This window comes from Acomys minous (assembly GCF_964271855.1).
Source record: "Acomys minous genome assembly, chromosome: 4".
Lineage (NCBI taxonomy): Eukaryota > Metazoa > Chordata > Mammalia > Rodentia > Muridae > Acomys > Acomys minous.
The window spans coordinates 40907464-40979552 of record NC_140486.1 but is presented as its reverse complement, the minus strand read 5'-3'; positions in this window follow the sequence as shown (position 1 = coordinate 40979552).

Here is a 72089-nt window from a genome sequence, read left to right as displayed (position 1 = left end):
GTTTCTGGAGTACAAAGCATAGTGTGTTTGTCATTGCCACATCCTGATATCTGGACCTGAAATATGGAAGGAGATAAAGTTCTAGGCCTCAGAGCTATTCCATCTAGAGAACAGATATTCACACGCTGTGGCCAGTGCACAGCACTGATACAAGCAACACCTGCGAGCACATGTGTAGAACATCTGTCTCAGAAACGGGTGATGGGGGCAATGCCCTAAAAGCATCCACCGTGTTGCAACTCAGATTTTAATCAAAATGCAGTCTAGTAAAAGGAAAGGAGGGAAAGAGTGACAGAGGAGAAACTCCTGCTGTTGGATTTAAGGGTTTATTCAGAGGACAGTATTCTCAGGAGAGGAAATAGTCCTGTCTTAATACAAAGAGTTGACACAGCATGGCAGAAGCCACAAAAGGCTAAAGGATTTTCCCATTGCTGTGTACTGTGTCTTCTCTTCTGATTCAATAATGATCATGTTAAATTACAGGAGCCAATACATCAATTGCGTATCCTGGAGATTCCTATCAATAGAGCAGGAAAGTCTCAAATAATTCTTCACCTTAGAACAGAGGTTGTTGTCCTTCAAATGGCAGTACATATGTTAATCTTCTCACATCCCACTGGGCCTTCATTGCCGTGTCCTATGGGGGGTGCTTTGATGATTGAGCTATTGATGTGCTAACATACATAACTAAAGTATAGATAGTCTCCAACTTATGACACTTAAGAGTCTTTGACTTTATGAAGCTATGAAGAAACTTTACATTGAATTTTGAATTCTTTCTCTCAGGTTAGTGATATTCTGTATGATACTGAGGAAGCTGGTCAGAGTAATCAGCTATAGGCCAGGCAGCCACTCAATGGTGAGGGAAAATTCCCAACACTTGGCTGTGCACTGTGGTGTCAAATTATGATGGTTACTGTACTAGATGAATAAAAAGCATTTTTCACTTCCAGTATTTTCTACTTATCAAGGGGTTCATTAGGCAGAATCATTGTTTTAGAAGGAGAATATATGGAAACAATTACCACAAGTAGCTTGTTAAACCATATGTGACAGTAACTACATGATCAAAAGCTAAGTAGGAAAGCATGCGAGAGTCTTACAGGGTCTCCCTTGCCATCTCATTGACTGAACAGTCTCTGTGTTTGCAATCAATACAACTAATTTGTAAGACAACTAAAATTGTATTGGTAAAATGATAAATCAAATGACATAAAATGACAAATTGTGAGAAACTTAAGAAACTTGAAGTACTATGAAAAGTTGAAAGTATTTTGCAATGAACAGCGTATTTCAGATATTCTTATGAGTCAACAGTCTTAACAATCTTAACTCGGTTCATTTTGTTTTCACTTCTAACAATGTTTGTGGCGTATTTCATCCATGTAATCAAATTATCTTGTGGCTTCATTTTGAAAAATCAAATATACATCACATCATTTTGCTCTCAAAATACCAGCATCATATTTTGTTAATGAGTTATCATATTTGCTTTCTTTTTTTGTTAGGTTCGTGAAATTTTCAGAAATTAATATTAGCCCTGAGGGAAGTTCACGAGTGTCTAATGTTGGGCTGTGGTAAGTCCTCAGTCTGCAGCCATTTTTCTTGGCAATATATATTTAGTTCCTTTAACCAGAGTTTCTGGAAGAGACTTGATCATTTTTACCTGTATTAGTACTTCTTGGCATTGTTATAAGGAGATATTTTATATTTCTCTAAAATGCTCATTATTTGTAAAATGTTTATTACTCCCTAATCCACTTCTTCACATTTTCCTGTGGGGGAAGGAAGTTCATATTTTGGAAAGGTGAAAGTTTTGGCACTGAGTATCCATGTACAAAATTTGGTTTCTGCTATTCACCACTGATTTGAAAATCCTTTGCAGTTGAGCTTATTAAGTTCTTAGGAGTTTTGTAGCCAACAAGTACTAAGCAGATAATCATTTGTCTCCCATTTGACAATTGCATATCTCTTGATCCTTTCTTAACTTGAGAAACTCTTTTAAAGAAACTGTCTTTGTATGGTTGTCCCCATAAATAAAAATATATTTACATAATGTAAGATTTTTTTATTAGGAATAGATGTTGTGTTTTTAAAATACATTTGGACATTTATTGATGATCACATTTCCCCTTTAAGTTTCTGACCAATTAGCTAGTAAATTGGTTGAATCACTCATCTATGAAACTTATTAAAATTATATTTCCTCAGGTACTGTTCCTCAGGCACTATTCTTAGTGCTGGGCATATAATGATAAAATATCCCCATGGTCCTTCTTCCTGATGTTTATCTAGCAGCTAGTGGGACACTTTCTGATAACATAGGTTCTATTATTAAATCTGACTGTCCCTAATTACATAAAGCCAACAAAGTGCCTACACTTGCTCTCTTAATGCATGAGTGTTTTGGTGGTTAAGGTTGCTATAACAACACATCCTAAGTTGGTACCTTAGAAACAATAGAGAATTATTTATCATAGATTTAGAGGCCAGGGGATCCAGGGTCAGGGCATATTTTTTTTGTCAGATTTATGACGAATATATATGTATTTATGTGTGTATGTATACACACATCCATATATAATGCTTTGCTCACTTCCTGGTGATACAAATCTTTGTAGATCAAGGAGTAAAGTGGTTTATAAATGTACTTGCCAAGGGACTCTTCCACGTGAATGAGTTTTACAGTCACAAAAAAGTGATTCCCTCTCATTGGCCTAGCAAATTAAGAGTAAATACTGAGAGACTGGCAGCCTTGAGCACTACCTGAAGAACAAACATGGAGTTTCCCTTCGGAGTAAGGAAAATAATGTTTTCCTAAGTCAGATGAAGGATTCTCCTAGAAAACAATGAATGATTTAGGAAAACAATTATACTTAACTCTATAATAACTTATAAGGAGGTGATTAGCAGTTGAGGTGAAATGTCCCACACATCCTCACGATGTTAGGGGCCATATAAATGTGGCCAATTGGGCAAAAACCTCATTGTTGTGGGTCACTTATGGGTAGCTTTCCATTTCTGTGTACAGCACTTTCTATGAAATGTATTAATGTACATTTAACAAGAGTAGCAAATGGGTTCAATGTAATAACATGTAGGTCAGGATTTTGGAGCGGGAGTGGTGGTATGAGCAGTTGCAGTGGTTTTCAAATTTTGTTTAATACCAAAGGCAGCTACATAGCTCTATAAACAGATTCCTTCTTCTCCTCCTAATGACCTCATATTTGTGGTGTGTGTGTGTGTGTGTGTGTGTGTGTGTGTGTGTGTGTGTGCAAGTAGAGGCCAGAGATTAGGTTTGGGTAACTTTTTTGATTGCTCTCTACTCTGTATTGACATATAGTCTCTCACTGGACCTGGAGTTTTCTGATTGAACAGACTGATTGGCCAGTGACCTCCATAGTCCGTGAATGTCTGTCTCCCTCATACTGAAATTACAGATGGGAATAGCCACTCCCAGCCTTCACATGGGTGTTCGGAACTCAAATATAGATCCACAGGCACTTTATTGGGTGAACCATCTCCATGCCTTGGAGGTCACAAAACAACTTTTAGGGGTGGATTCTCTCTTTCCAACTTGTTGAGGTAGTTCTCTTTTGTTCTTCTGTGGCACACTCCAGGCTCACGTGCCTATGTATTTCCAGGTGGTGTCCCTGTCTCTACCCCCCCGCTCCGCCCATTGTAGGAGTGCTGGATTACAGAAAGCAAAAGCACATTTACCTTTCACGAGTGTCCAGGAACAGCCAAACAATGTGTAGCAAGACCACACTGATCCAACCTGATTTTTCTTTTCATCAAACATTTACGCTGACTGAGCCTAAAATATACTTTCTTTGGAAACAGTCCAGTAAGTATATATGTTAAGTAAGAATTTGAATCTCAAATAGTTGTGCATTTAAAAATTTTTTTATATTACAAAGCTGATTGCAAGTAGAAAATACAAACAGGTGAGTGGGGATTGGGAGATATCAATTTCATATTATGTTTTATTCTCTGGACTAAACTAAAATAATTCCTGAAAAGATAAACACATTCATTATGTACATGAGAGTAAGATGTATTCCTTCAAAGCACATTTTTCTGAGCTTCATATTGGGATCTATTTCTATCATCTCAGTTCAGAGAATCATTTCTCCCACTGGATTTTTTTTATACCTGAAGCTTGAGCAGCAGAAATTAGTTTAGTCAAGTAGCCAGGATCTTAACGGCATCATGTTTGGACTTCAAATACTGACAAGGGAATGCACTTGAAGATAGACCATGAGTCATGGTTCAGAGAGCAGACAGGAGCCTTAGGAACCATTAAGGAGTTTGTGTAGAAGGTTTTTAAAGCCTTAAAAAAAAAAAGACAAACCAAACAAACAAACAAAGTTTTATTTTCTTCACTTTAACCCTCCCCCCCCAAAAAAACCAAAAAACCAAACCCAACAACAACAACAATTCTAAAAAGGACTGTTTTGTCACTTTGGTACGGTTTCCGAATCTAATCTGTTTGACGGTTTCTCGTGTCTAGTCAGAATCACTCATGCTATGTTTTAAGAGTGTGTCTGCTCATTCTGAATGATAGAGAACTGTCTCGAGACTTTAATATCATAATTCTTCACCTGAATGAGGTGATAATGAGGTCAGGTGTCAGCCTCCTGTAACCAAGTTATAATTGCCACATACGTTGTATAAATACAGTTAATGTAGCCAAGAAAATATCAGAGCTAGTGTAGGAAGGGTAAACCTTTTTCTATGTACTCTCTTAGGCTTATTGGCCAAGGCTCTGCTAAATAAAATCCGCTGAGACAGAGAAGGAGTTGAAATAGCATGAGGACTTTAGTGATGGTTTATTTCTCATGATACAGGGACTTTACTAGAAACAAAGTGTAGATCCCCAATGTGGCACTGTTGGAGAGTTCTATATAATTTTGAATAGAACAAAAAAGGGGGGCTAAGAAGATGGGGTGTGACAAAACAAAGAAAAGGCGTTCATGCTCATACAGAGATAAATTGTAAGAAGGGAAAATATGTGGGAGAGACTAATGGAATTGTCCTAGTAATGTGTCCTTGTGGAGGTCTCTCTCAGTGCCAGCTTCCCTCTTCCTCATGGTCGTAAAATATTGTGGGTAAGGAGGGATGGAGAAGTTGTCATTTCTTAGGAGTTTCTGCTTTTTGTCAGGTAAGGGAAGTTTTGAGAGGGCCTCTTTCCTGTATCTTCACCCATTGCCTTAGCTGAAAACAGTCGTTTTTGCCAGAATGGCATACTCCAGTTCTGTGTAGTACCATGGGCAGCTATTAGAGACTACCACAGAGGAAGCAATCCCAGGATGTAGCTCATTGCTGTTTCTGAGACTCTCTTCCAAGCCTCCCATATGTATTTTAATTCTTCTTGGTTTTCTACTAAGTATTTAGAAGTGGGTATGCATGCAGAAGTATGACTCTTCTCTTGTGGAAAGTTAAATTGAGGCAGACCCTTCCTCTTTATCCCGGAATGCACTGAGACATTTATTTGTTCATTGATCAAATGCTTATCTTCCACCTAGTTTGTGCCAAGGACTATTAAGGATTCTAAAAGTAGAGCTGAAAAATAAAATAAAATAACCAGAATATTGCTCCTGTCATGGGCCATGAATAAAATGGGCTAAATTTGAAAGTTATTGTGAAACTTGGAAGGTGGGCTATGTATTAATAGCCTAATTGTTTTAGGCTAGCATCCCAGTGTTGGTAGTTTATAATCAGTCCCTACCCATAGCACATCTCCTGACTACGCACTCGTGCCACAGCCCTGTGCCCCTAGGTCCTCAAGGAGCTGATAATCTAGGCAGGGTGGAGGAAATCAAAGGAGATCATGATGCGACAACCCACAGATACAAAGAAAGCAGTTCATAATGCAACTTGAGATTGAATCCTTGGAGCAAACTCTTAGTTCAATGTAAACATTTATGGGACAGTATTGGTAAATTCTATATTTTTTCTCATTGCCACCCTAGTTGCTGAAATGTGTACAATGTAAGAATAATTAGATGCATTTCTGCACTCCTGTCAAATAATATAATCTCTAGGAGAGCATGTGCAGAATTCTAAATTCTCCTTCATCCTGGAAATCTCTTTGTCCTGAATCAATTGACTAAGATGTTAGGCTTTTATTATACTCAAAGAACGTAGTAATTATTTTATACAGTTAAATTTATTTAAATGCGCTTCTGAGAAGCAAACATGGCAACAAAGTTCTACAAAATATGAACCTTTATCACTTTTTTTGTAAACAGACTTTTCCTTATTAACTTGCTTTGAGGTATGTGGTTAAGTATCAGCCATTTGATGTACTTATGTTTTCCAAGACCATGGTTATGATTTTGCACATTATGAAGGCAATGATAATACCCTCTGCTCTAGGTTAGCGGCTGAAACCTTCCATGAAAGTTTCTGAATCTATGGCATTGCTGATATGGCCTTGTGGAAATCAGTCTTTATCATGGGGACAGTGTGATTTCTTCGTAGATGACACCAACACCAATGACCTGAGGTCACTCTCTGAGACCCACCTGATGGAAGGAGAGAACTGACTCCCATGAGTTGTCCTCTGACATCTATACACTGGTGCACACACACACACACACACACACACACACACACACACACACACACACACGCACACACGCACACATGCACACACACACATGCACGCATGCACGCACACATGCATGCACACATGCACACACACTGAATAAATGTAATAATTTTTTAAAAGAAGCATGAGAAACCATACAGTAGGGACCAGCTGTAGCAAGGGCTTTAGTGAGCAGTTTATGGTATCCATTTCTTCATGAAAATATCGCAAATTATTACCAATGTGTTTGTCAGGTTCTTTTAAACTTAAGGCCACATCAATTTTTAAAGCAGTAAGTTGTATTTCCTTCCATGTTTCCTCATTCTATAAATTTTACATATATTTTGTCCACTTTTTGTCTTCTAGAAAATTATAAAAGACTTTGTTTGCAAAACTGCTATTCATTTAGACTATCAAGAATTATTTATCCCTGGGTTCTTATGGATGTAGCTATATCCTCTCTTTTTACTTACTTAGACAGTTACTTATCCATTTTAATTTATCTAAAAATTACCATTGCTTCTGTAAGTGTGAGAAGCCACACAGGAAGGGAGGCAGAAGAGTCTTTATAAAGGTCTTTTGGCTTTTACACTAGGAGAACGCTAGGAATGGCAGTCAGCCATTAAAACAGTTGGAGGAGAAAGCACACCCACATGTAGCCAGGAGGGTAATTCAATTTCAGGCTTAATTCTTACATGAGATCAGGACATGACTATGCTCATTGTCAATACTAGCTGAAAATAGCAAGAGCATTGCAGAGATGGGATACAGCAAGACATTTCCTAACCTGGTCACTTTGTACATATACTAGGTGAGACCCAGGAAGGAGGGCTGTAATGTCACTGCCTTCTCTCCTCACCTCCTCTGATCTTAGTAATTACACTGGGTTTTCTAGCATAGTTACTCACAAGATTGTGTATAGAAAGCCACTAGTGAGTGGTCAATTCTGCTAGTGAGGCTCTCAGACTTTTTTTTTTCTTTTCCACCAAGCTGAGAGGCATGTGTGCAATAACAGAGAGGCTACCTAAAGAATGGCTAGAGAACACTGAGGCACTTAACCTCATGGTTTATGGTATATGTATAGACCATAAGAGAAAAATATGGGACAAGAGACTAACCAAATTAAGATTTTCCCATTTTAAAAGGAGTTCGCATTTAGTTCGTCTTTAGCATGGGGAGAATTTTGGCAGAGATAACTGGGAATGACCTAACATAGAGCAGGATACTAACATAGTTAATCTTTAAGCCCCCTTGTTGTGCAAAGCCTTGTGCCTCAAGGTAGAGGAAAGAGGTGCTTTATTTATTTAGCTCCGCAGGTATGCTGCTGTTGTCACTTAGTGCTGAAGAGAGAAGTTCCAGAAGGTTAGTTGACTTGCCCAGAGCCACAAAGCTTGCAAACTGCAAAGGTTAGAGAACACTAGACAGATGCATCCTTATAGCAGAGAGATCCCTGGCTGCAACTGAGGGTTTGTGTCATGGAGAGTTTATCTGTACTAATAGCCATTAGCACAAACACTCTCGTCTGTCATGCCAGAAGCATTGATTTATGAGACAAGTGATCCATATTTGTATCAGGAGCACTGCAGATTAATACAAATGTGTGTGTCGGTGTGTGTGTGTGTGTGTGCGTGTGTGTGTGTGTGTGTGTGTGTGTAGTTACAGAAGCTGAGGAGTCCTCAGATTGGTCTGCTGCAGCCTGTAGCCCTATGAAAGTCAACACTATATGCAGTATGAATCTGACAACCTCATAATCAGAGGCTTGGAGGCAGATGGTGAATCCCAGCACTAAAGCTGTGGGAAAGGAGATGAATTATCCTGCATCAACTATTGATTAAGATTAAAAGGCATATTTCTTCTTCTTCCATCTTCATTCTCCTGAAGTTCTTAAAAGGTTAAGTGGGATGCACGGGTGCTAGGGAGGGCCCCTGAGAAGTCTACTAAATCTGCTACTGATTCCCCTGCTAACCTCATCTGGAAACAACTTCATATGCTCACACCAAAATTAGGAGGTTCAATCTAGGCTTCCAATGATGTTGATGTATAAAATTATCCAGTCAAGTTGATGTATAAAGTTAACCACCACACGCATGTATATCTACTGGGTACCCATGGTCTATGCAAACAAAACCAAAACTATGTTCTCTAAGCTGCAGACAGTATCCACTTATCTCATTGAGGAATATTTGGAGGAGGCAGTGTTCTAGGGACAGGGTTGTACAGGGTGGCACACGGGTTGGTGCTATTGACCATGGAGTCTGACAATTCCAGCTGTGAGTCTAGTGCCTCTGTTTTTTCATAAGGAAGATGAAGACAGAAACACTGATCTCTGGAGTAGTTATGACAAGCTAGCAAAGCCCCTAAAGGCACTGGCACCTAAACATGGCTCAGTATGTAGTGCTGAAAGCCATATGGCCAGTCCTAAGCTTGGTCAGAGTTATTTTCTAAATTCAGTGTTCTGTTGTAAAAGCCAGTCCTGGTTCCCAGTGTTTGGACTTGTAGACCATGGTTCACAGAGCTTTAGGCTTCATCATATAAAGCACCATACAAGGATAGCATGGTCACAGGATGAAATCAATGTAAAATAATTGTATCATATAAAAATTGGATAAATTAAGAAAACTTTTTTGATTTTTCATCTTGAAGACATTCTCTTGTTGATAAAATATATTACTTGTGCTTTCTTTTTCATCATGGGGAACATAAATTCTGACAAACCAGCTTTATGATCTATTTTATTAAGCCTGGGTAATACTATTTCTAGAAAATATTGCTCTTCATACCATTTAATACCGAGTGGGTTGCTCATGTTCTAGACCCTGGCTATGTCCTAGGACGCTCTCTCCTGCATTCCGTGAACCTTCTAACTGTCGCTTTTGGCAGTCTTCCTCTTTGTGTGGGTTCACCCTCCTTGTTCCTGCATGCAAATCATTGTGGTCTAAGAAGCTCTCCTAAGGCCCCAGTTTTGCTCTGGCTCTTGGAACTAGATTAAGACATCCATGATGTCCAAAAAGCCCTCACTCTAACATAATGACCTTATTGCACATGCTCTAGGTCAGTGGCTCTCAACCTTCCTCATTCTGTGACCCTTTACTACAGTTCCTCATGTTGTGATGATCCCTCGACCATAAAATTACTTCCAATGCTGTTTCCTAATTGTAATTTTACTACTGTTATGAATTCATTTTTCATGTGGAAAATGAACTCTAGGCTTCAATGTGATGAATCATTTCCTCCTCCAGACAGTGGTCGAGAAAGGTAATTCGGGCCTGCTGCTGTCCTCTTGGCAGTCTCCTCTCTTATTCCTGGATTGCTGTGATTAATAGGATTACAGTGGAGTGATTACAGCCGCCTGTGTGCTTGCCTCATGAAGGGGGTCAGGGCTGGGAGTCTTATTCCAGGTTTCTATTGGTTTGTTATGTTCACAGTGCAATGACCTCCTGTTGCACCATTGCCCTGTGGAGTTTGGAGATGAGCTGAGTGAGCTATCAGAGCCAGGCACGTTGTGGGAATTTGTAGCATGTGTTAAGAAATACTGACTGAAGGCAGTGCTGAGCGATGGTTTGTGCCATGTGTGCTGAGACTATCAAGGCCATTGAAGTCCTTTCAGACCCTGGTCAGTGACCATCAGTGACAAGGAGGTGGGTGACCAGGTGCCTGATAGCTTTCTCTGTTTCACTATCATCAGTAATTAGGAAGCAGAATAAATAATTATTTTCCATATTTGCTCAGATAATGGAATGCCTTATCATTTTGTGGCATGTCAAGAAATACTGACGTTTAATTCCGTTATGTAAATGGAGAATATATTTTGTATGCCTGTGAGCGCTGCATGGTCTTGGTGTGACATAGTTAATAGTATAAGCTCCTCTGTCCTGGAGAGCAGAATTGCCCTTAGACCTGAGCAAGTCAGACCACTGCCTCAGGCCCTGAACCTGAGCCTGGGCCTTTCTTAAACATTTCTAAATCTACGTACCATGGCTAGACTCATTAGTGACGGATAACGCCACCTTGCCAAGATGCCTTGAGAATAAGCTAGGTTGTTTGTGTGCCAAGGCCACTCTTTCCCATCCTGAGTATCTCCATCCTATGTGATAGGCTGACCAGACATTCTAGAAAACGGTGACATTTTCACCTGTCAGAACAACCTGGAGTGCCATGTCTGGGCTCAGGCCCTCGGCTCTCCTTCTAGAAGGGTAGCCTAAGAAGCTGATCATTGTGTCTTTTGCTGGTCGTATAAAAGATCAGGCTACAGCATTGGTCTTCACATGATCACTCTGGATAGATTCCTCTCTCTTGAGTTTGATTCACAGGCATGGACCTATGGACTGTTTCTTGCATTTTAGTCTGTGACTGCAGACTCAATCTAGTCTTTGAAAGCTGGGGTTTTTGGAGCACAATGTGGGCTTTGTCTCCATGAAAGCTTGATGCTAGCACCAGGTAGTTGCTGCATTCTCTCTACTAGCTCATTGTCATATGTGAGGCCCCCCGCCCCCACCCCTCTGAGTGTCCACGCTTGTCTATTCTCACATCTTTCCAGACTGTTATGCTGAAATTCTCACAGGCTGTTCTAGCTGACATCTTTCTTGCCTTCAGTTATGTGATGATGTTATGCTTTCTGTTTTGGTTCTCAACGTGGGCTAGAAGACAGTGGGATATTATTTGCCATCACAGGGATATTCCTTTTATTCTTCTCGGTGGCAGCACTGACACGGGTGTAAATCAACCCTGGAAAATCACACTGTAGAAAAAACTGTACCTACCAGGATAGTGGGTAAGAGGGGAGGACATCCTATTGAGTCTTTAGGTGTGAGAAGCCTGGGAGAAAGAGGAAATAGAAGGATCCAGCGGGTCCTGGAAAACTACAGGCGAGTCTGGGCCCTGGAGTCCTCCGCAAACTATGGCAACAGCCAAGGAAAAAGTAGGCAGTAAACCTCGAACCCCTACCCAGACTAGCCGACGGACAGGACAGTCTCCACTGTTGAGTGGAGAAGGAGATCTAACTTTCACACAAACTCTGGTGCCCCATATTTGAACATGTCCCTTGGATGGAGATGCCTGGTGGCACTCAGAGGAAAGATAATAGGTCACCAAGGAGAGACTTGATACCCTATGAGCATATACAGGGGGAGGAGGTCCCCCTCGGACACAGACATAGGGGAGGGGAGGGGAGTAGGGGGGAAGTGGGAGGAAGGGAGGAATGGGAGGATACATGGGATGGGCTAACAACTGAGATATAATATGAATAAATTAATTAAAAAAATAAAAATAAAAAAAAAGAATTCAAAGAAGATGTAAAGTTGGGAAATGTGGCTTTTAAGTTTTGTTTGTTTGTTTGTTTCTGGTTTTTTTTTTTTTTTGAGACAAGGTTTCTCTGTGTAGTGTCCTAGACTTGCTTTGTAGACCAGGCTAGCCTTGAACTCACAGTGATCCACCTGCCTCTGCCTCCAGACTGCTGGGATTAAAGACGCACACCACCACTCCTGGCTGGTTCTTAATTTTTTATCATACATTCTTAGGGTTTTTTTGTTTTGTTTTGTTTTTCTGAGACAAGGTTTCTCTGTTTAGTCTTCACTGTCCTGGACTCCCTTTGTGGACCAGGTTGGCCTCGAACTCACAGACATCCACCTGCCTCTGCAGCCTCAAGTGGTGGGATTACAGGAGTGCGCCACCACACCTGGTTTATGATGTAATTCTTACCAGTACATTTAACATGCACAGAGCTTCATTTTTGTGTACTGTGTGAATAAAAATTCCGTTTGTGGGCATGAAGCATATCAAGGAATTGTGAGTCACTGGAAGAGAGGATTATGGTTGGTTCCAGAAGCAATGGTGAAAACAATGTTCAATAAGTGAACTTGGAGAACTGAGGAGTCAACAAACAAACAAACAAACAAACCTACAAATATGACCAGGTCTTGTAGAGCTTGTGGCATTTGAATAACAATGGCACTGATACCTTTCGCTCAAGGAGGCAATATGAAATAGCCAGGCACAATGCATATCACATTAATGAACATGAATTGATGTCTCCTAAACTTGGCGGGAAGAAGAATCTTTATACACTGACTGGAAAACAAACTATGATCTATTCCTTTTCTACCCATGACCTATCTGTTCATAAAAAATATTATATCTTGCAGGACCCCACATATTCTGTGTACATTTTAAAGATAAAGTGGCTGCTGTTAGCAAAAAACCTGCAAAATCGTTGCCATGATCCACTCATCCCTATAGACAGTCCTGTTGAGAAGGATACTTATTTGCGATACTCAGGAAGTATTGGGCTTAAGCCCAAACCTGGAGCTTGTCATCCTCAACAAGACAAATATGAGGAAGTGCTAGAGAGATGTCTCTGCATTCAACCCCTGTCACATAAACATGAGGACTGGAGTTAAGATTCCTAGCACCTACCCAAACTGCCTGGTGCTCCCGGTGGCCTGCCTGCACTTCCAGAAAGAGCAGGAGGCAGATACAGGGAAGCTGGGGAACAAGAGAACATGCTAACCCAGCCAAACTACTGAGCTTGGGTTCCATGTGAGGGGTCTTGCCTCAATAAATAAGGTAAAGAATAACAGAGGAAGACACATGATGTCATCTCATGCTTTCACACACACACACACACACACACACACACACACACACACACACACACATACACACACACACACACACACACACACACACACATACACACCATATATAAACTATGGAAAAATAGAAACAGAAATAAGTATCCTATTTGTTAGTAGACATGAGAAATAACCATGGAGTATAGAGAGGACTGAGGAAAAGAAGCCCACTAGCCTGGAGAAATACCAAGGGAATTTAGCCCAGAGATGAAAAGTTATTGGTAGCATATTTCCGATAAGGGCATTAGAAAAGAGAAGTTTTAAAGTAGAAAATAGAAACACCTAAGTAAAAATCTTTGTGGTAAGAGGTTGCAGACACACGATTATAACATTTTCTCCAAGGAGTAAGGGTTTTGGAGGGAAGACATGTCTGTCCACTCCAGAGCAAGCTTATTTGTGTCAGAGGAAAATGCAAGTGGCAAGTTATAAGGAAAGCAGAAAATGGGCAACACAACTTGAAGAGAAATACATATTATGTGTGGACCAAACATCTTTTCATTGGGGGAGGGCCCTGGAGACTGAGCCACAGCTGCTTATAGGACAGACAAGTCCTGTACTACTGAGCTACACCCCCGGCCTTGTTTTGCCTTTTATTTTGAGATGAGGACTCCTGCTAAATTGCCCGAGATGGCTTTGAAGTTATTTTGTATCTTAAGTAGACTTTGAACTTGAACTGCCTTAATGTACCAAGGAGCTGGGCTTGCAGGCTATATACTACAAAGGCTGGCTAGGCACGACTCTTGTTAATGTAATGTTTTCTTTTGTCTGTAGATCTGTTGTATCTTTAATTCACTGTAATTTTCCAAATGATTGTTGACAGATATTGAAATAACATTTGCTGCTACTGAGGTTTTTCCGTCTGTGCTTGGAAGTTTGCATTCAATCAAAGCAAGCAGCACGTCTTCAGTATAAACTCTTTTCCATGTTAAGATACTGCATAAGGCTCCTTTCTTAAAACTTTCCACTCATTTTCATGACATGCATGTGTGTATATGGATGTTTGGGTGTGTACAGGCAGTGTGTGGGTGTGGGTGTGCATCCACATGTAGGTGCGTTTGCATTGAATTGAGTGCATGAGTAGGCCCGAGGAACCATGCTCAATGGGTCTTGCACCTTATTCATTGGGGCAAGGTCTCTCAATCGAACCCAGAGGTTCCTGGTATAGCTAGTCTTGATAACCAGCTTGCTTTGGGAATCCTGTCTCTGCCTTCCAAGGCTGCTCAGTCAAGTGTTTGTTTGTTTGTTTGTTTTTTGTTTTTTTGTTTTTGACTGATATCTTCTAGATATGTTTTTAAGTTTATACCACTTGGCTGTCTTTCTCCTAGACTTGTTTCCACCTTCTTTCTGAAAGAAGCTATGTGCCCCTGGGGATTCCCCAAGCACCACCTGTTCCTGATGTGCATTTCTTTGTTTACTAATCAGACTTATGATCTATGCAGGGTCTCTTCTGTGTGCTCTGCTCCTGGCTCTCACTGCTGCTTTCCTGCTCCAGTCTCTTGTACCGAAAAGACCAGATCTGAATAACTAGTTCATCACACGTGCCTCGCCCTCTTTCCAGTTCATAAGACTCCTCTTACGGGTTTGCCTCTCCTCTGACTCCACCACTGTGATCAGTCAGCGTGCTTAAAGAAAAAAGATGCTTCTGTATCTGGCATGATCAGTGATCAAGTTTACCACAAGGATTTAAAAAACTTTCTGAATATTGAAATAAAAGAAAAAGAACCCATGAGTGTTCTCAGAGCAAGTTCCTTTCTCATGGCAACAATAACTTCTGAAAACCAATTACTTTCCTCCAAAAGGGCACAGGACAAAGGATCTGGGCATTTACAAAGCTGGAGTTTGCTGTGGGCAATTTGTACACCTTGGAAACTGTTATCTTAAGTAGACTGAGGTCTCAAAAATCATGATCTGTCCTCTGGTATTTACTGTGGTTGTTACAGATAAAGGACACTGTGCATGGGTTTGGAGAACAGGATAATCTCAGTAGAAGCTGTTACTACCATTAACCCTACACATCCACCTGGAGTGACTGCCACCATGCCTCCCAGCTCCTCACTGGCCCTTCCCCCTGATCTCTGGAAACTAATCTGCCTCTCCTGGCTCTTTTTTTGTCCTTTCCTGCTCTCTGTAGCTCAGTGTGGCCTTTCTTTCTTAACTACTTTATATAAAATTGGCAATTACATCCAACATAGACATTTTATATTTTTCCCCCTAATTTAGTCTTCTTGGGCTTGGCCATTTGATTATTAAAACTATTTGTCTGTCTAAATTTTCTTTTTTCCTTTACCAGCTTGGGAGGGTGAAGATGATTTTCTATTCTGAGCATGCTTCATGTATCTTCAGGACTGGAACAGTGTCCAGGACACACTGGGCTTTCAGGAAAAATCTTAAATGAACAAATAAGACATCAGATGAATGAGAACATCGAGTTGCTAGAGTTTTTCTTGAACCTGTATATGCAGCAGTTAACATTATGCTGGTAGACAATGTTATACTTAGGGATTTGGTACAAAAAGTTAAGTTTCTCTACCCTCACGTATGGGCATACTGGAGAAGCTGCCAAATCACAGCCAGGTTGTAGACATCCTCTTGAAAACTCTTGCTGAAGGAAGCTATCCTTTTTTCTTCAGCGAGCAATATGACATCCCTCCTGTGGTCTTGGGATTTCAGCTGATGTCAAAGTAGAAGGTACCACTTTGTACCAGCATCTTTTAAATAGTGTACTTCAAATGCATTCTAATGGATACTGTGATGAGGAAAGCAATGGAAAGAAAAGTAGCTGTAGAAAGTGTTGCTTCACACACATGGTGAAATGTGTAACCACATCCATTAATGAGCTAGATTAAAATAGCAATTCAGAAGTGTTTAAGTAGATTAAGACTACCTATTTGATGTATGGACCAAACAATCCAGATACAGCTTATGATTTTTAAATTATAGCTCAGGACTCTTAAGTTTCCTACTATAGAGAATAGAGACAAGATTGCATCAGTTTCCCAGCACATAGCAAAGTGCCACCAACTAAGAGATTAAAAACAACAGATACTTAATCTCTCCTGATTCTAGAGGTGACAATGCAAGGTCAAGGTAGGAGCACTCATGCTTTCTCTAATGACTGCAAATCTTCTCTCTAGGGTTTCCATAGCAAAGTGCCACACAAAGCAGAAACTTGCATTCAGAAAACTCTGGGGACCGGAAATGTGAAACACAAGGTTTCACTGGAGGATGCTCTCTATACTTTGTAGGTGACCATCATGTCTCCATCTTCACGTTCTCTGTGAACGTGACTTTGGAGGACATTCAGAGGAATGGTCTATTTTTACTTAAGTAGTACTTTTTAAAGCCTTATCTCCAGATAGAATTACATGAAGTGATATGTCACTTCAATATCCAGATTTTGTGGCGGTGTAGGTTATCCCAGGAAGAGAGGAAGTTCTCATTAGATCCAGGTGGGTCTCCAGTAGGCACTGGTGCTCACTGGCTGTGTATAAATCACTCCATTTGAATGAGAATTTCTTCTTGTATGTCTTCATGTTGTTTTCCTTGTGACCATGTTGTGTGTGTTTCAGCTTTGACTTTCTTTTCTTTTCATGGCATTAGGGATTTAATGCTAGGTTAAGTGCCCTATGACCGGGCCCCACCCCCAGTCCTCCTTAATATTATTAATAATTATTATTACTATTGCTATTATTTTGATGGTGATGATGACTCTGAGACAAGGTCTGACTAAGTAGACTAGAATAGTGCTGAACTCACCCACCCTGTAGACCCTGTGACCTTGCGATGTTCCTGCTTTAGCATTCTTAGTATCTAGGAAACACCTGTACCAGCAAGCCTTGCTTGGGTGTCTCATTCATATAATGTACCCATTGTTTCCAATGAGAATCCATGCCAACTGACTACCGCTGTAAATACCTTATCCAAACAAAGTCACCTTCTGAAGTTCTGGTGGTAGAACTTCAACACATACTACAGAGGTCAACCCATAAAAACAATTCCCATGATTTATGCTCTGTTTGGAACTCATGCTAAGTTAGACCTACATTATTTATCGATATTTAAAACAGTAGAAGCAGATAAAACAAGTCTAACTTTTATAGGTCTGGTACATGCAAATATTTTTTGAGATTTTTACATATTTAATTAAGTCATCTCACATTACTCTAAATTGTAGCTAATACTGATTTCATTTTAGATGTAAACTATTTTTAAATTTTAAATACATTTATTTATTTAGTCTCAGTGTGTGGTGGTGGTGGTGGTGGTGGTGGTGGTGGTGGTGGTGGTGTGTGTGTGTGTGTGTGTGTGTGTGTGTGTGTGTGCATACACACATGCATGTTGGCACATGTATAGATATCAGAGGGCAACTTGATGAGGGCCTTCGTCTCCTTCCACTCTATGCATCTAATTCTGGTACTCAGGCTTAGTGGCACTGGCCTTTACTTGGTGAGCTGTCTTGCAGACCTTGAAACTGTAACTTTTAGTTAACTATGTAGTAGCTTTAACTGTGGTATATAACCTACAGTCTTTAGATAAAACATTTAAACAAAAGCAATCCAAGGATGATTTGTGAAGATGTTGGTTTGGGATACTGATTTAGCAGCACTATATTTACTAGCATACATTGATCTTAAGTAAGGAGGAGAGGAGGCTACTATGGGAGTCAGAGGTAAAAAGATAACATGATCTTTGATTGGTGGATATAACAAGCAAAAAGAAAATGGATACCCTAACTTTACTCTTATTTTCTTCTAACTTACCCCCTACCCTGAGTCAAACACAAATGAAATACAAAATACCACATACAATGCAAACTGAATCCCCATGATATGGTCTATACACATGAAGGTTCCAAAACAGAAGAGAGAAAAGGCTAGAGGAGAGATGGGGTTCCAGCAGGGCTGAGCTCTTCCATCTTTTCAGCATCACCTTTTTGCTTCTTAGAGTTGGAACCCAGCCTTGTGAATTCAGCAAATTCTGTTACCTCATCAGTGCTGGTACCTGTGTGGTCATATTCCCACCTAAAGCTTAAAGATCTGCCATAGATGCTCTTCTCCCCCTTCCTCTCTCCATCAAGGTCACTTTGAACTATCCATGTATATACACTTGGCTGTGTGGCCATCCATCTATTGAAACATGCCTTGTAAGATATTATGCAATAAATATAACCAAGGATATGAAAGACCTCCCATGTTCATGGATTGGTAGGATCAATATTGTTTTTTTAAAAAAGGCCATTCTACTAAGAGCAATCTACTAATTAACATAACCTCCATGAACATTCCAGTGAAATTCTTCACAGAAATTGAAAAATAACATTAACATGTAAAAAACACAAATGATCCAGGGTATCCAAGATCATTCTGAACAATAGAAAAAAAAATACTGCTGGAGGTATCACGACCCCAGATTTGAAGTTAAATTACAGAATCCTAATAATAGAAACAGTGTGGTACTGTCCTAAAACAGCGGCATTGGTTAAGGAAATGGTGTCTCAATACCGTATGTCAGACCATACTCCTACAGCCATTTCACTTTTGACAATAAGACCAACCACACACACTTAGAGAAAAGATAATGTCTTTAAAAAATGTTTTTTAACATACTAATATAAATTTATTTGATGATTTTCTCAATGAACATATTAATAAAAATTTATTTGGTATTTCATTTTTTAAAATTTTTTTATTAATTTATTCTTGTTACATCTCAATGCTTATCCCATCCCTTGTATCCTCCCATTCTTCCCTCCCTCCCATTTTCCCCTTATTCCCCTCCCCTATGACTGTGACTGAGGGGGACTTCCTCCCCCTGTATATGCGCACAGGATATCAAGTCTCTTCTTCGTAACCTGCTATCCTTCCTCTGTTAAACAGGATGGCTAAATGTAGAAGAGTGAAACTGTATCCTTATTTCTCACCCTGCACAAGACTCAAGTCCAAATGAGCCAAGGATTCAACATAAGATCTGAAACCCCAAAACTGATAGAGGGGAAAATAGGGAATACTCTTCAAATACCTGGCACAGAAATGGACTTCCTGAGCGCAGCCCGGTAGCGCAGTCTCTAAAACCATCAGTCACTAAAGGGGATCTCATGAAAATAAAAAGCTGTACAGCAAAGGACAGCATCACCTGAGTGATGAGGCAGCCTATGGAAGAAACCTTTTTGATTAAAAGAGCATACTCTTTCTACAATTGAAATCTTGATTTGTATACAGTTTCTCCTAAAGAATTTTTTTTTTGCAATGGTTTCCTTTGTATTTCAGCCATAATTGTGCTGTTCTCCTCAGCACTCTAGAAAGCCAAGAACAAAGCAATGAGAAAAATTGAACACTATTTTATTATCCTTGTACATGCCTGTGTACTTTATTATCGCTGCCTTAGGATAATGGAAAAGGCACAGACCTGAGCATTTTAAAGGCAGAACATCTCCTTGTGTCTCTAGTGCACACGTTTTTATCTTCCAGATTGCCTTCTGAAACCACTCTAGAATGAATGTATGCCGAATGGGTTCTGGAGGTCAAGAGAGAGAGAGACTGAGGCAGCAATCTACACTTTAGAAATAAGACTTTGCGCACCTTAAAGAGCTAGATATTAAGTCCATTATGGAAAAAACCACAAGAAATAGCCTTATTTGTGTAGAGTATCCTAAGGATGCTCATGAATTGGTAATCCCAGCTGTCTCGGGGAATTAAGTAGAAGGTAGAGCTTGAAGCCAGAGAAGTGGCTGAAAGCCTCTCACAATAGCAGCTTTGTTCCCCCATTCATCACTGTCTCTCTGCTAACCCAAAAGTAAACTACAGATGCACTTCTGTAGATAATAATGCATTTTATCTAGGTGCTGAACTGAACAGGGCACATATGAGGAGAGAACCGGGTGGGCGTTACGTAAAGTCATGGCTGGAATAGCTATTCATCCTACCCTGTGGTTCTTTCTCACTGGACTCCCGAAACTCATGGGGTGGGAAATAATTTCCTGAAATTTCTGACAGATCTAGTAGAAAATATGTACAGATACCAGGATAAAGGCTTCTTCCCTCTTCTCCTCCCAGTCCCACCTTCCTTCCGTCCCTCTCCCCAAGTCCACAGAAAAGGGGAGCCTCCCTTCCCACCCACCACAGCTCGTCAAGCCACATCAGAACTGTGTGTGTCCTCCTCCCCTGTGGCCTGAGAAGGCAGTCAGTCCCACCAGAGGAGAGTAAGCAGAAAGTAGGCAACAGAGCACATGTCAGAGACAGCCCCTTCCCCCTGGTCCCACTCTCCTTATTAGAGGACTCACATGAAGCCTGAGCTGCCCATGACTACATCTGTGTAGGGGTCCAGGTCCAGTCCATGCATGGTCCTTGATTGGTGCTTCAGTCCCAGCAGGCCCTTCTGGGTCCTGGTTGGTTGGTTCTCTTGGTCTTCTTGTAGTGCTCCTGTCACGTCCAGGTCCTTTTCTCCTTCCCTGGACTTTTCCATAAGACTCCCTATGCAACTCCCAATGTTGAGCTGTGAATCTCAGCATTTGTGTCAAGCTGCTTCTGGGTGGAGCCTCTCAGAGGACAACACTGGCTAGGCTCCATTCTGCAAGCATACCAGAGTCTTGTTAATAGTGTCAGGGGTTGGCTCTCTCCCATGCGGTTGGTGTTGGGTTGAGCCAAGCATTCCTTAAACATTCCTTCAATCTCTGCCCTATCTGCTCTATGTTTATACCTGCACATCTTTTAGACACGGTAAATTTTGTAGGTTTTTGTAGGTGGGTTGGTGTTCCCCTCCCTCCGCTAGGAGTTTTGTCTAGTTAGAGGGTCTCTTCTTTGGTCTCCATGGCCCCTGATACTAGGTCTCAGCTAGAGTCCCCCTCATATCCTCCCAGAAGCCTACTCTAACTTAGGTCTCCAACTTAACACAGAGATGCCCCCCAGCCCACAGTTTCTCTTTTCTCTGTAGGCCTGCTGGCCTTCTGGCCTCCAGCCTCTGCTCTCTCCAGGTCGGATCTCCACTCTCATATCTCTGTGCACTCCCTCACCAACCTTTTCTCCTCTCTGCAGCCACTACCTCTGTTTCTTCTATTTCCCCCTTCTGAGTGATATTTAAGCATCCTCCCTTGGATCCTCCTTCTTACTTATCATTTTTTGGGGGGCAGGGTTCAAGACAGGGTCTCTCTGTGTTAGCCTTGGCTGTCCTGGACTCGCTTTGTAGACCAGGATGGCCTTGAACTCACAGCAATGTTACTTATCTTCTTTGGGTCTGTGTATTGTAGTATGTTCATTCTGTACTATGTGGCTAAAGTTTACTTATAAGTGAGTACATACCACATGTGTCTTTCTGGGCCTGGGTTATCTCACTCAGGATGATCTTTTCTAGTTCCATCCATTTCCCTGCAAATTTCATGAATTCTTTGTTTTTAGTAGCTAAGTAGTATTCCATTGTGTAAGTGTACCATAGTTTCTTTACCCATTTTGGTTTAGATTGTTTCCAGATTCTAGCTATTACAAATAAGGCTGCTATGAACATAGTTGAGCAAATATCCTTGTATGGTAGAGCATTTTTTAGGTATATACCAGGTGTGGTATAGCTGAGTCTTGTGGTAGAATTATTCCCAATTTTTCTGAGAAAACACCAGATTGATTTCCAAAGTAGTTGAAAACTTTGCACTCCCACCAGCAATAGGGGAAGTGTTCCCCCTTTCTCCACATCCTCACCAGCCTGTGCTGTCACTTGGGTTTTTGCTCTTAGCCATTCTAGTGGGTCTAAGATTGAATCTCAAAGTTGTTTTGATTTGCATTTCCCTGATGACTAAGGGTGATGAGCATTTCTTTAAGTGCTTCTCAGCCATTAGAGATTCCTCTGTTGAGAATTCTCTGTTTATCAAGGCTTTTCTAATATAAAAGTAGCAATATTCTCTGTATAAAGCCATTGTCAGGCAGCCACTAAATGTTGTTTTCAGATGTGGGCAGAAAGGTCACGATTAACACCCACTCAATGAACCATCTAACACAGAAGACAGAAGTAAAACCGAACTCCATGAACTAGCCTAATAGGAAAACAAAAAGCCTTTAAATTTTGGTCATTAATCCCAGAGTTAAGAAAAACATTTGATCTATGGGGCTAATTTATCACTATTCAAGTCAATAAATGGGGAGAGAAATGTAGAAGCAAGTTGGGCTACAGCAGTGGTCAAAGGGTGCTTGCTTCTTCTCGCTGTTCATCGCAGGATTTATCCTTGTCTCCATTTGGCCCTGCCTCCCACCAACGAACTGATATATGATGAACAGAATCTGAGGCTGTGGAGATAAATGACCAAAGAAACAGCCCAAAGGCTTGAGTGGTGTTCTCCCTGAGAAGTTGGAATGGAAAGAGGATGTGCTTATGACTGTAATAGACTCCATGCCAAGCCTTTTAGTACAATTTAACCCATAAAATGGCATATTATTGGTTTAAAACATTAAAGTAGAAAAACAACGTGGGCAGAGAACTGGGATAAAGCAGAGTTGTAAACATTAGTCTTGTTTCCTCCCTGAGAACCTCACTGAGCGCTGTTTCTTCCCTATAAAAAGCCTGTCTATTGGGATACTTCTCCAGAACCTATTTCTACCCACCCCAGACAGGACTTCACAAGACCTGAGAAAGGATTTGGTTCTCTGGGATGCTTCAAGAGCATGGGTAACCTTGACAGCTGTATCACTAGGACTCCTCTACGTCAAGACATAGCTGAGGACCTGGGATCTAGGGAGGAAGGACACGTGTCTACTTCATTTAAGATTTGTTCTTTCAAGCTGAAATGAGATTGCATGTATGTAGATGAGTATTTTATTTCCTGTCACACCTCACTGCTCAACATGGTGCTTGATTCCTGGACTGATTCAATAGTTTTTATTTTATGGGTGATTTATATGATTTTGCACTTGGTAATCCATCTGAACAGTTTTATTCCAAGATAGGAAAAAGGCTTACTTGATGTTTTAAGTTTTTTTAAAAAAAAAAATACTCATTTTGAATTGGGTGTTGATTACCAAAAGTGTGGGAATCAAAACTCTGAGATTAGAAGTGTTGTTGTTGTTGTTGTTGTTGTTGTTGTTGCTGCTGCTGCTGCTACTGTTCCTCCTCCTCCTTCTCCTTCTTCCTTTTCCTTCCATAACTAGCCAACCATGTTACTATTAACATGACGTGTTCATGTCACCACCCTTTGTTTAGAATCGTGGTTCCCTTAAACAGGAGTCAGAAACTGCAAGAAATGTCAACGCTCATATCTCCAGAATATGTAGCAGAACGGATTCTCTGGCCATGGAGCGTGAGTCTCCTAAGGAGGGGGGAGAGGGGGGAGCTTACGCAGACAAGGCTAAGGCAAGGGTGAAAAAGAAAACTGGCTTAGAAGCTACTGGTTTTCAGATTTTTCTTTGATGACTGTTGATTTGTTGGAGGAGTGGTTTATATGACTTTTTGTCACATCTGACAATTACAATATTTCTCACAGAAATTCTAAGAGAAGAGGAAGTAAGCAATATACTTCCTATCTGAGAGATTATGCATGCCTTGGTGTAATTTATGTCTGCCTCAAGTATTGGGCTAATTTGTTATTGCTTAGGACATGCAGAATCTCAAAGAAGATGGTGGTACATCCATGATGAGAATCATTTTATAGGGTCACTTCTCTGTCTATGATTATTATCTTGATGCTTTTGCTCCATATTAGTTACTTTTCTGTTGTTGTAATAACACACCATGACCAAAAGGAATTTACACAAGAAGGAATTCATTTTGAATTAAGGTTGCAAAGGGATAAAGGCCCATCATGGTACGGAGGCATGGCAGCAGATGGCAGGAGGAAGAATCTGGGATACAGCATTTTCAAAAACATCCAGGAAGCAGAGAATGAACTGGCGCCGGGGCAAGGTTATACACTCCCAAAGCCCACCCCTGTTGACATGGTTCATCCAGCAAGTCCCCACGCCCTAGACTTTCCAAAGCCTTCCCACACACCACCACCAACAGGGGTCCTAGTGTTGAACGTTCTCCTTTAAAGCATCGCCCTCTCTAACATAGCTAGGTATACCTTAAAGTCTCTTTTAAGGAGGAACATGATTGTGGTTTCCTTAGGGTTTTTTTTTTGTTTGTTTGTTTTGGTTTGGTTTGGTTTTTTTTTTGTTGTTGTTGTTGTTTTGTTTTTGTTTTTAGAGACAGGGTTTCTCTGTGTAGCTTTGGCTGTCCTGCACTCGCTGTGTAGACCTTAGTATTCCTAACTTACTTACTTTTAAAAATATTTTCTCATATAAATAAATGACTTGGTGGCAATCCAGTTTGGAATAAAATAATCTCTTTTGAGGACTTTATGAATTGTCTTAAGTCTTCTGACATATTGAAATACACAGGAGAATTCTGAAATTAGCCTGTTTTTTTTTTCCCTTACCACACCTAAAAAAAAAAGTAAACCAATAGCTGAAAGGAGTCTCAGTGAGAATCCAATATTGATGGTGTCACAGAAACCAGAGATCTCGAACCAAACCAATGACTCATTAAAATGAACATTTGCAAGAGAAGATGTGCGGACAGAGGGATATACTGTGGGACACACTGACAAACCCGCAGTTCTCATGATGAGATGTTTTTTATGCTTTGGGCTTTTGTTGCTGTTGTTTTTGTTAGTGGTGGTGGTGGTAGTGTGTGTGTGTGTGTGTGTGTGTGTGTGTGTGTGTGTGTGTGTGTGTGTGTGTGTTTATTTTGGTGGAGAAGTTTCAAGTGCAAAGGATGGATATGAGGGGATAAGGGAATGAGTAGGACTGGGGTACATGATGTGAAACTCACAAAGAATCAATAAGAAGTTTAAAAAAATAAATTATTTTATTTATTTAAAATGGAGGGAAACCCAAAGTGATTTGGAGATGTTTAAGTTCAAAATAAAAACTGGTTAAAGAGAATATGTACACCAAAAAATGTACACCAAAACCACAACCCTCTGACATGCAGACAAATATACTACAAGAGAAAACACTCATCCACAATTCACATGTTTACTACAGCAGATAGGCAGACACAGTACTGATGATACAGTCCATGTTGTGTGTTGACGATGTATAACATATAACTAAACAAACAGAGGGCATATAACCCTGCTCTTGCCTTCCATGGCCTCAAGCATGCTTGTCACTGCCTTTGCACATTCATGAATATTCATGTGCATTACGTTTCGGACACCAGAGCCTGTACTCCCGGTTGTTTTTGTAATGTGACTATTCTTCGTAAATTTGTTTTATATCATTTCATACAGATATTTACATGGGATATTTACACTTAAATAAAAAGATAATTACATGCTCTTGCTTTTCAAATATGGTACCCGGGTGATTTAAAAATATAGATAGACCTCAAAGCAGAATAACTCAGCAGATTGAAAGCAGAAAGAAAGTTGCTTTCTTTTAAACATTTTATGTAGTGTGTCTGCCTGAGATGCGCACCATAGCATGCAGGTTCCCAGCACAGGGTAGCTTGCAGGAGTCTGTCCTTCCCTCCCACCACATGGGTCCCAGAGGCCACACTCTGACTGTCAGGCTTGAGAGTATCTTTCCCACTGAGCAATCTCACCAGACTAAAACTCTGTTCTTTTTTAGTCACATATTGGATTTGCTTAATATGTGAAATTCTGTCATTTTTCTAAAAAACAAAACTTTACAAAACACCATCCTGCCCCCTTTCTTCTTTTGCAATACTAGACATTAAACCCTGGGCTTTATCCGGGTTTGGCACAGAGCTCTACCCCAAGCCCCAGAGCAATTATTTCTCATATAAGCTTGGTATTTGTCTTGATATATAAGATGCTTTTCTATAGTAAATTAGTAAGTGCCTATTTAAAGATTTTAGTTTCAGGCCCCTACATGTTAAGTAATAAACATAGTTTATGAAGCAGGTTTTATGGCATCTTCAATGATCCTCAAAATTGTAAAGGGATCCTGAGACTAAAACTTTTGATATGAAAAAAGTGGAGGTATACATACATATACCATGAGATTTATTTAAGGAGCAAAGCATCTTCATGTAGTGTTGGCCTGAGATTTACCAAGGTGCCAAGGTGAGAGTAGTGTTGTATTGCCTGTGAGCCCATGGGCTGTCCCTGAGTACTCACCACAGAGATGTTTTGTAATCCAGGCAATATTCTAGAAAAGCAAAACACCTAGATTCAGTGAATCATTTGCTTGCTGTAGTGGTGTCATCTTTGTAAAAATACTTAGCGAGCTACTCTCTAAATTTAGGCAAACATTTGTAGCTTAATAATAAAACAGGCCAAGAAAACAATCATTTTACGTACATAACTCACACTTTATACATCAGTGATGATTGAAGGGCATTTTGAATTAGAATTCTTTTTCTTCATGCCTCAATTATCTTATTTAATCACAAAATAAATTTAAATTATTTGTAAACAATGGAAACTATTATTTGGAAATAATGGAAATTCATTATTATTATGTGCAATTATTAAGTATATCTCAAAATCTGGTAAGCCTTTATTTCCACCCTTCTGTCTTCAAGAGAAAACCAGGCAAAGTGAATTTTGTGTTAAAGAGGATAAATGTCCTCTTTACCCAGAGAACGTAAAAAGCTTAAGTGACAACAGGAAAACGAAGTGCCCTTGTCACACTCTCATCCCGTGAACTGACTCTTGCCATCTTGTATAAAGCCTCCAGCCCACTAGTCAGGGACCCTGTGTATTGCCATTTCAAGCTGAGTGCTAGGAAACAAGAGCCATTCCCCATGCGTTCCCTGACACTCCACCAGCAGCAGGCACCTGTGTTCTGGGTCAGACAGACCACAGAGGCATGTAGAAAAACAAACAAAATGAAGGTCATGCCAAGGAAAACAGTTCACTCTGTGCTTTAAGTTATATCTGTTATATTCTAAAACAATAAAGCAATGATAAACTTTAAACTGAGTTAGATTTAAGGAAAGAACCTTTTTATTTTTATTTTTGGCTGTCTCACTGTGGTAGAAAATCACAGAGCCCATAATGATCTTGGAGGTAATCTTATTATTTTGGGGTTTTACATTTTTTTTTCCTCTAGAAATTGAGTTAAAGGGAGATTAAATGGCATCAGAGCAGAAACACTCTCTGGGTCCACACACCCTCTCACTTTAATCCAATGTATTTTCAACTGCATTTCAACTGGCCCCCTCATCTGCCTGTGTGGGACAGGGCGCAGTCATAAGAAGAGCCGAAAAAGCCCGTGTGAAGTGGGAGCCGTGTGTCTGTTCTTGCCGTCCTATCCGGAACCCTTTCAGTTATAACAGAGGCAGGCATAAGGCAAAGAGAAGAAAATGCAATGAACAGCTCAGCCAAATCAAGCATCAGGTGATACGTGGACCCTTTATCCTCTACATAAAGGCTAAAGGAAGTATTTTCACTACAGCAGTAGTAGGAAAAGGTTCCCGGGGTACCGAACTTCGCTGCCACTGGGACTTATACCATTCATGCTCCATCTAGGTGTTTGAGTAGGAAATCAGAGAGGTTTTCTTATGCTGTAATCCCCCACGTGGAATTGTGGGGGAATATTCTTTCTGCTGAAATTCTCAGTGAAGATTGGAAAAGAAATACTTTTTTGCATTCGTGCAGTGTACACGGTACCTTCATAGATTAAGAAAAGAGAGGAATTTCACCTGTTTCTGTTCTTAGAGTTTTAAGATAATTATATTGTTTTTACTCCTGGATATAATAATTTCAGTTTATGTATTTTTTTCTTAAATACTAAAAAGGTATTGAAACCAAGTAGTCAAAGCTCTGATGTTATGCTTGAAAATAAATCAGTGGTTCTCAACCTGTGGCTTGTGACCCCTTTGGGGATTGCATATCAGAGGTCCTACGCGTCAAGTAACTACAATATTATTCATAACAATAGCAAAATTACAATTATGAAGTAGCAATGAAATGATTTTATGGTTGGGGGTCACCACAACATGAGGAGCTCTATCAAAATGTTTCGGCATCAGGAAGATGGAGAAGCACTGGGGACAAAGCTGTCGAGTAGGATGGGGATGTCTGTCACGGCTCTAGTTACCATTGGGTTTCTGCCACATTAGTTTAGATTCAAGTTGCCGTAGGGAAAAAAAATGCCATTCATATTTAAGCCATGTTTTAGGGCTTGGAAAAATGCTATCTCCATGTCAGGAGTACTTTTAAAAGATAGTTTAACGAGTTTGTGACATGGTTGAAAGCGTTTGTTTAGTCATTTTCTCAACTTTTCAACAAAATTCACAAACAACTAAGACCTGATCATTGAAGTATTATATTATGCTGAGCTACACTACTTGCATACATGGATGTATTTTAAATTTTCTTGAGAATTTCATATACAAGTACTTTATTTATTTCATTTCAACCCCTCCTTCACCCAAAGCTCCAAGTTCTCCCATTTCCTCTCACCTCTGAAAATATCACTTCTTTTAAAAAATATTTTTATTATGTTTCTTTTTAATATATATATTTATATTATTATACATAAATAAAAAAAACTACATACAGCAGGAACAACCATGAGAAAATCAGGAGTTATATAAATGTTACATTCATAGTGATTTGGCTATTTGTATTTAGCAAACTTGAAGTAAATATCTTTTCTATCTTTTTGGGTCTAAATTTCTGAATGGAAATTAATATCTATCATATCTCATCTCTATTAATTTAAAACATTTATTTTGATCGGAAACATCTTAACATCTAACCTATTAAGCTTAATTGAAGACTAAACTATCTGGTCTTCAAACTCATCAGAGACTTGAGAAGGGACAAAACTTAATACCTGAGTGAACCCAGAGTTCCGGTTAGCAGCTTTTTGGAAAATATCACTTTTTAAAATTACTATTGATGTGTGTGTGTGTGTGTGTGTGTGTGTGTGTGTGTGTGTGCGCAGCCTACTGAGTCCATTTAGTGTTGTTCATATGTACATGTGTTTAGGGATTACCACCTGGGACTGGATAACGTATGAGAGAGCTCACTCTTGGAGAAGACTGTTTCTGCTTCTTTCAATAGCCATTAGAAGCTGTAGTTCTTCATAAAGAACCTGCAGTTCTTCATCTAGGGGAAAATCCTCCTGAAAATTTCACCCCACACTTTGGCATGCTAACTGATATTGTTGCTATTCAGGTCTCATTTACATAGCCATACTGTTTCAATTTTATGCGGGCAGCTTCCTTGTCACATCCAGAAGATGCTATCTCACTGCAGGTGTCTTGGTCCTTGGCCTCTTACAGGCCTCCTGTCCCTTCCTCCACAATTTCCCATGAACCTCAGATATAGGGGTTATGTGATAGATGCATCAACTGGGGCTGGGCATCTTGTGGTAATTTATTCTCTGCATTTAGATCAGTTGCAGATCTCTGTAGTGGTCTCCATCTGTTACAAGAAAAGAGTTATTTGATAATGAGTGAGAGTTACACTTACCTGTGGGTATAAGGATAAATATTTAGAAAGCATTTAGAAATTAAATTGGCTTGTTGCATCTTGTTATGCCATGTTCAGTTGATATCTCTGGGAGGCCTACTCTTTTATAAAGGGAAATAGAGGACCAGAGTTTCTCAGTGAGAAGGAAGGTGAGGTGAACTAGAAGGAAGGGAGGGAGAAGAGGCTGTGGTTGGGATAAATCATACAAGAGAAGAACAAATAAATAATAAAAATGAAATTATATTGGTTTAAGAGAACAGCAGGAATCTTTTGAATGGGACTCAGCCATTTTGTTTTACCATATAAACTCATATGGTATGTGGGAGGTATTCTGTGGAAGACAGTATGCTTAGAACTGAGCTGATCATATTTTTAATGGCTTTTAACACCATAGAGCACACATTCTTGTGGGGAAAGAAAGAAAAGACCTTATAGACATAATATTATTGTGCACTGTGTAAAGATTCAAATGCTGATTTCTATGTTGCCCTCCCCCCCGCCCTATATCTGTTAGCAACCTTTGATCTGAAAATCTCCTGTCTCAATGTTGCATAAACACTGCTCCCCAATTGTTCCGTGATATGTCAATAAAGCAACTTCACAGCCAATTGCTGAGGAGGGGAGAAAATAGGGCTGGACTTCCTTCCAACCAGGGAAGGAGAAGAGAGAGAGAAGAAGTGGGGATTCTGCCATGGGCAGAGGTCCAGGAGATATCAGGAGACAGCAGCTGAACAGAGAAAGCTAGAAAATACAAGTATCTCAAGTATTTATGTTGAGAGGAAGGCACATTAGCTTAGAGAGTTAAGAATAGATTGCCTGGCATGGTAGTACATGCCTTTAATCCCAGCACTCAGAAGGCAGAGGCAGATGAATCTCTGTGAATTCAAGGCCAGCTTAGTCTACAAAGCGAGTCCAAGACAACCAAGGCTACACAGAGAAACCCTTTCTCAAAAAGGAAAAAAAAAAAAGAAGATTAATACTGCTCAGTTCTTGTGCCATAAAGCGTATTAAACAAATATAATAGTTAAGTCTCAATTATTTGTGTGCTTGTTGGGTTAAGTGCAAATTAATATTACTCTCAATTATTGGGGTGCTAGCTGGGTTAAGAGTGAAACTATAGCATACACATCTTATTTTTTATTTTTTAATTTTAATTTTATTAATTTATTCTGATTACAATTCAATTCTTATTCCACCACTGTGTCCTCCTGTTCTTCCCTCCTTCCCACTTTCACCCTATGAGGGACCTCCTCCCCCACTATATGGTCATAGGCTATCAAGTGTCATTTTGGCAGCCTGCTTATTCTTTCTTTGAGTGCCCTCAGGCCTCCCCACCAAGGAGAGGTGGTCAAATATGGAGCACCAGAGTTCATGTGAAAGTCAGCCCCTGCTCTCTATATAACTGTGGAGAATTTCCTGTCCATTGGGTAGATCAGAGTAGGGGATTGATGTTTACTACTTACATGGTCCTTGGTTAGGGCAATAGTTTGAGCAGACCCCCCTGGGCCCCGATCCACCCATCAAGATGTTCTTTTTGTATGTTTCTAGGACCCTCTGGGTCCTTCTGTTTCCCCATCTCCTATATTTCTCTTACCTAGAGCCTCAGTAGGTTGTCCTCACATCTATCCCAATCTCCAGGTAAGTGAAGACTTTCATGGGACATGCCTTTTGGGCTAGTGCCCAATTATAAGCGAGTATATACTATGTGAGTCTTTCTGCTTCTGGGTTAACTCACTCATTATGATCATTTCTAGTTCCATCAATTTGTCCACAATTTTCTGGATTTCCTTGTTTTTAATAGCTGAGTAGTATTCCATAGTGTAAATGTACTGCAGTTTCTTTAACCATTCTTCAACTGACGGATATTTAGGCTGTTTCCAGGTTCTGGCTATTATGAATAAGGCCTCTATGAACATGGTTGAGCATATGTCCTTGTTGTATGCTGGAGCATTTTCTGGGTATATTCCAAAGAACGGAATAGCAGGGTCTTGAGGTAGCCCTATTCCCAGTTTTCTGAGAAAGCGCCATATAGATTTCCAAAGTGGTTGTACAAGTTTGCATCCCTATCAGCAATGAAGGAGAAATACTGACACAATTTTTAAAGACATTGAAAGATCAAGTCTCGACTTCATATGGAAAAACAAAAAATCCAGAATAGCTAAAACAATCCTATACAATAAAAGATCCTCAGGAGGAATCTCCATACCTGATCTCAAGCTGTACTATAGAGCAATAGTAATTAAAACAGCATGGTACTGACATAGCAATAGGCTGGTGGGTTAATGGAATTGAATCAAAGACCCAGAAATGAATCCACACACATTTGCTCACTTGATTTTTGACAAAGAAGCCAAATCTATTCAATGGAAAAAGGATAGCATATTCAACAAATGGTGCTGGTCTAACTGGATGTCTACATGTAGAAAAATGCGATTAGACCCATATTTGTCACCATGCACAAAACTCAAATCCAAGTGGATTAAAGACCTCAACATAAAACCAGAGACACTAAATCGGTTAGAAGAAAAAGTGGGGAAGAGCCTGGAACACATTGGCAAAAGAGACAACTTCCTGAACAGAACACCAACAGCCCAGGCCTTAAGGTCAACAATTAATAAATGGGACCTCATGAGGCTGAGAAGCTTCTGTAAGGCAGGATACTGTCACCAGAATAAAAGCGACAGCCTACAGACTGGGAAAAGATCTACACCAACCCAACATCTGACAAAGGTCTAATATCCAAAATATATAAAGAACTCAAGAAATTAAACACCACCAAACCAAATAACCCAATTGAGAAATGGAGCTCAGAACTAAACAGAGAATTCTCAACAGAGGAATATCGAATGACTGAGAAACACTTAAAGAAATGCTCAACGCCTTTAGTCATCAGAGAAATGCAAGTCAAAACGACTCTGAGATTCCATCTTACACTCATCAGAATGACTAAGATCAAAAATTCAAGTCACACCACCTGCTGGTGAGGATGTGGAGAAAGAGGAACACTCCAGCATACACGTTTTAAAAGAACCACTAACAAGAACCTGTCTTGACTGTATAAAGAAGATAGCTCTGAGGAAGATTTTTTTTGATTAAAGATTGGAAATATGAACAGAATTTATCTAAACCTAAAGGACGCAAAAGCACATTCCAGTTGGATAGAACAGCAGGTAATGAGGGAGGAGCATGGTAGTATGACGAAACAAAGGAGGATCAATGTAGTCAACGTACAGAGTGAGTCTCACAGAAGATGGGCGTGACGATGTATCAGAAGGCCAACAGAGTCATCCACAGAGAGCCGGTACCCAAGTAAGGATAGCCAGAAATGTTTTAGAATTGACAGGATGAGATTTAGAAGATAGAAAGCAGGAATCTTGAACAAAACAGGTTTGTAACCAGATGGATGCTGAAGCTGAAAACCTTGGGTGTCTAAGGCATCACAGGACAGTCAGTAGGTCAAAGTTCCAAGTACATTAAACCGGGTCGATAAGTACACACTGATGTTCAGAGGCATTCTGAGATAAGGTATAGAGATTACACTTATCCTTTTTCAGAAGTACTCCTCTCTCGCATCCTTGTTCTCCCTCTAAGGTGACCTCTGCGGGCTAATCAATAGATTTCCTGCTCTTTGACTTCACATGATGTTTTGCCAGTGGGGGCTCCTGTCAAGAACTGTGAGGAGCTAAAGAATTTACCTTCCTAATAAGCAAATGAGTTAGCTCGCCACAGTATCGAAAGTGCTACAGAGAGCATATTTAGAGACAAAAAAAAAATTGTATCCCAGTAAAAGAAGCAGGCAGAATAATATGATCTTTTCGTGGGTCTGATCTCAAGTTCAGATGTTCACAGGACAGTGTGAAGAGTTCCCAACGATAGCTACACTAGAAGAGCCTATGCCTTAGGTACCCTACATACATGGCCGAGGCTCAGGCGGATCTCCTACCTTCTAAAACTGCCGGTTGTACTAGCATCCTTGAAAAAGAGAAACAAAGACAGCTTTCCCCCTACTTATAAGATGTGCAGAAATGCAACAATCCTCTGTATAAAATCTCCAACAACCCTCAGAGAATTATCAGTAGAAATAAAGGGAGTGTGCATACTCATTTATTTCTATTTATGATTTCCTTCTCTCCTTTGGAAGTTAATGGCTCTGTTTGCGTCCTTCAGCAGGGGATGACTGAGTCTGTCAGGATGACTCAGGACGCATCCCTGTCCTACACTGTACTCAGCATTCTCTCCCGCTCCAGTGTGTAAGAACGGAGAGTGCTCTTCCCTGCTCTAGTCTGAAGTCAGGCTAGCACAGGAAGCTCCCTCATATCCTGCCTGTCTGCTTTGTTTGTGGATAGCCTCTTTTAGGAAACTGAGACAGAGGGGAGGACATTCTAGTGGGAATCTAGATGAGAGAATCATGGGAGAATGGCAAAGTAGAAGGATCCAGAGGGTCCTAGAAGCCTACAAGTAGAACATTATGATAGGCAGATTTGGGCCCAGGAGTCCTGCTCAAACTAAGGCACCAGCCAAGGAAAATACAGGCGGTAAACCTTAAACCCCTACCCAGATCTAGACAATGGACAGAACACTCTCCACAGTAGAGTGGAGAGTGGGATATTACTTTCTCACATACTCTGGTGCCTCAACTTTGACCATGTCCCCTGGAGGGGGAGACCTGATGGCACTCAGAGGAAGGACAGCAGGCTACCAAGAAGAGACTTGATACTCTATGAACATATACAGGGGGAGGTAATCCCCCTCAGGAACAGTCATAGGGGAGGGGAACAAGGGGGAAATGGGAGGGAGGGAAGAATGGGAGGATACAAGGGATGGGATAACCATTGAGATGTAACAAGAATAAATTAATAAAGTAAAAAAAAATCCCTATCTGTTCGCCTTCATCGAGTGTGCCGTTCACTACTGGGATCTTGAATGAGCTAGATCTCTTAGTTTGGGGGCTTGAGATAGTAGTAGGACCCACTGCAGAGAGAGTAGAAAGACTATGGAAATCCCCAGAACCATCGGTGTTCTTGCATGGGCAGAGAAACACTTGCCCACACAGGAACTTTAGGTTGCCATAAAAACTTGGCTTTTTTTTTTAAATAAAATACTCCTCTGAAGAATTTTAACACTGAAGCTACTGCAGGGCTCCGAATAAGGAGGGATGTGCGGTTTAGTGTGTGTGGCTCTAGGAGACAATCAATAGGCTGAAAATCTGAGCTCTAGGCTGATTTTGCTATAGGCTCAGAAGTCTGAATTTTATGCCATACAGCAAGTACCTGCTTCAAGAAATGCTAGAAATGCCAGTTTATTATTTTTAGTGAGAAATACCACTGTCATCCAAGTAGAATATGTAAATCTACATATGTAACTCTACTTATAAGCATGTTTTTGGATCTCTAAAAGGTACTAAATTTGGTTGCTTGTTAAATAAGATGTTTCCTAGGCTAGCCATCTCTACTTCCTTGACTTACATTTAAATGTGACATTTCTACTTTGGATTGTGGCAGGGCTTCTTTAAATGTATTGTGGCGATGTCTCAGGCTACGGCCTTCTTTGTACTTTTCCTCTATGTGGAAATAGTGGTGTTTTGCTCTCAGGAAGACTCTTGTGTCTCTATTTTGTGTGTATTCCATTGTCAGTAGGCATTAGGGGCTTTATTTCTTCTCATCTTCTCTGGTCATCTTGGTATTCTTGGTAGTGAGTGTACCGAGACAGGAAATTTGATCCCTCATACATAAAGTAGAACATAGTTAAAGAGTAATGTATGTGAAAGTTAAAGGTGAAGAGGCCTCTGCAGCACAGTAGCAAGCATTTAACATGGGTAAACATGGTTATTACTTTAGTTTTTAAAATTATTTTTATTATTGAAATGATTGTAAGAATCAGCACCATTATCCTGCTAGCATGTTAACCAAGCCTTCATGGTTACTTTCTGCCTCTCATTCAGACTTCATATCTCTCATGACACAGAACAGTGAGTCCAGATGAAGACATTTTCATTACTCAAGGTAGGGAGTTGTTCACATTTTTTTTGAAACTTACACAATGAACCTGATTCTCATACAAAGTAAATTGCTTTAAGTAAATTGCTAATGTCCAGTGAGTTGTGGTACATCATACAAGAAGGGATATAAAAGTATAGAAGGTACATGGACATTGCTCTACAGGGAGATGTAACATAATAATAAGTCCTCATTTTGGTGAGCTATATTTAGATATACAAGTGGAGCTGAAGTCCCACTCAATGAGGAAAATCTGTGTTCATCCCTACAACCAGGGTGATCTACAAATTAAGTTAGGAAGTATCTGGACCAGGTACTACCAGGGTGATCTACAAATTAAGTTAAGAAGTATCTGGACCAGATAGCATTTAGAAAAGAACTAATGGATGCTCTAACTGGATTATAACCATTTATTTTTGTCATGATCATAAACAGTTTAGACTCATCTTTGCAGTTTTATCTTAGAACTTAGTGATCTGGTGGTGAAGTCATCAGCGTCCAGAGCAAGTCTCAGACTTTCCTTAAACCCCGATTTGATCTGTATTGTTCGATCAAATTCCTCTTTGAGAAAGTAAGAAATGAAGAGACTCTTTGCCTGGGTAACTTAGCAAATATCTCCAAGCAAGTAGAAAAGGCTGACATGCACTGAGGGGGCGTGCACCCCATCTTCTCACTGCAACCTGCAATGACAAGGAAACCCCAAAGGCAGTCTGCCTGAGGCTTTGGAGCACTAATGTAGTTAACTAGATTTATTAGAGCTGACTTAATTTAGACACACAGAAGTTTCCCTAGATCACTAGAAGCACCGACGTTTCCACGGGTTCCCCAGCATTTCCAAAGGCTTTGGACTCAGGAGTCAATGCACAAAAGGGACTAAAATGTCAAGGATTTTTAGCTTGTCTCTGGAAGAGATTTGTGGATGCTCTTATCAATTGTTGCTATGACAGTCAAAGCTCTCTCCCTAGAGAAACTTTCTTCAGAAAAAGGACTGCATCCACAGACAAAAGACCTTCAGTAGCTAAAGTAATAGTTCCCTACATCCCGTCTCTTCCCCCCTAGACTCTCCCCAGCCATATTGCTGGGTCTGCCAGCTTCTAAGGGGAATTTGTCTGTATATTAAGGACCTCCGACTTACAATCACCATCTAAGGCACCTCTGCAGCATGCTGAACTTTCTGATTCTGGAGAAAGGGGAGGTGGATGAGCTAATCTCTCTAGATCACAAAATAAAGGTGTGGTCTTAAGCATGGAGTACTTCCGGGAGCTTTCGCCTATGGATATAATAAAGTGGTTAGTAGCGAAGCTTGCAGTTTCTTCTCGGGGAAGAGTTCCCCACATAAGCTTTCAGTTGTAAACCATCTACCTAGTTTCTAGCTGTCTGGGAAGTGACAGTTTACAAGGCAGACAGGCGTGGGACTGCTGGCAGTCGCAGTAAGAACTCAGTTTTCCATGGCCTTCTTCCCCATTTGTCCTCGGTCCAACAGCTCCTCTTGGAGGATTTGCTTAGGTGTTAAGCTTGTAAGAATTTGTATCTCCCATTTAAAGAGAGTCGGAAGTGAGCAGTTGTACTCCTGAGTCTTCTGAGGGTGTAGAAAGCCAAGGGCAGGTATACAGTGAGACCCCTTGCAGTCAGTGTCTCCTGAGGATCACAGAACTCAGCCTGAATGTGAGATCAGGACAGTTAACCACCAATCATTTTCCTGGTTTAGTTCAGAGACACTAGAAGATAAATGTCAATCTTGGCTTTACAATGAAACTAGGAACCTGGAACACACATATTCCTCCAAGTAACTCCAATAAAACTCACCATTCACCAAGTTGGACTTTGTTGGTATCTGTATTGTCAACTTTACTAGTTGACAGGATAAAATCCACTGTATATCGCCTCACATGCTTACACACACACACACACACCACCACCACCACCACCATGACCACAACCACCACGACCACCACCAATAACAACAACCCAAACCCCTCTTTTTAAAACTTAAATCCATTGCTTATACACTTTTTAAGTACCATGGAATACTATTTATTTTATCTTTTGTGCCTGGCAAAGAGCCATGGTTGAGCAGATGTAATAGACACCAACAAATATCAAACTCAGGTGGCTCTCAGACTGCCTGACAATATTTCTCTTATTAATTCATATTCCCAGCCAATCTTAGTTTGCCAAAGATGACCATAACAATGCTGTATCTTCTGGTATATTTATATTAACACTTCCATTAGAGAGATAGGGCTTCCCTTTATTTTCAGCAACTTTGAAAGGGAATAAATGACTTCCAGGACATTCTTTTTTAGAAGGCCTTTTTTTCTTTTCTTTTTCTTTTTCCTTTTTTCTTTTTTCTTTTTCTTTTTTTTTAATGAAAAGGTAACATGAAGACACTCACAAGGCCTCTTGGGAAGTCTCTGGACCACTTTTCAATGTTTCTGTGGAGTGGAGTGAGAACTAACTCTCCATCATCCAGATGCTAAAGTCTGAGTACCCACTGTGATGACTTGAGGGCCTTTGGAAGGTAAACAGGTCATGAGAGTGGAGTACTCATACAAACAGAGAAGAAGACAGGAGTCTACACTCTGTGTGTGTGTCTTCTGAAGAAACAACTTGATGATGCATGGCCGTCTTCAAGCCAGGACTGAGTCCTTCTTGACACTAGATCTATCAGTAACTTAATTTTAGGTGTCCCTGCCTCCACTTTAAACAAATTTTAATTATATGAGCTATTCATTCTATGGCATTTCTCTTTAACAGCCCACGATTTAAAATCATGTTCCTAATAGGATGTCCTCCCCTTTGTCCCAGTTTCCTGGTAAGTGAAGGCTTTCGTGGGACATGCCCCTTGGGCTAGTATGCAGATATAAGTGAGGATATACCATTTGAGTCTTTCTGCTTCTGGGTTAACTCACTCATTATTTCTAGCTCACTATCATTTCTAGCTCAATCAATTTATCCACAAATTTCGGGAATTCCTTGTTTTTAATAGCTGAGTAGTATTCCATAGTGTATATGTACCAGAGTTTCTTTATCCATTCTTCTACTGATGGACACGGGAGAATAGAAAAGTAGAAGGATCCAGAGGGTCCTAGAAACCTACAAGTAGAACATTATGATAGGCAGATTTGGGCCCAGAGGTCCCGCTCAAACTAAGGCACCAGCCAAGGAAAATACAGGCGGTAAACTTTAAACCCCTACCCAGATCTAGCCAATGGACAGAACATTCTCCACAGTAGAGTGGAGAGTGGGATATGACTTTCTCACATACTCTGGTGCCTCACCTTTGACCATGTCCCCTGGAGGGGGAGACCTGGTGGCACTCAGAGGAAGGACAGCAGGTTACCAAGAAGAGACTTGATACCCTATGAGCATATACAGGGGGAGGTAATCCCCCTCAGGAACAGTCATAGGGGAGGGGAATAAGGGGAAAATGGGAGGGAGGGAAGAATGGGAGGATACAAGGGATGGGATAACCATTGAGATGTAACAAGAATAAATTAATAAAAAGAAAAGAAAAGAAAAGAAAAAATAAAATAAAATCATGTTCCTAGTAGATCTAGTTATGTGGTGAGGGCCCAGCATCTGATAGCTGCCATTGGTCAGGGGTCTTCTTAAGTTTTCACATCTCAGAGCAAAGAGGAAGGAGAGGAACATAATGAGCAAAGGAGAGGGAGAGAGAGAAAAGAAGGAAAGGCAGAAGAGGGAGGATGGACTTCTATTTACAAATAGCTGCTCCTGGGATAAAGGACCTTCTCCCATGACCACATGATCCATTCATACAGGCAGAACCTTAATGACCTCATAACCTCTTACTCATGGCTAATAATTTCTACTTGTCCTTTGTGAGTCATCCAGACTCGCCAGGACACTAACAGTAGTTACTATCACTTCTATTATAATGCATTTGCAGCTCTTCCTCAAAATTAAAGTGCAATTAAAGCATATATATTGAAAATATACACATAGGTTAATTCTTATTTATGTAGTCTCCTGAAAAAAAACATCATCACTATCAATATAACATTTAACTCCAAAGTTTCTGAACATCTCTTTTCTGTCTCAGTGACCTATTTATCTAGTTCTTCATGATAATAGCATGTTTCATTTTAATGATGCAAATCTCCTGTCTTTAGCTGTCTTTTCAAAATGACTTGGGCTATTTTTGCTTATATTGTACTAATTTTTCATCCCTGAATAGTAAATCTTCATTGATGTGAAATTTCTTCTACTGACTTATCCCACTCTATCCTTGAAAAATTATGTTTGTTCCTCAGGCTAGTATCCCTCATGAGTAATAGGAAAAACATACATATATATATAAGCTTCAGTGGTTTGTCACAATGATGTTCACTGTCTGCTATGGTATATGTAACAAAAAATAGTCACATTATTCTCATACGCGAAAAAAATTCTGTAACTTTGATAGTTTAATGCTCAGTAGACCTAAGAATTCTAGACTTCTATTCACTTCATCTCTTCTAAGTTTCTAGGAAGATTTACAAAGAGAGAAAGATATATATATATATATATATATATATATATATATATAGAGAGAGAGAGAGAGAGAGAGAGAGAGAGAGAGAGAGAGAGAGAGAACAGACAGAGACATACACAGACAGACAGACAGAGACATACATAGACAGACAGTCACACATACACATACACACACCACACACACACACACACACACACACACACACACACACAGACAGTCACACACACACATACACCACACACACACACACACACACACACACACACACACACACTGTTCTGTGCTGTGGTAATCAGAATAAGGATGGCTTCTGTAGGCTTTATATTTGTTTGGTCTTTAGTTGGTGGAACTGTTTAAGAAAGAATTAGGTGTGCCCTTGTGTGCCCTTGTTTGAAAAGATGCACTTTTGCAGTTTCAAAAGCCCACATGGAGCCCAGTCTCTCTTTCTGCTACATAATGTGGATCAGATAGTTACTGCTCCAGTGCCACGCATGCCAGCTGTTGCTATGCTCATTTCCCTATTGGTCATGGACTCAACCTCTGAAACTGTAAGCAATCTCCAAATAAAATACTTTTTTTTGTAAGTTGCCTTGTCCATGGTGTCTCTTCACAGCAATAGGAAAGTAACCAAAACACACAGAGAGCCAGCCAAAACACCTACTTTAATGTTGAAAGGGAAATTTAATGGCAGGTAGGTCTTAGATCGGAAGTGAAACTATCTTCAGAGTAAGGATGGGAACTCGATTTCTTTCCTACAAAATTCTAAGCCAATATGGAAGGATGTGAGCCTGAGTAGGAAAGAATAAAGAAATATGAAAAAGAACACTGAATTTCCCTAACAGATAAGGACTTTATCTGCATTGGATTTTCTGACTGCAATGGAGTACATAGAAGCAGGTGAGGGAAATGCCTGAGCACCATCAGGGAATTACATTCGGTCCTTATTTTCATCTTAGTAGGAGACAGAATGAATATCAAGGGCTATTCTGTATACTCCATCCACATTGATACACTCTCACCTCTCTTGCATAGAGTATTGTCCACTTGAGTCTTGGAATCAGATCAGTCAGCTTCAAGTTCACCTCCATAGCATGGAAAGATTGGTAGAATAAAGGAATTGATATTTTCTTTTTCCTAGGGACAGGTGACCTGAAATAGAGAAAGCGAGTAAGATCTCTGAGGCTTCTTTGATATATTAATATGGGCTAAGAATTGATCAATTTCAGATAAGATTGTAATTTTGATTAGTGTGAAACAGGGCATAGTATGAGCCTCCTTCTTATTAACCATGAGCTTAATGAAAAACTTAAATATTTCTCATTGGTTGTATGCATCCTTTCCTGCTATTGTCAGTAGAAAGATAATTATTTCCCTACCTGGTATGTTATATTGTCACGTTCTTGGCACAAACTTAGAATATAATTAATTATTTTGTAAGTATTTATCAAACAAAAGCAGGATGGACTTCTACAATGCTACTGCAAGTCATTATTCTTTGGCAGTTACTTACCATGGTTCAGTTAGCTTACATATAGCATTTGAAAGGAAGTCAAATCATTTATCTACCTGGTAACATGTTCTCATTAGCTAACTCATCTTATAACTTTGCTTACATTAAAACTTGTATTGGCTTCTTGAAGAACATTGAAACATTAAAGGAATATTGATGACCACATCATTGATTTTCCTCTTATGAGACAATAAATGGTATAACTCTGGCATTATAAGCCTGAGTCCTCTTTTTCAACTTTTGAGAGTAAACTTACCCTATCTGCACATGTTTTTAAGTCATACCTCCTCACAAACCTGAGGAGACAACATTCCATCCCTGGCCTCTAGGAGATCATTGCTATCTCATCATGCAACATGCATTTAGTCCAGCTTCAAAGTTCACTATAGGTTTAATAGTCTCAACACATTTCAAAAGTCCAAAGTTTCTTGTGAGACTCAAGACGATTTCTTATCCATAGCCCCTGAAAAACAAAAATAAAACAAACTTTGAAAGGTTGTATTGCAGACTGTTTAGGATAAATAAGTTATACGAGTTAACTGTTAGTTGATCAAATCATGGTCATGTCAATCACTAGTCTACTTTTATCACAGCAATATACATCTTAGGTGTGGCAGACAGATATGATTCTATAGAAAGATAAGGTAGGATAGTTAGATAGGTCTTCAGAAACTTCAGAGATAATGTAGAATATAGCATTTAAAATGTTTTTTTTATTATTTTAGAGATTCACTGAAAAATGTGACAGGTTAAATTCTGGCAACACCCAGCCTACCTCAAAGAGAATGATGAGCATCAAAGTACTTTCTTATGGAGAGGGCTTCAAATGTGGCAAACAAGCCACTGGGGAAAATGCCCTCATTTCTACCACAGACAGAATTCTGCCTTAAAAAGGGCAAGTTTGGATGCAGGCAGAGTCGATGGCCAAACTCTGCCAAGACAGGGTAAGCAAGTCCCCAATAGTTCCTGCCTCACAAATATGTCTGTCAGATATATTGGGTCAGAAGGTTGAAGAAGATGCTCCAATGTAATAGAGAGTTTTGGGTGACTATTCAGGTAGAAAACTGTCTCTGTCATCTTTTCAGCTGGAAAGCTACTAACCTGCACTCCCAGCATACTTAGGTAATCAAGATTATTCCTTCTCATGTCTCTGATGAAGTTGAAAACCAAGTAGCATAGTTTTACAACAAACCTTAGTTGTTTAGGGGTCAAGATGTTTTTCGGTCTAGATAGATGTTTTAAGTTGATAATAATAAGATGTGATGGAGATTGATTTACATTCAGAATTGTAGATGCACCAAGATAGGAAAGAAGTTTTCTTCAAGGCTGTCAAATACTAATAGCTCAAACACTAAGAATGTAAGATTTATATAATTCCTGATTTTGTCATGGTTCTTCTTCCTATAGGTAGTTTATTGTATATATGTGTAATAATATAAATGTATATGTAAAAATATGAAAAAAGGAAAAGAAAGCAGAAAGAAAGAATATGCATTCTTATACCAAAAGGCATGTGTGGGGCATAAGTGAGAAAACATTGGGCCAACGCAAGACCAAATGCAGCATAGCAAACCCAAATCCGGTAGCTCCATGTCCACTCTCAGGCTTTAGTTTTAAAAGGTCTCTGCTCCCCCAGCTTTGCAGCCTGCAACATAAATTTTTTTTTGGAATTCTAATACTTTTGACATTATCTATTCAGCTTGCATCGTCATCACAATCTCTCATCCCTCGCCAACACATTATTATTTCTAAATTCCTTCATAAACAAAGAACAGTTTACCAAATCCTATAAGGTATAGATTTTCTGAAAGAAAAGTTATAATTCTTTGTCTCTCTCTTGTAGATCCACAGAATAGTCACAAGACCTTATTTACAGAATGAGCCTGCTCTTCTATAGATTTGGGGAAATACAGTTTTTGTAGTGTTATACTGAAACATAGAAACTTTCAGCTTAGAAGAGATAGATGATACCTTATACATACGTTCAGATACATAGTATGTTCAGATACATGATCTGTAAGAGCAAGTATAAGATACTACATAACTTGATACTATTTCTTCCTTATTTATTTCATTTCAGTACACAGTAAGAATGTTGCATGTTGAAACAAGTAATTTTACTTCAATGCTTACATGAGTGTTTACACTACCATTCCAGCTTATGACGATATCTGCATAAATATTTTTCCATTGCTTGCTATTGGGTTGTATCCATTTTTTTCCTACTGTGAACAGTGTAACAATTAGCAACACATGTAATCTCTTAATGAGGTTATGTTAGAATGCATCTATGATCTCCAAGTAGAATCAGAAAATTGAACACACATCCCCATATGTTATATTTATGAAACATATATACATATCCTATTTTATATGGAGCTCTTTAGATTTCCAGATTCTTGAGTTATAGCATGTCAAGTTTCAGTGATTAGCATTTAGTATGCAATGAATTCAAAATAAGGACTTAAAAATTCCACTAAAAACATTCTATTCCCCAGAATAAAGATTTTCAATCTTTTTTTTTTTCTTTTCATTGCTTTCAGATATTAAGGAGTCACCTTGTGGACCGATGAATGCTCAAAATGTCATAGAATATTTTTATTAAATTATTCTTCGTTTTCCTTCAGTTGCACATTGTGTTTACACAGCACACAAAACATTTCTGAAGAAATGCCTTCTGCAATAAACTCGAGTTATGGTTAAACAGCAAGGCAAACAGAACTGCCACTCTTGTAGAGTTTAGACTTAGCCATGACCTAGGGTGGATCACAGAAACTGCCCTTGTCCGTTGTCCTCCTGTGCTGCTTAATTAACTTCTAAATTAAGCTTCATCTGAAATGAAAGATGCTCTTCCCCAGAAGGTGGCCTTCTGTGTCCCGTGTACTCTGTTGTATATTTCAAAGATGTCAGCGACAGCTGCCAATGCTGTGTGTGCTTGGGTGCAGTGAAAAGCCTCTGCCTGGCGTGCCCTTACACGGGAGTTTGTCTGTTTTCCAGTGCACCAGTAGTCTATGAAATCTAATTCTGGATTAATTCCAAAAAGCCTGCTTCCTTAGGTTATGGATTGAAATACAGTATTAATATCCCATTCTTGGGATGAGTGTGAATGCCCTGGCAGCTGCTGGGTTCGAATTAAACACATTGAATTCTCAGTCCAAATCAAAGCAGGGAGTAGAAAGTTACCATTTGCTCCCTTGGTGTTTGTAAAATCAAAGCTGCCCAAGAACCTTGAGAGCCTTGTGGAATCCTCACTTCAAGGAATAATTTAGACTTCAGTTCTCTCTGCCACTGCTGTCCTTTTAACATCCAATACCATTTAGCTGCTGTACTTTTAACATCCATTACCATTTCTCCCCTTTTGTTGAATGTTATGTTCACTTGGAAATGTTTTGAAGAAGTATGTGGTTTCAGATGTAGTTTTTCTAAGGCTAGAATAATTAACGCCGATAGGTATTTCTTTAGGCTAGAGCTATGAGGAGTTTCTACATGTATGATTCTTCTAGCAAATAAAGCCCCTCCTATAAGTAGCCACTTAAATGCAAGGCAAGGTTTAGTCATAAACGTTCAAGGTCTCTTCCTCCTATGAACCACTTTCCCAGTTTTATTCTCTACAATGGTAAGTTGTATTTTCTGTACGTATGACCTTTTCTCTTTAAACTAATATGCATATAAGTCTTTAAGTGCAAGCATGCTCATCAGATGTTCAAATCAAAGATGTTTCATTTAAAAATCTGAATGGGGGAGGCTGTATGTCTTTGAAGGGTAGGCATTTTGCTGGTATAGCATAAATAAAGGCTAGGAGGAACTGTTTCTAAAAGGAGGCACTAGAAAAATAGTTACAGATATGAAGGTAAAATAATTTCTGAAATTCAGATGTAGTTGCTGAAGGGATACATAACACATAGACATATTCAAGGACACATATTCTGCAGTGGGAAAGAGATATTCTGCATCAGTATTCAGGTAATAAATGACCAAAAAAAAAAGGAAATTAAATCTATGAAATATTTTGTATCTTTTGCAAGCTAACAACAGCCCATAAAAATAGTGGCAATTGCTCTTTACTTGAATTGCTATATAATTTGCCATTTCTCCCAAGTTATTGTGACAAATGAAAGCTTGATATCCTTAATGTCCTCTATCAATTCTGAAATGAGTCACAAGTTATATCACCCGTAAGCAGAGGACGTTTCTAAGGTAATTGCTTTACTATTATTTCTTAGGCTAATATAGTACTTCCACACATATATATTTTTTATTGGGGAGGATTGGTTTCCTATGTAGTTGCCTTCCTTCTTGTTTCAGCCTGATAATCTTTGCTGCCATCAGCGAGTAGGTTATGTTTTTTGGACCCAGCATTACTGCCATTTTGGGTTGCATACAGGACTTGTTTGCAGGGTTGTCCTTGACAGTGAAGGAGGTTGGTGTTACCTGTGAGCTCTGACCACAAGAAGCCATTCACAGTCTTCTTGACCTCTGAAGGGAGCTGACTGGTGGGTAAGGACCTGCTGAGAACACTCAAACACTATTTCAGATCCTAACATTTCTCTCTCTCTCTTTTTTTTTATTACTTGTTTATTTAGAAGTGTTCTCTTATTCACTGAGTCAAAGCAAATTATAAGCAATGATATCTTCACATGTGAGGAATACAGATTTAAAAGTTTATGTTTATGTATACATATATATTGTGTGTGTGTGTGTGTGTGTGTGTGTGTGTGTGTGTGTGTGTGTGTGTTGGTGGGGGTGGTGATTAAAACTAGAAAGAAGATCATGAGCCAAGAGGAAGAGATCTTACGGGGAGCAGGAAGTAGAGAGGGGGGAATAATGGGATAAAGGAGTGAAGATAATTGAAAGAGGACAATGTAGCAAGAAATTGGAAGTCAGGGCAAAGGGAGAAAAGAAACGGAACCAAGCAGCAGAGGGGAGGGATAGAACTGAGGGCAAGTGGGGGAGGTGAAAACAAATGAGAGAAAATATAATGATAAATACGTAAAACAGTGCCATAATAAAGACTCCCTTACTGTCTATGCTAACCTAAAAAGCTAAATAAGTAAGTAAACAAACAAACAAATAAATAAATAAACAATAAATAAATAAGGAAAGTGCGTGTATTGAAGCTACATTCTCCAGGCCTCAAGACTTTCTCTTTATAAGGCTGAACATCTATATTTATAAAAATAAGTTGGAATTCTTCAACTATATTACAGTCTAGGTTGAGTTTACAAATCAGGATTAGTTGTAGCTCAGCAGAAGAGCACCAGCCTAACGTGCAATGCCTAAGGCCCAGGGTGCCAAAGCGACAACAGTGGAGAATAAAGTACTGTTTCCTTGCTTTTGTTTTGTTTATGACGTAGGGAGTCTCCTCACCTCCCGTGCTGACCACAGAGTCATAGTTGGCTTCTTCTGTTCCTCCATTCCAGGTACAATAATGAATTACAGTCATCACTAAGGAATATTCATTTATAACTAGAAGTTAATTAGGACACTCCTGAAAATATAAAATAAATACATTTCAAAGATTTTGTTTTGCAGTTTAATAAGTGGGGGAAACAGTAAGAGGTTGAATTCATTGAAAATCTTTTAGAAGGCAAGTGTTCATAGACAATTTAGTAAAGGAATATTTGGCCGCGAACTGGGTGGTGTTCATGAGGACAATACGTAATAACTTTGAATTATTTAAATAAATTATTTTCATCTGTACAAGATACAAATCTGTACATTCACAGAATTGTCTTAAGTCTTGGATATTATTTTGATATTCATTCCAATGTTGAAGCTTCTTCAATTATTGTAAGTGTCCATTCTTTTTAAAGAGAATCTTTTTACCTCTTTATCTTCATTCTTTCTTGCTGTACTATGTAACCTCTTTTCTACTTCTATTTTCTTCAAAAAGGAACAGATTTTCTCTAAAATCAGGCACCTAATACCATGTAATTATTTAATGCAATGAATCAAATGTCAGAGAGTAATTATAATACCATTAAAATTTCTGTATTGTATCATACATTCAAGTTATTATGTAACATACAACTTTTACATGTAGAAAGTACATACACAAATAATGTAGTTACACAATGGTGATTTTGGCAAGTTAATGGTTTATATGGAAAATACCATATAAAATATTACCATAATCCCTTGAGATACATTTTTTAATGAGGCTAAAATGTTAACAATAATTAGAACATTTTTCATTGGGTACTTTAATGAAAATTGTGTTCACTCTATTTCCCCTCCAAGGATTTTCCTGTCTTAGATGGCTTGACCTTTGTTGTGTGTCTTGTCATCTACCTCAAGAAGGTTCTAGCCTCCACGACAGCACAGAAGAACACCATCCCATACTGCACAGGGAAAGGTTGCCACATTGAGATTGCCCATGTGGAAACCCTCACATACATAACCTCATGCTGCCACTCCTCATCAGCTCATCTTTGTTCTATCAGTGCTGTTCAGGAACCAACTGTCCCGCGTGGCTTTTCCTGAGGAACTCTGAACAAGCATCTTTTTACTTCAGATAGGGCACCACAAGTCTATCCAAGGGAACCAGTGAACTTAGTTATTTTATAGGAGTATGGGTGAAGGCTTAGTTAATCATGGGGAACTGAATCCCTGAAAAAGCCCACCTTTGGTTGGCCACAACTCATGAAATCGGTCTCCTTGGAGCTCCCTGGATGACTTGCAGGAATGGCTTGCTTAGCACCTGGGAGAATCTCTTCCTAGCAGTTTTTACTGCTCACAGAAACTTGGAGAGGACTTGTGACTTTTGTATGCTCCAGAAGATTCCTGAGGCTTCTAATTGTGTTTACTTCCTGACCATATACGTTTCATTTACTTCCTTGGTCATTAAAAAAGCAAACAAACAAACAAAGAAAGAAAAAACCAAACCCTCTTTTTCTCCTAAAGAAAACATTGCAGCTCTGAGGGTCAGCAGTTGCATGGGATGATCAATGTTATTTGGGGTAGAATTCTATCTCAAGACTTTAGCTAAGCTTCTGGTTGAATCCATAGTTACTTCAAAGATTAACTGGAGCTACAGAATCTATTTGCAAATTCACTTTAGTTATTGGCGTGCCTCCATCCAAGCTGTCATTTGAAGCATTTTAAAATATTTACATATTTAGTTATATGTATGGAGGAGGGTTTGTCTGTGTGAATGATGAGCACCAAACTCAGGTCCTGTGTAAACTTCTGTTACTTTTCATCCATGCTTCTTTATCCTCGGACTGATCACAGTTTGGAGCTTGCTTCTCCCTGGTGAACATGTCAAAGACAGCAGTCATGGTCTTTGGTAAGCTAACGTGAAAAGCGATGCTCCATTGCTTTAGCCAGGTAACTAGCACCGGTATAGTGTGGAGAGTAACTTTCCAAGGAATCTTTAACTTAGGACCAGAAAAGGAATGTTATCTCTCATCTATTGGATGACTGCAACATGGCCTGAATAGGTCTCCTCCTTCCCTGTAGTGCTTTTAAGCAGATCTTATTATGTCCGTTTAGAAAATAGAGCCTGGAAGGGCCTCCATACCTGCCCACAGCCCCAAGGAAGTCAGAAGGCAATCAACACAGTCTAACTTCATCACACATGGATTCTGTGTGTGGATTATGTGTAGATCTCAGAAATAAAGCCTCACTTTTGACTTTCCAAAGCTTCTCTTGTTTTATTTCTACTTCCACAGATACAGTCACTTCTGTACCAAGATGAGCCCACAAATGAGGACATTGGTCATATAGCAGTTTTAAGATCTTTCTATTTAAATAAGTTGGTTTCACTATACGTTATACGTATGATAAAATTGCCATAGTCTCTTGCAAAATTGACCCCTTTCTCTCTGTAATGGCCTCTATCCCTATTTACTATTTAAAGTTTATTTTAACTCATGCAAGTATGGCCACTTGTCTTAGTTACTATTCTAGTGCTGTGAAGAGTTACCATGACCAAGGCAACTCTTATAAAAGAAAGCATTTAGCTGGGGACTCTTTTTATTCGGAGGGTTAGTCTATGGTCATCGTGTTAGGAGAACACCTCCTTCAACAAGGCCACACATACTAATCTTTCCCAAAATTTCACCAACTGGGAACCAAACATACAAATAGAAGTCAATCCCAGTCAAGCCATTTCCCCACCCTTCTTTTCTTTTGGATTGTATAGCATCCCTTCTCTTTCAGCCTACAGGTATTATTAGACATGAAGTAAGTCTCCTGTGTTAACGTATAGTGGGATCATTTGGTGTAATCTGTTGAGTCAGCCTTGCTGTTTAAGGAGACAATTTAGGCTATTAATAATCAAGATAACTATAGAAGAGTATGGTCTTACTGTAGTCATAGTGCAGCTTGATTGCTCATTTTATTATAACATGATTGCCTCCCTCTTTTAGATTCTCTCTAATACACTAATACACTGATGCTATGTTTTGATACCATGCTTGTTCTTTTTGTTTAGCTATTACAGATTCTCCCTTCATGGTTACCACGAGATCTTTAAAAGTATCTTAGTTTTTAACAAGCTGTTTTGAAAGTATAGCAGTTACACATGACTATAAAGGTAAAGAAGGAAATATGAGAGTCGAGTAACCTCTAAACTCTCACTCCTTGAAACTTAAAAATTTTTGTAACTATTGACGTCTCATTTTATATCATTCTGTATTGCTGTCACTTAACATTCAAATGTAGCAGCCTTGCCTTTAGTCTTTACAAAAAAATATATGACTGGGATATATACTATATGAACAGTATAAAAACATTTGGGATTTTTTTCTTCACAGTTATTCCTGGCCATCAAGGGGGAAGCTTCGTTCTGCCACTCATTCTGTTGTAATATATTGCCTACAATTTATGGACATAATCTACCATAGACTGGAAGCTCCAAAATTGTAAGCCACAGTAAACCCTTTTCACAAGTTGACGTGCTGAAATATTTGGCATAGTAACTGACACAGAAAGCTGGCTAAAAGGTATCCTTCCCGTGACACTCTCAAGTCTGTTTTCAACTTCAGTATCCTAAGCACTCACGCTTGCAATGCCATGCGAACACTTCCATAAGCTCCCCTCCTTCCTTCCCATGCCTTTGTCCTCTCATTTCCAAGGAGCCTCCCTTCTCACTACGTAGCTCTTTCTTCTCTATCCTGCCGTTACTGCTTTCTTTGGTGTTGTGTGGTGTACCTTTTCAGCTCAGGGATTTCTGTTTGATTTTAGAGCCTTTTCCATCCCCTTTGAATGTATTTTGTTAAAGAACAGAATCACTGCACTGTGCTTGTTTGAAGCCTTTTGAGTTTCCTTAAAACAGATGTTTTCAATCTCTTGGAGTTTCCTTAGTGGTTACTACCTCGTCTGTTTGAGGAGCATTGTCTTAAACACGTAGTGAGATCATGGTCTGTCTCTTGACGCTTGTTATAAGACATTAGCTCTGTGATGATGGGCTGGGTAGGTATCAGTGTTTGTAATCTTGATTCCTTTCCTGAAATCCTAAGCAGGCTACTTGTTTTCTTGGAGCATGCCATCACTTCCACTCTCTAGCACTAGATGGTGCCCTACGTTCTGGTTTTCGGTGAGTCTACTCTTTGGGTGGAATCACTGTTTTTGCACTAGAGAGCGATCCAAACCCAGCTATGTCCAACCCCTGAAGTTGGGAATGCTCAGAAGAGCAGTTGGTTCCTGGAGCCTCTTGCTGTGATCAGGGTAGGCCCAGATAACTTGTGAATTGGTACCACCTTATGATTGGGCACTGTAGAATTCTACCCTACTCCAAGAAGAATCATGGAGGGACCATCCTGATGCCCATGTACTTTGCCTGTGGACACCAATGTCTCAAAGCTTGGCCACATCGCAAGGCAACAGCCAACTATCACCAAAACACCAGAAGGGATGGAGCATGACTGCTCATGCTGCTACATTTGTTTGTATCTTCACATGTAATAACCAAAATTAAATGCAAGTTCAACATACCAATAGCAACCAAACTATGGTATGTTTGGTTATGTTTATAAAGATACATTTCAGTGTGGTTAAAGCACTGGAAGTCAAGTTCAGTGAAATAAAAACAAGTTTCAGATTCAAACATGATGTGTCACTCACTTATATTAGTAAAAATAAAAACTAGAGTACTATTTAAACAAAGATTTGAGAAGAGGAGCCTGGACATGAAAAAATAACATCTAATATATTCTACTTACAAAGAGTAATACAGAGCACTCACCATGTCCTCTGCGAGTCTTGTTTTTTTTCCTCAAATGTTAATATTTGTTGCTTCTAGGCTGTGTTCACATGAGTTTATAAAGATGTTACTATCTTTAATCGCTTACTTTTTGGAGCATTTAATTTAGAGAAAAGAAGAGAGAGAGAGAAAAAAAAGTAGGCCAAGGAGAGAGCGGAATAGTCATCTGCTTGCGCTGGCTTTGATGTCCAGTGATTGGAGAAAGCTGACATAGAAGCCACGATTGTCTGCAGCTCTTCCTGCACCTGTGAAACTGCAGGCAGAGGCTCCAGTAGATGGTTGGACTAATTCTGAGATTATGAAACGAAGGGTAGCGTCCTTGTGGAGATCCCAGCCAGGAGCCAAATAGCTCTATACCTGTTACTGTTTCTTTGACATTTTGAGTAGGAGCATATCCAAGCGACAGATTTAAATACTTCAGCAGATTATGTGGAACATTGTAAATACTCATTAAGTGGAATCAGCCACTGTTTTATGGGCATTATTAACAGATCAGACTCAGTTTCTGGTGGTAGATAGGGTCTAACATTTCATAATTATCAAAGCTTAAGAAAAGGGTGAAGAGGGAGGAAGAGTTGAGAAACGGCCATTGGAGAAGTTGAACCTCCACGTGAGCAGCAACCCCCTGGTCCATGGGCATCTCTCGCTCCACCCGTTTCCTACCATATTCACACCTCAAAATGTCTGCAATTAAAAGGAGAGCTTAAGCATTGGGAATTAACATCACATTAAGTTTACTCCAATGCCTACCTCTAACTTCAGTGTTTGACAAGAGCCACTCACAAGTAAGAAGTCGGCTAGCACCTAGATCGACGTAAGGTTCAGGCAAAAAAGGTTGTACTTCATTTGATCAATAGTAAAACTGCTACGTCCATTGTAGTCCTTAGTATTTACAAATGAAATAGGGAAGAGGTTTGAGACAGTGTGTTCAGCTCTGAGTCTGTTCTGCAGTCAGAACACAGGGATGTTGGCTGTTGATCTATAAGGTAATCCAACTGTACAATCTGTTGACCAGGAGACTGTGTTAGGCCAGGGGAGAGACTAAGCAATATGATATAAAGACCCACTTCTTTGAGTTAGGGGATAACTTTGGCCAATGAGCTGTGGACTTAAAAGGGTAAGACATGAACTCAGCATGTTTCCCTGGCAAGGCTGTCAACACAGGTCACCAGAGCTGTCCTTTGAGTTATTCAGTCAGCACAGCTCAGACACTAACCTTTAGCACCCCGGTCTCTTATCTACAATTGCCAGAATTTGGAGTGTGGGTTAGACAGGACATTTATGGCCTATTGACAAGACTCTTGAAGAGATACTAGCCAAATAAATGTAAGTATTTCTGTCTGCAGCACCTAAATGTGCACTTTGAGGGATACTGGATATTGCCAGTTTTTCCTTATTGATTAATTTATTCATTAATCAATCGACTGATTTATCTATTTTCTGGTTTTGTTTTTGAGACAATCTCATTTTGTAGCCAAGCTACTTTAGACTTGCAAGGTTTTTTATTTGTTTGTTTGTTTTTTCATGTATGGGATATACCCCCCAGGTATGGGAATGGCAGCCATGAGGTAGCATGCCTTCCTCCTGATGATTTTCAGATGTCTCCCACCTGAGAGGAATGAGTTCTTAGATCATTTGTGCAAGTTATGTTATCCTGGAACTAATCTTCTTGTAAGTAAGGAGTTGAGTATATCTATCATAGGATTAAAACATAAATAAACTAAGTCATCTCCCATGTTTCTTACAGTGCGTATGTGCCATTAATAATTTCTTTACCTGAGGTACCAAAATCCTCTAAAAAGCTACTGTCGTGTTGTGAACTAACCTCTGTTCCTGCTTTTCTTTCTCTTGGGCCAATTTCGTTTGTCAAAGAGTCCCCCTTTCTGCTTCGCTCTTCTTCTTGGCAGCTGATTTTTTTTCATTAACTATCAGCCCACTCAGATATAGGTTCCCTGTGTAGAAGTTACAAAAATAACTACAGAACTGAATGGAGCAAATGGCAACATAACTTATAAAATATTTGCGATGTGAAAGTTTGTCTACTTCAAATTCAGAATCTTAATGATTATTAGTGCATATTAGTTGTGAAAATTCATGGACTTCATTGTGGCACTTTAGATAGCTGGTTTATTGTATGCTGTTGGTATCTGCCCTCCCCACCACCCTCTGTTGCCCTCTAGCCTCTCCCTCATCTCACCAAGTCTCTCTTCTTGCTTTATCATCCCTTTTCTGCCTTCAGGTCATCTTTACTTTTTAATTGAATTTAAAATATTTTTACCTTATATCTTTAAGATAAAATATCAAATACTTGTATTTCCGGGCATGCATTCTTATGCTTAACTGGATGATCTCTCTTTTATCCAGCAATCATAATTTAGATCCTTCTCCATTCATCCAGCTCCACATATGTCTCTTCCATATAACTAACTACATTTCAGAGTATCTTATGCTTGTCTCAGCCCAGTGTCTGGGCCCAGATCCCCTAAAGAAAGAGTTGTGCTTTGGATTTAATGGACACGAATTGTCTTTCAGCACAGAAACAAGTTTTGAAGAACACGTGTTAGATATGGAGATTGACACTTCACACATGCAACTGTTTTCTCTGAATCCAGGATTCTCAACTCACTCATGCTCCGTGCTCAGAGTCCATGCATCTGAGTCCACACTCCATGTCTAGAATGCCAAGGCAATCTTTCAGTTACGACTGTTCACTGTCCAGATTTCAATGCTTAGTCTTGTCTGACCATATATGTACATGCATGCATGCATTCATACATATATACACACATATATATTTGCATAGAGTAAGTTAAGGTGTCATAACACCAAAGAAATAGTAGCCACAAGAGCATGCAGAAATAAGTGCTGCCCTCATTGATTCTTATGTCTGTTTTTATCTTTTTGAGACAGGGTTTCTCTGTGTAGCCCTGGCTGTCCTAGGCTTACTTTGTAGACCAGGCTGGCCTGGAACTCACAGATCCTCCAGTGTCTGCCTCTCTAGTTTTGGGATTAAGGGTGTGCACCACACCATTCCCAGCTCCTCCAGTTGTTATCTTTAGGGGAAGAACATCTGCTTTTTCCATCAATCGCATCAGGCCTTGAATGTTGGAAACGCAGTTCCTTCCTCAGCTACTGGCCTTTGTGGTGTAGGTCTGTCCCACGCTGGGGTGGGAGCTCTAGAGACGCAGGGTTGAGATAAGAAAGACGTGAGGTAAGAGATGAGATAAGACGCGTTAGGGATGAGTACAGCATGTCTGTCTTAATTCTTTTCAGTTCTATTGAAATGGAATAATCACAGTTTTAAATTTAGAATATATATTTAAATTTAACATATCCATAGTGTTTTAGGACCATCACCACATTATAATTTTCAATCCCACCTCCCCAAAAGGAAAAACCTGGCTTTTTAATTATTTCCTCAGTGTTTTTTTTTATTTAAATAATTTATTTGGATTACAACCCAATTATTTTTTAATTATTATTATTTATTTTTCAGAAGTCAGTGACTTTCTCAGTTCTCCCTTCATTTTTTGTCAGTAGCACTAATCTACTTGATGTTTCTGTATACTTCTCCTCTGGATATTTTGGATAGTGGGAATAGACTTTATGTGACCTTTGAGTTTCCTTCTTTTTACTTAGAATTATTTGGGATTTTGTTTATGTAACAGCAAGTACCTTAAATTTATTTCCTATTGTGGCCAAATAATGCTGCATTGTGTGAAGCTGGCACATTTTACTTATCCATACATTTGCTGAAAGTCGTTTGGAGTCTTTCCATTTCTTAGCTCATGTTTATAGTACTGTTAGAGAGATTCATGTTAATTTGTGAAGGAGTGTGTTTTCATATTTTCTCACTTGATTCTCAAATCAGGAATGTCTGAGCTGTACCATGTGAGGAGATGCTAAGTGATTTACAAAGTGGCTGCATCCATTTATCTTGCCATCAACACTCTATATTGTTACAAACCCTCAGCATTGTTGGAAAAATATGTAGTAAAGGTTTTCATTGCAGACATGATTTATATTTCTCTGTTTGCTAATGATGCTGAGTATTTTTTCAAATGCTTAATGGTTATTAGTGTACATTATTTTTAGAGAAATGTCTAAATAACTTGTCTCTTTTTAATAGGATTATTTGTATTTTCATTATTGAGCTATAAGTGGTTTTTATATTTTCTGAGCATGAGTATTTTATTAGATATTCTTTTGAAGAGACTTTCATCAGTGAATTAGCTTTTCTTTTTCTTATTATTATTTGAAACACAAAAGAATTTCAATTTTTGGTGTGTTAAGGCTAACTTAGCAACTGTTTTGATTTTGTCACATGCACTTTTTGTCTATCTACAAATCCATTATCCAACTATGGTAACATAAATTCACCCTTACTTTTTGTTCCAAGAGTTTAACAATTTCACCTCTTACATTTCATATCTGATATGTTTTAAAATACTTTCATGTGGTGTGGCAGAGACCCTGTCTATTTTATTTTACTTTGTGTGCATGTGGCTGTCTGGTTGCCCTAGTACCAAGGCTTTCCAATCTTTACTCATTTTCCTTGGCATTCTTGTGCAAAACATATTGAATATAAATTAAATGACTTATTTTTGATACTTAATTATATCTCATTGAGTATAAATCTGCATGCCAAGTTGCTATAATTACTCCTGATATATGTTGTGCGGGAGAGGGGGGAAATATGAATCTTCCAAGTTGGATCTTCCTCTTAAGTATGTTTTGGCTCTTCTGGATTCCTGATTGACATATAAATTTTAAGATATGTTCATCAAAAGAGCTAGAATTTTGATAGGATTGAGCTTATAAGTCAATTTGAAGACTGTAGATAATATAACAGCATTTCATTTTCTGATCTATGGATTTAAATTTCCCATTCATTTACATCTATTTTCTTCTACCATTGCTTTGTACCTTTTCCCCAGATTTATTTCAACCTATGTGCTGGAATGCCTAGCCTGTATATATCATATATATGTACCATGTGCATGCCTGATTTTGGCAGAAGTCAGAAAATTGCACTGGTTCCTCTGGACCGAGAGTTGCATATGTTTATGAGCCACCATGTATGTGCTACAAACCAAACCTTGGCCCTGTGTAAGAGCAACCAGTGCTGTAAACCACTGAGCCATCTCCCCAGCCTCCAAAGCTTTGTAGCTTTATAGGACATGGAACTTCTTTTGTTGACTATACACCTCTTTCATCACTTGGTATTAATATCAATGGAACTTTCTTCATGTTCAGATCTTCCATATTCTGTGTATTTCTTTTAGTACTTTTGTCTAAGTAGTAACTTTATAGATCCTAGAATTGTCCTTGTACAGAATTATAGCAACTGTGAAGAGTTATAGTTTGAAGTTTTCCTCTTTGACTTGCTGTGTGCTCTGACATTTTCACCTGCTAACCAGAACTAGAACCATCGGGACTATTGAACAGTGACCATGGGAATCGTTATTGTCTTGCTTCCATTTTAGGAGGAAAGTAGCATTTAATTTTTATCACTAAATAGTAGGGTTTGCCTACCAATTTTTAGTACTTTTGTAGATGTTTTAAAATAAGACTTATTTAAAATTTCATTATGAATGCGGTTTTCAGTACTGTCAAATTTCATGTTTGCCTGATTATGATGATCATATGAGTTTTCATCCTATAGCCTATTAAGATAGTTTTCATATTAATTGACTTTCTACCTGGCCTTGAGTCCTATGGTTTTCTTAAGTTGCTAGATTCACTTTGTTACTCCACTTAAAAAATGGGATATAGAACTAAACAGAGAATTCTCTATAGAGGAAAATCAAATGGCCAAGAAACACTTAAAGAAATGCTCAACATCTCTAGTTATCAGGGAAATGCAAATCAAAAGAAATCTGAGATTCCATCTTACACCTATCTGAATGACTAGGATCAAAAACACAAGTGACAGCACATGCTGGTAAGGATGTGGAGAAAGGGGAACACTCCTTCATCGCTGGTGAGAGTGCAAGCATGTACAACCACTTTGGAAATCAATCTGGTCCTTTCTCAGGAAATTGGGAATAACTCTACCTCAGGATCCAGCCATACCACTCTTGGGAATATACCCAAATGATGCTCCACCATACAACAGGGACATTTGCTCAACAATGTTCATAGCAGCTTTATTCGTAATAGCCAGAATCTGGAAACAACCTAAATGCCCCTTAAACAAAGAATAGATAAAGAAACTGTGACATATCTACACAATGGAATATTATTCAACTATTAAACACAAGGAAATCTTGAAATTTGCAGGCAAAGGGATGAAACTGGAAAATATCACCCTGAGTGAGGTAACTCAGATCCAGAAAGACACGCATGGTATATACTCACTCATAATCAGACATTAACCACATAATACAGGACAGCTACACTACAAAACAGAGTCAGAAACATCAACCAAGGACCATGTATGATGTGGACCTAGACCCACTGCTTGGATGTAGTAGCACAGTCTCTTTGTGGATCCCACATCTGAAGAGTAGGGACTACTTCAGGCATGCACTCTGGCCACCGAACTTAGGTCACTTCCCCCTGGCAAGACGGCCATGCCAGGCTACAGAGGAAGAGGTTACAGCTAATACAGGTGAGACTTGATAGGCTGAGGTCAGATAGTAGGGAAAGAGGGCTCCCCTGTCTAAGTACTAAAGGGGAGGAGGGAGAAGGAATGAGGGAGGGAGGGGGGATTGGGAGGGAGTGAGGGAGGGGGCTATAGTCAGGATGTGAAGAATTTAAACTGCAGAACAAGCAGGTAACTTACATTGCTAATCCCACCATTATGAGATTAGCTCTGAGGCTGCCTCAAAAGTGAATGTCTAGGCATAGACAATGCTTCTTGTTGACTAAAGAACCCCTGTGAATTACTATTAGATGGTATTCATATGGCATGAATGAAGATTTGCAGATGTCTTCTTTTCCTACTCATACAATGAGCAGAAATCCAGTCTTAATTACTCCATGCATCACCCACACCTTTTATACACTTATAATTTTAGGACTGTATAATGCTTGTGAGAAATTATAAGCTTTCAGAACAAAAGAACCAGACACTGACACTGGATCAGACCTGACAGGATGCATTCCTCACAGCATACTGGACATTGACATCCTGTTTGGAGAAAGTGGTTTATTACTATTCTTAAAACCACATTTGTATACTGTTCTGTGGTTTCCTTGTTCATCATGTCTCTTATATGTTTATGTATACAACATCATACAATGAGTTGATAAGTATCTTATCCCATAATTTTTTTATAGTTTGAAAATTTCATAGATTGATACAGAGTGTTTTGATTGAAATTTTCCCCATTTCTTCCTCTCAAATTCTTTCCCTGTTGCTTCCTATCACTTTTTCTTTCTTCCTTTCTTCTTTTTTTTTTATTATTTTATTATTATTTTTTTGTTTTTTGTTTTTTGAGACAGGGTTTCTCTGTGTAGCCCTGGCTGTTCTGGATTCTGGAATCACCTGTAGTCCAGGATGGCCTCGAACTCACGGAGATCTGCCTGTCTCTGCCTCCCAAGTGCTAGGATTAAAGGTGTGCACCACCACACCGGGCCCCATCATTCTTTTCCAATGTCACGTCTTTTAATTTTTTCCTGAAAACACTCCCGAGGCCACTTACTACTGCCAGTAGGTGCAGGACTGTGGGCCCTTCTGCTGGAGCGTGGGTAGCTTCACAGGTGCCCCATCCCTGAAGACACCCCCTCTCTCAGCAGCCAGCAATTGCCAGTAGCTCCTCAGCTAGAAGGTGCCCTTCAGGCATCCCCTTTCTATTCATCCTGCCATTTTGTCTGGCTTGATCATACCTGAGTACTCTGCAGGCAGTCACAGCCGCAGTGGGTTCATGTGTACAAAACCTATGGTGTCTGCAAGTCATTATTTTTTCCTGTAGTCGTCTGCTAACTCTGGCTCTTATAATCTTCCTCTGTCCTCTTTGGAAACCACCCGAACTCTAGGGAGGAGGAGATGTGATGTACATGTCCTGTTTAGGGCTAGGCATCCCCAGTACTCTAGAAGTTGATTGGTTGTGGCTCTTCTTTCTGCAAATGTGAATGATTTGACACCTTCCTTCTCTACTTGTACCTCCTTTAGCTCTTTCTCTTGTCTTATTGCTTTAATGTTTTTGGTATTTTTTTTTCTCCTGCTCTTAGTCACTGAGTTATTTCCCCAGTCCGTGGAATACAGTTTTAGAAGTGTGTCTTTATGATCCTGTGGATTTCGTTGTAGTATCTATTGCAGTGTTCCACTGTACCTCTTGTACCTCTGATTTTGTAAACTAGGCTCTTCTCTTTCTTTTGCTTGATTTGGATAAGGGTGTGACAATCTTGTTATTCTTTTCAAAGAAGTAACTTTTCATCTCACTGATTCCTGGTATTTAGCTTTAATTTCTGTTCCATTACTTTCTGCTCTGATCTTGCTCATTTATCCCTGTGTACTGCTTTCAGGTGGTGTTTGTTCTTTTCCCACCAAAGCCTTAGGGTTCATTATGAAGGTGGTTAATTGCATTCTCTTCAATTTTTTGGTGTAGACATTTGGAACTATAAACTTTCCTCTTAAGACCATTTTCATTGTATCCATACATTTTAATATGTTGCGTTCTCGTCTCCATTCAGTGTTAGGAAGTTTTAATACCTGTTTTATTTCTTCCTTTCATTATTTGCTAGTGTGTTCTTCCAGCTTCATGGTTGTGTGCATTTTCTACGGTCTCTATTATTGTTGATATCTAGTTTTATTACTTTGTGGTTAGATTAGGAACAAGAAATCATTTAATTTTTCCTGTATTTGTAGAGAGATGTTTTATGTGCCAATATATGGTTTATTTTAGTTGAGGTTCCCTGGGTCACTTACTAATTTACATATTTTAAAGGATTTGCAAATGATTGAGATTAATTCTTTTAATGAATTTAATGAAGTTTGGTGGAATTCATTATTGGGCCAACTGGACCTACATTTTCATTGAAGGAGGTTTTAAAATTACTAAGTTAGCATTTATATTCACAGTTGGCTTATTAATATCTTCTTATTTTTCTTGAGAACATTTAAAAATCTTACCACTCAATTTACTCGTTCTGGACTAAGTTATATTTTTCCTGGTACACAGTTTTTCATAGCATTCCCTTAGCATCCATCAATTCCTTGAAAGTGAGTAGCGATACCCTACTTTTACTCCTGTCTTTAGTAACTTGAATCTACTCCCTCCTCTCATTTTGTCATTCTACCAAAAGATTTATTGATTTTTCTTGATCTTTTGAAAGAGCCAAGCTCTGATATATTCAGTATTTATTGATTTATTGTTATTCTTTATTTAATTTTCTAATCCTTATTGTCACCTTCATTCTGATTGTCTTTGCTTATTTTTTCTCATTTCTGAAGGTGGAAGATGTATTCTTAGTAGACCTTTTAAAGAACCAGTTTCCTCTAGCCTAGTCTGGCCATGAGCTTCTGATCTTCCTGCCCCCACATCCCATCCTTTGGTATACACATGACATAAGCTGTTACCATGTATGAAGCTTAATTTTTGTCTCTGCTTCTTATCTTAAAGGGCTATAGTTAAGGAATCACTCTCAATTTAGATAAAGTATATAACTTTTTAAAAATAATTTTTTGTTTGCTTCTGGTTTTGGTTTGGTTTTTCAAGACAGAGTTTCTCTGTGTAGCCTTGGTTGGTCTGTACTCTCTTTGTAGACCAGGCTGGTTAGCCTCGAACTCGGAGATCCATGTGCCTCTGCCTCCTGAGTTCTGGGATTAAAGGCATGCACCACCATGCCCAGCCATAACATTTTAATTGTAATTAACCAATTATATTTTCCTTTAATATCCATGACCTTTATGATCTTCATATAATTCATGTTACAGAGAAACTCATTACCATGATATAATTGATTTCAAAAGACACAGGGTTTCTTCCGTATCATGAGAGTCAATCAATGGCCAGGCTAATTAAGCCTTGAAGAAAGAGAGATTCTCAAACATATCTTATAAGCTCCTAAATTAAAGCAACTTTCTAGATAGTTCTTTTTCTAATGTGTATAGACACAACATTGTCCCCACAGTCATATAAAGGCAGCAGGTGTAGTGGCTAGGGGAGAAACCAAGCTAACAGAAACAGAATACCCCCTTCACCCCCTTTCTTCTTCCTGAGACTTCATAATGTCATCTTATTGTTTTTAGTGTCTTATGGTATCCAGCTTCAACCTCAGAATACAGGAGAAGCCTGAGCTTACAAACACCATGGTACTGTATGACTAGCCTTAAAATAAGTATCAGATGCCATACATCCAACAGGAAAATGGCATTATTTGCCTTCCATGTTCATTTTCACAGAACTCTTATTGGCTCCCAAGTTTGGAATCATTTTTTTTTTTAGTAGAAGAATTCCAGTCTTAAGGGATAAAAGACCATTGCACACTTTCCTTCCCCTTTAGGGCCATTTTGTGGGTACAGAGTGCTTCAGAACAGTGAGTAGAGAGAAGAGAAAGGGCTGAACGATCATTGGTGGCGGTGGTTTTTAATTCCTAAATATGCTTTAATATTAGGCCCCTTTTGTTCCCAGTAGGGCTTAACTCATACATGATGAAGCTCACTAGATCTAAAACCGACCTCCCTTATGTGATGGGAGAAGATCCAGTGTTCTGGTGTTCTTCTACCCATAAACTCACGTACAGTTTTCAGTTAGCAGATGGAGACTCTGAAAAGAGCTAAGTGATTTTTCCGAACTCAGACACATCTCCTGCCTTGCCATCTAGAGATTTTCTTAGCTTCTGCTTCTGCTTCCTAGGATACCTACTCTGATATAAGTATGGTGGTCACTGTTCACCTCCCTTGTCCTTTTCTTGGGTCTCCCAGATTCCCTTCCCTTGACAAACATACTGAAGTTCAGGTGACAGTGAATGGATTTCAACCTATATCCATGATATGTTCATAGCATATTCTATAGTGACTAGATTTTGTTTTTAATTTTGTTTTTAGGTGACAGTGCTACATCATGGTACAAGCTTCAAGAACCTCAGGGACTTTATGAAGCAAAGCTCTAGGATGGCTAATTTTAGACAGAGTGAGGAAAACATACTTGTTCCATTAATCCACTGAGAGTTGGAGTCAATTTATTACCACAATATAATGTTCCATATTCTCATTTATATAATTTCTAAGACACGGTAGGAGAAGACATCATATGAAATTATTCTGGCCTCAAAGGCTCAGTGGGCAAATAATACATCGAATGCTTGGCTAATGAGCAGAACTAAAGATGTAGCGTCTATCCAGTTAGCTGGATGATAGCAGGATAGGAAGAACAAGATAAACAAAGTCATTGAGAGGATTTTTTTAGTATTCATTACTCTCAATTCAGCAGGTCACACCTTTGTATTGGTCAGCTATGGTCTATTTTTGTGTATAATTAAAATAACTAATTCTGGTAGCCGGGTGACACCAAGAGATCAAAGGGCATACATTTAAGCTCATTATTCCAACTCTGAACAATTTAAAAATTATTTGCAAATAGATTTAAATTACATGACTTGAGAACAACACTGAGATTGTCAGGTTTGCCACACTGTCTGACAGTAGACTGAAATGACCCCAAGTTGTTAATAAATAATTGATTTCCTTAAGAGGTGCAGTCATTTGTATGTCACATCAAGTTTACTGTTTTACCTCTACCTATTATTCCTGTGTTGCATAGAGTGCATTAGGTGGTGATCTAAATGCCTATTCATGATACAGTGTTCAATACTCTACAGAAATGTCTGAAGGTATAAAATGAGGCGTGGCCCCCATAGGTAGAATGAAAGAGCAAAGTGAAGACGAGAGCAAATGTAACTGAGGCACTATCTAGATAGCGTAGCTCTAGTGTGGAGCTCCTTCCGTGCATGTTTTGAGAGGAAACTCCCCAGATTTGCCAATGGAGGTTAGTTAAATTCAAATGGGGTGAACTTAATTATGTTATATTTATGAAAGGGAGATATTTAAAGTGATGAAATGCAACAACATGGCTTTATCTAGTAACTTCTTCACAGGTCCAATCAAGCCTGACTTTCTTAAGACTTGGTAACACTTTGAGAATGACAGTAACCTGGGCCCCTGCTTTGTTTTTCTTGCACTAGAGTCTTGTTTACTTTAACTTCCTATATGTGTTTTTATTTTTGCCAAATGAAACACTGCTGAATGTTTATCTGGATTCATTCCAAAATGGGAACGTTTTTCTAGCCTCCCAAATCCAGCTATCTGTTTCTGTGGTGTTAGCTCTGAGCTCTAAGCACACAAACTTCCATCTCTCACTCCCAAGATCAGCTCTTGATCTGCAGTCTTCCCTCTGAGTGTTTCTTCTCTGTGTTAAGATGCATCCTAGGGATGGAATCCAGGGCGCTGCTTAGCAAACGCCTAACCAGTGACTGATCTCTCTCTCTCTCTCTCTCTCTCTCTCTCTCTCTCTCTCTCTCTCTCTCTCTCTCTCTCTGTGTGTGTGTGTGTGTGTGTGTGTGTGTGTGTGTTATTTCTTGCATTTAGAATCCCATACATGGAGATCACCCAGATCACTCATAGTATGATTTGTAACTACATTCCTCATTGAATCCTTCCTTTTGTTCAAATGCACATCATGGGTATTTATAATGAATTCTGTCTCTGTAGTTGAGGGGAGCTAATCTTTCCTTGAGAGGAGCTGACACGGGTGTTTCTATTCTGCCTTAGAGTAAAGCCCAGACTATGAGGCCCCTTGCGTGATAATTGTTCTCTAACCTATGCAGAACCAACAATTAATGAAGAGGCCATGAAATGGAAAGAGAGCAAGGAAGGGTACATGTGATGGTTTCGAGGGAGCAGAGGCAAGGGAGAAATGTTGTAATGTTGTAATTATAGTATAATATCTAAACTAAAATTTTAAAAAAAAGAAATATGTAGTGCCTCAGTCAGGATTTCATCTGACCCCTGGGACCCAGCCTCCTAATTTGTGGAAGAAAGAACAAAAAACACTTTGTCCTCCAGGCAACTCCACTATGCTGCTCACGGCCTGTGTGCTTTCTTCTGTCGTGTGTTATTGACTAACTTTCTTTTTCCAACATATTACATTATATGATCATCACAGGGAAGCCTCTAAATTCTCAGTGGAGAATTGCTTGCTGGCAGCTTCCTAATTATTTTCATCACAGGTCTTGCCTGGGGGCATCATCCTCCACTCTCTGTTCTAAAATTATTATAAGTTTTTCTTGTCCTTGAAAGACAGGGAATTGGAAACGTCCTACCACCCTGCGCCTGTCCCAGAATGACTTTCAAGCACATTAAATCTGCTGCCGTGCACCTCTTGAGGGCAGTTTTTGTAAGGAAAATGTTAGGCTCTTTTTTTTAAATGATCTTCATCTCCTCCTTATATCCAATCTGCTAAAGTTTCCACAGCCCCAGCCCTTTATGGGATGTGAGAGAAAGGTACCTGGACACAGAATGGGGTTGTTTATCACAGAGACTCTAAGTGAGCAAATTCTGTCAGGAAACTAAAAGCCCGTTCCAGTCACAGGTGACTATATAAAGCCCAGAAGAATCTGCCCCACAGAAAGTACATATCAGAACTCCTTTATCACAATGGGAAGCCAGTAGGCTGGGGCAAAGTCTGCTTCTAGGTCTTTCTTGCTGCTGATTGGCTCTCTGCAGCTTGACGTTACCAGTCTTAAATGATAAACTCAGGGAAAAACACACAAAAAAGAAGAAATCCACAAATTTCTAGGTAGGCTAAGATCTATACGTTTTTTTTCGTGTGTACCCAAAAGTACACACAAATCAGTGCTGCTACATTTTCCAGGTTCCTGGCTTGAATCTGTGTCTTCTAGTCTGATTGACAGTACATCGGTGTCTACTCAGGCTTATAGAGTCATGCTAATCAGTCCAGACTCTGCGTCTTTACTTACATCACCTTCCATTTATTCTCAGTGGTGATCTGAGCCTTTGGTTCACAATGGGAGTGAGAGCTACTGTTCATTAAGTATCCTCAAATTTCAACTACTCATCATTGCTAGTGCCAACATCTTCCATTCTTTCTTGGGTGGACTGAGATGGAATCAAAGACCATGTCTGCTCTATAGCTCTGAGTATATCAAGGAACCCACCTGCTTTCTCAATCAGCTGCTTTTGGCTTTGGCTGTGCACCTGACTTGAGAAACTTTTAGAAACTGATCGTCACATGTTACAAGCTGGGAATGGGAGCAAGGAGAGGGAGAAGTGAGAGGGTAGTATGCTGTGTTGAATGTTAAATAAAAAAAAAATTAAATTAAGGCAAACAACAATGGGAATAAAACCTGATCTTCAGAGCCTTCTTTGACCAATGAATTCACTTCTTCAGAGGGAAGTTCAACGATCCTTATCTTTTCTAAGGTCCCTGTTTGTTCTGTTGGAAGACAGACTCAAATTTGCCCTAAGAAAAAACTGTCCTGTATGTTCGAACGTGTTCAGTTTCAATTTTCCGCAGTGCCCCTCCTGACACATATCTGTCTGGACAGCATCCTGCATTCCTGCATTCTTTACTGGCTTTTCACTCTCAAGAGAATAAACATGATCTCTCAGTATTTTTTCAGGGTCTTATATATTCATTTCCAGTCTTTCCATATAAGCACTGAGCCTATGCTTGCTTGCATAAAGCCACCCCAAGACCTCGGTCACCTTTGTCTTTCTTAACCTTCTTCTCCACTTGCCACAGAGTTGTTTCCTGACCATGCTGTTCAACTCTTCCTTGTTCTGGGGATCATGGCTAACTCAGCTTCCTCCTTGTTCTATCTGCTTCACTGCTTTCCCTCCCTCTCCTCGCTCCATAAACGCCATCATTCTTTTGAAGCCCGTTGGCTTTCTGTCCAACAGTATACCTCCTTTGAGAAGCATTTGGATTGACCCTAGACCTCTTCTGAAAAATATCCTGAAATCCATGGGCTTTTCCCTTGATGAATCAAATTTGTTACCGAGGCTTGTTGTAGAAGTTGTCTTTACGTTTTGTTAAGGTTTTTTTTCCCCATTGGTTCTTGCTTCATTGAGGGAATCCCAGAAAAGTAAGTACCCCCACCGCGCCAGGATCCTCGCAGATAACATAATGCTCTCTTGGTTCATGGTTTCCTTCCAGTTTCCTTTTTCAGCATGTGCCAAGGGAGGTTGACAATTTACGGGCGGTTTTGGAGGACTTTTGCAAGCAGTCATTTTAATTCCCCAAAGATTTAACCCCACATTCAGTTGGCAATTTGCCTAAGCAGGGAATTTTGTTTCAAAAATTTGTTTACTTCATAGGGGAGGGGAATAAGGGGAAAATGGGAGGGAGGGAAGAATGGGAGCTACAAGGGATGGGATAACCATTGAGATGTAACAAGAATAAATTAATAAAAAAATTTGTTTACTTTAGCCTGGAGTGTGGGCACATGCCTGTAATCTCAGCACACAGGAGGCAGAGGCAGGAGGATCTCTATGAGTTTGAGGCCAGCCTGGTCTACAAAACGAGTCCAGGACTTTCTGTCTTAAAATCCTGTCTTGAAAAACCACAAAAATTCTACTTGAAAATATTGAGAAAAGTTTGCTTTGTTTTACTTCTAGAAATTGGGAAGCCCGCTGTTCTGATTCTGAACCTATTGTTTTCCATGTTTTCTTCTTGCCCTTGGTCTTCATGTGTAAACATCTTAACAATTTTTTTCATCATCTCCATTGTGGCGAGAAGAAACACAGAACACAGCAACTGGTTACAATTCTAGTATGAGCTGAGCCTCCAACGTGTCCTTGTCCTCTGGCCTAAACTGCCTTCTCAGAGTTACTGACAAGCACACCAAACAAGACCCCAGGCTCTAGCACCATGGTCTATTGAGTGTTTACCCAGACTCAGTGCTAAGTGCTTCTTAGGCATTTCCTCACATCAGTCTTACAAGAGCTTCCTGAGACTAGTTCTTTTTCATCCCCAGTTTACAGAGCAGTAGAAAGGTCACACAAAAAATGAAAGAAAGCCCCAAGCCCCTGGTTGTTAGGACCATTGACTGAGGTCTACTAAATATGTTCTAAAAGAGGTAATTACTAAACATGTTCATGTATGTCATACGGTGTCTGTTGAAAATACCCAAATCAGCCATTGTAGCATGAATACAGCCACAGACCCCAGTATGAAGAGTGAATGTGGTTATGTCCCCCTAATATTTTATTATAAAAGTAGATGTATTTGCCTTGCGAGCCACCCTGTTTCAGAAAGTAACATTAGGTTTTAAAAGCAGAAAAATAATGTTTAGACTGGTAATGAGGCTAAAGTTTGTTGCAACTGGAAAAATTTTATGTTCTTGGCATTAGGTGAACCCGTCAGAGAAACGTAGGCATTTCAAGTAAGATTGGTGCAAAAAATCTGATTACAGAAAAGAGAAAGTTGGTGGAAGTAAGAGACACATACATACAGGTAGTGATGGTGACTGGAGAGGGGAGGAACTCTCAACCCCCACAGCTTCCTCAGGCCCCACCACTGTGCTTTCTCTGGCTCTGCCACATGCCCAAATGCTGCCTTGAGAGACCAGACCGAGATAATGATAAAGGATTAATGGCACCAGAGTCAGCACATATAACCTGGATATGCTGACACTCCAATCTAAGTACTTTTCAATCCTCCAACACCTTAAATAACTAAGAACAGGAAAGTCTTCCTCTGAGGGAAACATTTCAAAGTAGCCCCAATGTTAATCAAGAAGAGAGCTTCAGCAAAGGCTGCAAACAGCTGACATTCATGTGCCAGCCACATGGTTTTGGTAAAAGGAAACAGATGGCCTACTTGGTTCCAAGTGAATAGTAGGGCACACATTACTCATTTGGATTCAAGGTCAGACAAGCATTTACTTATCACGTCTGCACAACCGAGAGCCAGAGCTCCAGGAGAAGGGTGCTGCTGCGCTTCTGACCCAGAGGCTTTGCTCTGCTGAGAGAGAGAGAGACTGAGATAGAGGTAAAGAAATTATTCCCATTTCGAACAGCACTTGAGTCACAGTTTTTATTAGAAAGAAAGCCAGAGCTATAGCAATCATTTCTGACTTTTATTCCTATTAGAATATGTTTTTCTGCTGTTCCCAGGAACCAAGGGTCAAGATAGAAATGATTGTCCCATTTTTACCACTATGAGTGAGACCAAACATTCCTAAAGGGTGACTTTGAATTAGAAAATGAAGATTATACTTATTTTGGAGAAAGAAACTAATTAACAATTAAAGAATGTCAAAGTAGAGTTACTCCTCCCCAGGCCCCCACTGTGAAACAATTCCTAATGCTCAGTAACAGAGAGCAGTCAGCATGGCTGTGGGTGAATACTTGGCTAAGTCAGGGGGCCATGCTTCCCTCCATGCTTTGCAAATTAATTCCCAGAGTCAATTTAGGGCCCAGGACGCTGTTGCCAGTCAAACCTCCCTCATGCTGAGCCTTCCTCCGCACATTAACATTTTCACCATGTGTTTCTGCATCCATTACTTCCCAAACCCTTGCCTCTGTAAAGAGAAAAGATGGCAAGAATGGATTTTTCTCTCATCATCAACTGAAAGTCACCTGTGGCCTTCACATCATTTGGAGGCCGGCTGTGTAAATATTCTCAGAAGCGCTCTTTGCAACGTTCTATGAGAAAGTAGATATGAATTTGTTCTTGAACATCTTGCCTTCCTCGATCAAAAAAATTTAATACTCAGAACAGGATTAGGAAATACGTAATTTCTAGGTCTCTATCACCTAGCATTTTAATCCTTTTCTTAAACTAATGGCCTATTATCCGAACTACCACTGGGAATAAAAAAAATGCAGCCTTTCTTTATACCACCCTAAACCTAATATAAACTCATTTACTTAATTAAACTATGTTACATTTAGTCTAATTAACTCAAAGGCGATTCTTTTTTTTTTTTTTAGTAATAACACATTTTTATTGAAAATTAAAAATAATTCATATTACATCTCATTTTCTATCCCATCCCATGCATCCTCCCATTCCTCCCTCCCTCCCACTTTCACCCCAATCCCCCTTCCCTATGACTGTGGCTGTGGGGGACCTCCTCCCCCTGAATATGGTGCTAGGGTATCAAGTCTTTTTTTGGTAGTCCGCTATCCTTCCTCCGAGTGCCATTGGGCCTCCCCAACAAAGGGACATGGCCAAATATGGGGCACCAGAGATCCTGTGAAAGTCAGTCCCCATCTCCACTTAGTTGTGGAGAATGTTCTGTCCCTTGGCTAGATCTGGGTAGGGGTTTGATGATGACTGCCCGTTTTGTCCATGGTTGGTCAAAGGCGATTCTTTATGGTTTTCGAATATGTTTCACTTAGTGAAGAACCTTCTTCAACCAGTACGTATTTTTAAATTCTTCTCATAGACAGACATCAGATGAAGTAATTTTAGAAGACTAGACTTTAAATTTTTGAGACACCCAGACAACAGCACTGATATTTTTCATCTTTGCCCTCAGAGAGAAGACGGCATGTGTATTGGCATTGAGTAGAGCTGTTACCGTAGATTGTAGATGTCAGCACAGGGCTCTGTAATTGCTGACAACCATGGGTTTGTGGTTGATTTGAGTAAGACAGTGATGCACATGGTGACAAAGAGAAATAAGAAAAACGTGAATGCAGAACACATTGCAGTGTCTTCACTGCCCTGCTCAGCACATTCCTGCAAAATTGAACACAATGCTCTCTACAACTGTCCTGTCCACGAGTTGGCTGAGTGAGATGGCCTGACTTTTAGTCACATTCTTAGCAACATCTATTTGTGCAAGACAGGAATTTAAAGTTGTGTGTAGAATGGATTAAAAACTAGATTAAAGATTAGATAATTTAGCTGGGATTTGTTCTAAAGATTCCATGGAATGAGACAATTAAGAGGGCTAGAGGTTTTCTACAGTGGTGCCGTACATATTAGAAGGTCATAGGATACCTGCGTAAATTCTGGAAAATAAGAACTCAGCCTGTATCTCTGCAAAAAAGTAAATAATCATTTAAGAGTAATGATAAAATTTACAAAGTTTGGACAAATACTAAGGGATTCTGTCGCTTACAGATTCTTGTGGAGAGAATTACAAAAGGATGGGATCCAGAAAGACAAAAGAGGAATCCAAGCAATGGAGTGGGCTCTAAGCAATAGTGGTGAGTGTATGCACATAATACACTGTGGATGTTTCATATAAGCAATGTTAAAGTTGGGTTGGCTGACTTCCTTGCAAACTGCAATCCCCTCTGTGTGTGTGTGTGTGTGTGTGTGTGTGTGTGTGTGTGTGTGTGTGATTACAACTGTTTTCAGCTTACTAACTTGATACATCTTTTCCCAATGATTAAGTGGTTCTTCCTCTCATGTTGCAAACTATCAACACACACACACACACACACACACACACACACACACACACATGTACACACATACTAACCAAATATACTTACTGACTAAGCAAATGGGCTAATATTTAAAATTTAAGAGTGGTTTCTAATGACTAAACGCCAGGAAGCACATTGCGTCTTAAGTTCTGTGTTTAACCAGCTTGTGAACTAGATGTTTCTTCTGCCTCAGTTTTCTCACCTGAGCTGAGATGATGCTCTAAGCACATTATGTCTTAAGTTCTGTTTTTACCCAGCCTGTTGTCAATGCCCGGCTGCGGCTCGGAAGAAGTCCAGGGTGGGGTCTCTGGTGTAGGATGCGGATTCCCTTCCAGTTCACTTCATCTCTTGGGTGGCCAGAGCTTATGGCTCAAGCAACTGATCAGAGTTGAAAGAAGGAAGAAGAAAGGGAGCCCAGGGTTTCTTCTCTAGAGACTGGCTGTACTGAGGTCAAGGAGGAGAACTTAAACTGACCACAATTTTCCTACAGCTGAGGCTGTAAAAGAAGCTTCTGGCTAGAAACTGTACAGTGGTCATAAAAGAGGGGTCTTTGATCTGAAGATAGACCTCTTTGTGGGGATCTCTAGTAAGCTAATGTAAACTTAGACCTGATAGCCCTAAAAGGCTGATGGTAATGCCCTGAGCCTGCTAACTCATTTGTGAATCTACAGGGAAATAAGAAGAGAGAGATAGAAAATAAACCACTCACACACACATCCATTCAAGAGAAAAAAGGTGGATGAAGTTAGGCATCTTAACTTCAATTGAAGTTAAGCTTCCCAATTTCAACGCCATTTATTGTTGGTCACTGTACTTATACTTCCGAGAAAGGGGAATTACCTCATAATCAAAAAAGGGCAATTAATCATGAAAACAGATGAATTCTAAAATA